This window comes from Penicillium canescens (genome assembly GCF_028828765.1).
Source record: "Penicillium canescens strain IBT 15451 chromosome Unknown utg000009l_segment0_segment0, whole genome shotgun sequence".
Classification (NCBI taxonomy): Eukaryota; Fungi; Ascomycota; class Eurotiomycetes; order Eurotiales; family Aspergillaceae; genus Penicillium; species Penicillium canescens.
In genome coordinates, this window is record NW_026703971.1 from 1,755,288 (window position 1) to 1,826,423 (window position 71,136).

The window sequence follows — 71,136 nt, forward strand, 5'->3', positions numbered from 1 at the left end:
ACGTTCTTAATGCTTGTCCGCGCAAAGAAACTCCAGCAAACCTTCGATGCTTTCTGTACACAGTACGACCAAGAACATTTTGCCCTAAGTCAGGAGCAGTGGCGACAAGTGGACTATCTTATCTGCATCCTTCAGCCTTTTCACCGATTCACAACTCTTCTTTCAAAGTCGAAGGACGTCACTATCCACCGGGTCTTTAAGGTCTACAATAAGCTATTTGATCACATAGAAAAGTCGATTAGACGGCTTAGACGGAAGAGGGTCGCTTGGAAGCAAGTAATGCTTATGTCACTCGAAGCGGCAAAAAGCAAGCTCTCAGTCTACTATAAAGACACTGATAATATGGATGGCGATCTCTATGCCATTGGCACAATCCTTTCTCCGCAGGATAATCTTCAGTTTTTCTCAACCGCCGACTGGGACCCAGAGGAAGACGGAATTGATTACCGAGCAACCTATCGCCAGAGCCTTGAGTCCTCTCTCGAAAAGTACTCTGAGAACCTTGCGCGGGAGCAGCTGACATTAGGTGCTCCTCTAATGATTCCAGAAACGGATGAATTTGATTTAGCATGTGTTCGAGACGAGTCGCAGCAATCGCAGATTCCACAGCGAGTTCAATCTGACGAGCTGACAAGGTATCTTGATAGTAGTAAGTTTCTCTTAATTTCGACAGAATTTATTACTTCTTTCTCTTTCAGACACAGTACCAAATGCTCAGCCTCGAACTTGGTGGAAATATCACCAAGATGAATTCCCGAGAATGGCGAGGCTTGCACGGGATATTCTTTCGATTCCAGCTAGTGGTGCAGGAGTAGAACGGCTTTTCAACTCTGCGCGAGATATTTGTCATTATCGGCGGGGCTCTCTACAGCCTCAAACAATCTCGGATCTTATGATGTATATGTGCACGTCGCGTTTCGAGATTCTTGAAGAGGAGCGAATAATGCTGTCTGAATATCTTTCAGCCCAGGAGATACAGGCTGCAAAGGAAGAGAGAACACAGCAACATATCACCGTTGATCCAATCAGTGATGATGAAGAGGATGAGGGGCCTTCTACAGAGTTTCAAGCAACTTCGCCTGGCCAAACAGCTTCACAAGGCCTATCTACAAACGCACTTGGCAAAAGACGCTTAAGCAGTATAGCCAAGGATACAGGAGGTGACCAGGAAGATGATAGTGAAGTGACATGCCTGCCAGAGATACAGCACCGAGTATCTGGTAGAGTTCGCAAGCGTTCAAGGTTGCTTGATGGATATGAAATATTGGATATATAGTTAATTCGTTCAATTCATCTATTCAGTTCATCTCTTCAATCTATCTGTTTAATGCATTCAAAGTGATCAAAGGTAGCAAAGTAAGCCTAGAACTGCTGTAAGTGAGATACTCAAAAATACAGCTAAAACCTACATAATTTGTGCACCGCGCGACATGCTGGTGTTTGCATTGTTTTACGACCCTGAGGGTCGGGTCGTGGCCCTGAGAGTCGGGGGGCACTTTCAACGACCCTCCCCTCATGGAGGGTCAGGGTCGGGACTCACTACCCAGGACCCTCCGAGGTCCGGGTCGTGGTCGGGTCGTCAGGGTGACCCGCGGGTCGTGGCGAGGTCTACTGAGAGAAAATTACAGATCCTGAAACCGACTTGCACAGCCACCGTTTTGATACAGACAAGCCACAATACTTCGAAGTACTGTATAATTTTCGATACATCAAACAAGCATGTTTCCGTAAGATACCAGCGTCGTATATTCTCGGCCAGATGTTCAAGTTTGAATAGTCTGATTTTCTACAATATGCACTGTTAAGTTCAGCCGCAGAAAATTGGCTTATTCGAACGTCGGATCAACGAGTCAACTCTTTTATGTTCAAAGTCAACTTCATCCTGTGTGTTTCTGGTGTAAGTGGTAGAATATGAAACTGAAGTTATCGAGGTGACGGTAAAACTGCCGCCTCGGGTAAGCCAGCGCGACCGCACTTTTAAAGTTTGGGCGAGGCGACGCGACAGACTAGCAGGAGGCGACGGTTTTCACTGCCTGATCTTGCTCAACTTTTCTTGTTTCCTACATCATGCATGATTTCCGACATCCGAGAGACATGAAAAAATGCTTGTATCCGTACGATTCCGGGGTCATCCAGCTAAATGTGCAACGCTTAGGGCAGAACTCCGACAACAACTCGTCCTGGACGGCTCTAGTAAACCAATCCACAGACAGTGGAAATGATGTTCCGGCACATATTGCGAGACAAATTACGTGTGCTTTACACCCTACTCTATCCGGAAATGACCGGTTATCCTGGTCTTTAAATAGATTACGACTGAAGCGAGTCTTTCAAGTTCCACGGAAGATCGATCTAGGCATTTCATCCGATCTGACATTATACTATTTAGGTACTTCAACGGTGTGGATATTGTATCCGCTGAAAAGCAAATTCGTGCAAGTTCTGCTATAATAAGCTGCAATCTCCCGTACCTTTATCCAACTGCCAGCAACAGCGAAACATCTTCAGAACTCGACGTGTCATGGGGTGCATATGACGCGATTATCACTCTTTTGCAAACTCATTTCCGTCACTGCAAAAAAATCATGCTTGTACTTTGGACCGATCGCACTATTAGCTTATGGAGGCGCGAGGCAGGGAAGGAGAACGATGCTATGCTAGCCCGGCTTGAGAAAGTACTTATCCGGGCGGATGAACTTCATCGCACTCTTGCTCAACAGGGATGTGAGTTTTCGATTTTTCCGTCTCCGGCCGCATTCGAATTGTGCCTAGATCAAGCAAAGGAATCAGGTGGGGTTCTCGAAGAGGGTGACTGGGATCGTAACCGGGGTGCTGAATCCCGCGTCTGGCGCAGTATTGAGCCACAACTGGGCTATTGGATTCGAACAAGCTTCTTTGACATGTTTGAAAGGGAGGATATGGAATTTGTGTGATACGAGATTAAGGGCATGTAAGGGCCGGTATTATTTTGCCTGCTCACTTTATATTTTAATTTGACTTACTGAATTTCAGGAGGGCCAATAGAACTAAGTTCTTGGGACTTCTGCTGGCTTACAGTAAGATAGCTGCTCCCAGGAGTCCAGGAGCTTTGGGTTTAGGAAGCTACTGAAACTACTTCAGGGGTGACGACGGTCTCTTCTAAGAGTTAATTGATAAGACAGAGAAGGCACAATTACTCCCAGGAACGAATCAGGAAGTAGCGCTTCTCCCGTCAGCAAATATTCTAGCCCATGGATTGCTCGCGAGGCCTGTGTACAGAATAACGAAGTCCCAACCTGCGATTCCCACCACGTATAAAACGGAAAGAAGAAATCGACCCAATGACGTAGCCATAGGGTCTAGAAATTGTGAGGGCTGCTACAAGACAAGATTCGGTCCTCCATTGGGGTATTGACGAGAACGAATTTGGTTCTCACAGTAATCTCAGTAAAGTTGAGTTAGGACGTGCGATTGGTTACTCTTTTGATTCCATAACATGGCCCATGTACACCTTATCATTGTCTAGATACCTTGTATCTTCTTTGTGTCCGCACTTCCATTCTCGTGGAAGAGGCAATTAACGTTAAAAGATCTAGAAGTTTTAGGATTCACTGATTAAATAATTCTGGAGCCTTCTTCTCTCTCTTGCTCGGATGCGGGGACCTGCCGCAGACCAGCGAACGGCATTTTGCTAACAGCTCATCTGTCTAATATCTCATCCTCACCTAGTATATTCAGTGTTAGTGAACACATCTTCGGAAAGGCCATGAAACTAAAGGGCCGTCTGGAGGTTGTCTTTGTAATGGAGGTATTTATTCGTACTCTTGTTCAATATATCCAGATAAATGAATAATAAAGCTGAGGATAAGGCGGAGTGCCACTCAAGGCCGAAGCAGTATGTTCGAGAATTTTCAGTGTTGTTGGGCAATCTGCCGCTTATCGCTCCTTACTCGGTTCCTAAACGTTTGTCCTTAACCGTTTGTTCTTACAGTAGCTAAGAAGAACGAGGGGCTTCTCAATCATATAACCGCTCATCATCCGCAGCAACACACCTCGGGCAGTTTTCTTCTGGTTCAGCCTGTGAAGAAAAACAATCCAACACACCGTGTATCTGTATTCTTTCCCTCGCGATGATATCTTCGTACCTGCTCAGTAGCAATTGCGCGGCGAGGTGCATCTCGGCCCATTCCCTGGAGAAAATGGTGTCGGAAGCTGAGATGTGGTCAGATACCGCTTGTAGGTATTGAATCGTATCGTCTATCATCGCCGTACTGATTGCTGTAACCCTTGGAAGTCTCTTTTGCTGCATCTCTTGCGTCGCCAGTTTTCGTGAGAGGGTTGAGGATTCGGCTGCTCTCTTTTTCCCTTCCAGTGGGGGTAGATCTTGGTTTCCTGCCTTCATGCAGCTTTCAGGCGATTTAGAGTATCTTGAGCTAGCAAGAAAGGTAGCAACAGAGGTAGCTACAGTCCTAGCTACAGAGTCAGGCAGGGACCGGTCAACGGACGGTTGCGAAATCTGGTTTGCGTTGCCGCGATCTCCGTGGATGAATTGGCCGACGACCTGACTGAAGTTTTCACCCGATTCGTTGCCTCTATGAAACAGACTTGTTAGCCGATGGATTCCTCAAGAAAGGGATCTAGAAGGATGATACCAGCTTGCCATGTATGTCCATTTTGAACTTCTGTGTCTGGGGTAAGGGGCCTGTTTGATATCCGTTGCAGCTTGTAATCCATGATTGCTTGGTTCCCCTAATGGGTATTGTAATGACAAGTTCTTGTAGGGGAAAGAAAACTTGAGAGAATCGACCACCAGGACAATTATGACCTTTAAATGCTGTGGGCTGAAGCGGTCATGTCAGCCTTTGAATGCATATTCACAATTATCTTTTCGCGAGTCAGCCTTATCGGCACCAGCTCCTAGAAGCACCGTGGATGTCAATATTGCCCCAAACGTGGTATAAGGGTAAGAGACCTCAGCAGATTAGCAATATCCTCAGAGTGGTTGTATCTCTCCACTAAGCCATGAGCCTACACCGCTTCTCACTTGGAACGTTACGTCAGGTATCATCTCCTGCTATTCTGGAGCCTGATCATCCTCTCGCATATTTGCTTGGATTTCTGCTGGGTATTTATGACAGGGAGCTGAGAAGCTCCACCATCGCTTCATTTCCATACCGAGCTGCCCATGATAGTGGTGTCCGACGATTATTGTCCACCGAGTCCACCTCCACATCATCTCGCTCAATCAGTAGCTTCGCCACCGCTTCGAGTCCATACTCGGCTGCAAAAGGCAGTGACCCGGCCGCATAAGACAGTGGTGTCCGACCGTATTTATCCTTCGAGTCTGCCTCCACATCACCTCGCTCAACCAGTAGTTTCACCACCGCTTCATGTCCAACCCCAGCTGCAAATGATAGTGGTGTCCGGCCATCATTATCTTTCGAGTCCGCCTCCACATCGTCTCGCTCCAGAAGCAGCTTCACCACCGCTTCACGTCCATCCCAAGCTGCGTACGATAGCGGTGTTCGACCCTCATTGTCCTTCGAGTCCGCGTCAGTATCATCTCGCTCCAGGAGCAGCTTCACCACCGCTTCATATCCATTCAAAGCAGCACACGACAGTGGTGTCTGACCGCACTTATCCTTCGAGTCTGCCTCCACATCATCTCGCTCAACCAGTAGTTTCACCACCGCTTCACGTTTATACCCAGTTGCAAAAGACAGTGACCCAGCCGCATAAGACAGTGGTGTCCGACCGTACTTATCCTTCGAGTCTGCCTCCACATCATCTCGCTCAACCAGTAGCTTCACCACCGCTTCATGTCCACCCCCAGCTGCAAATGATAGTGGTGTTCGACCCTCATTGTCCTTCGAGTCCGCGTCAATATCATCTCGCTCTAGAAGCAGCTTTACCACCGCTTCACGTCCGTACTCAGCTACCCGTAATAGTAGTGTCCGGCCATTATTATCCTTCAAGTCCGCCTCCACATCATCTCGTTCAACCAGTAGCTTCACCAATTCTTCGTGTCCAAACAGCGCTGCGTACCACAGCGGTGTCAAACCACCATTATCCTTCGAGTCCGTCTCCACATCGTCTCGCTCCAGAAGCAGCTTCACCACCGCTTCATATCCATTCAAAGAAGCACACGACAGTGGTGTCCGACCGTACTTATCCTTCGAGTCCGCCTCCACATCGTCTTGCGCCAGAAGCAGCTTCACAACCGCTTCACGTCCACACAGAGCTGCGAGAGAGAGTGGCGTCTGACCATCCTTGTTCTTCGAGTCCGCCTCCACATCGTCTCGCTCCAGAAGCAGCTTCACCACCGCTTCACGTCCGTACAGAGCTGCGAGAGAAAGTGGCGTGTGACCATTCTTATTCTTCGAGTCCGCCTCCACATCGTCTCGTTCCAGAAGCAGCTTCACCACCGCTTCACGTCCATACAGAGCTGAGAGAGACAGTGGCGTCTGACCGTTCTTGTTCTTCGGGTCCACTTGAGTACTACTTTTCGCTAATAGCAGCTCTTTCAGTCTACCCTCAGCTTCTTCTGCGAGAAGGTGCAAGATTGTATTTCCTTCTTCATCCTGAACAGAAGTGTGTCGGAACGTCAAGACTCGGGCGAGGTCAGGAACGGCGCGTAAGAGTGATAATTGGTCACGAGGGTTGAGATTCTCCGCCGTGAGGAGAATGATCTCTCTCGGGAGATAAGCACGATCTTTTGGCGTTCTCATCGTCTAGCACATGAGAGATACGGAAAGATAATAAAAACCCACAGCAGTCTGGTCTTCTTCTTGCCACGCTTAGAGACGTCGCTAACCTTGAGCGCTGTTTGGGGAAGAATGCGGTTGTTAGCAGAGGCTCGGGGCATTCCGTTTTGTTATATGGTTGTATTCCTGCTCATCCCAGATATCTCCTCCATTCCACTTTCTCAGGATCATAAATACGGAGAAACTTGGAGATGATAACGTACTTAGGGGCGGGCTCTGCTTGAACTTGTCAGCCTTGTCAGAGACCTCCAAAGCAGAGCGAGAGTGGATGTGAAACGTCAGCAGCGGACCTTGCCTTTTCCTAATGCAAAGTTGACAACGTTCTCGAAGCCTTATTAGGGCCGGAACCTCGTGGAAAGATCAGCCGTGGCTCAACGAATCGAACAAATCTCGCTGCCCGAGCTACGCCGCGTGCCTGGTGGTGGGCCAGCAGGCATTGGACGGAACGGCCGAGGACAAAAAGTCAATTTGCTTCACTCCCAGCTGCTGTGAGAGGACACACCCACCCCGGGTGCCTCTCCATTCGGCTGCCTGTTTCCTGTGGCCTGTACGGCTGCAGCCACAAATCTTATCTGCGTGTTCCCAACAACATTCGTGCAAGACACCAGTTTCTGTCTCAAGTATCTTCAATCATAGACCAACAAGTCATCGTCCTCAGGAGTTGCCAACGGAATGAACAAGACATCTCATACCGACGAGCCCCTCGAGGGGGACGGCTACAACCAGAGCTCCAATCCAAACTCCAACGACCTGACCACCAATGAGGACTTCAACGGCCTCGTCAACAGTCGGATGCGCGAGAAAGCGACTCGCAGACACTGCCAAACGCAGCCTCGAACGTCCCGAGGCAAATAGCCAGCGATGCTCCTACCGAAAACGACGGTCGCGGCGAGGCCACCTACCGGCTGGCTCAGCGGTCAATTGATCGTGGCCGGTCCACTAAGGGCGGTCTGCAAATACCTGCAACAGCCCACCCCCCGGGTTGTCCGTCAGCTTCGGCTGATGCTGACGCCGCCCGCGTCGCTCTGCCCCAGCGCGTCAGGAAGATGCTTGCTAGCTTTGGCTCCTTCATCGGGCCGGGCTTTATGATTTCGGTTGCCTACAGTATGTTCAGGACGCTGCCATCCCGCAGCCTTCCCCTTCACCTAACTTAATGCGTGCACCCAGTTGATCCAGGCAATTACTCGACCGACATCGCCGCAGGAGCCTCGTACCGCTTCCGCCTATTGTTCATCGTCCTCCTCTCCAACCTGTTTGCCATTTTTCTCCAGAGCCTGGCAATCAAGCTTGGCACCGTCAGTGGCTTGAATCTCGCCGAGGCCTGTCGCGCGTTTCTCCCGCGATGGCTCAACTACATCCTATACACCTTTGCCGAGGCTGCTATCATTGCCACGGATATAGCAGAGGTAGGCCCCTGATTCACTCCCAGTTACGTATCTTGTGCGTCGACAAGTGCTGACTGACCAGGTGATTGGATTTGCTATTGCATTAAACCTTCTAATCCCCCAGGTACCGCTGGTCGCGGGATGCGCCATTTCCATCATCGCCGTAATGGTAATCCTGCTCTTCTACAGCCCAGATGGGTCCATGAAGGGCCTACGGTACTTCGAAATGTTTATCGTTTCCTTGGTTCTCGCTGTGGTCGTTTGCTTTTGCGTCCAGATGTCTCTGATCCGTGTCACTACCCCCGGTGAAGTCTTCAAGTGTTATCTTCCGTCAAAATCTCTTATTGAATCGGAAGCGTGAGTTCTAAGTTCCTCCATCGCCTTCATACTCGCTCTAATGCTTTCCCAGTATTTACCAGGCCTGCGGAATTCTCGGCTCAACAGTCATGCCTCACAGTCCTTACCTAGGGTCGGGCATTGTTCAACTCCGCCTACGCGAATATGATGAGCGAAGTAGGCTATTGCCTCGTCAGCTTACATCGAGGTATTCGGTCTAGATGATGGTATCGACAAAGGCTACTACGTCCCGTTCTTGGGCGCAATTAAGCACTCGCTCACGGTCTCGATTCACGAGCTGGCCATTTCGCTCTTTACATTCGCCCTCTTTGTCAACTCCGCCATTCTCATCGTTGCCGGTGCCTCGCTATACAATAACCCAGATGCCCTCGACGCCGACATCTTTGGTATTCACGATCTGCTCTCCAATTCTATCTCGCCCGCGGCAGGTATCATATTCGCTCTGGCATTGCTGCTATCGGGAGTCTCGGCGGGAATCGTCTGCACCATCGCCGGCCAGATGGTTAGCGAGGGCGCACTGAACTGGAAAATAAAGCCGTGGCTGCGCCGCCTCGTAACCCGCAGCATCAGCATCACGCCGAGCATCATCATTGCGGGAGCCGTGGGTCGCTCGGGGCTCAATGCAGCACTTAATGGGTCGCAAGCGGCGCTGAGCATCATACTGCCGTTTGTTACCGCGCCGCTCATCTACTTTACCTGTCGCGATAAATATATGACGGTCCACCCCGGCAGAGTGCGCTGGCGCATGGCGGGCAGGAGCGACGAGAGTGAGGTGGACCAGGTAATTGGAGAGGAAGCCGAGCTCGAACGCGAACGTATCAAGATGACCAACTCGTGGTACACAGCGATCCTCGCCGTCTTGATTTGGCTTTCCATGTCAATCATGAACGTGGCTAATCTGGTATTCCTGGGCAAGTAAATTTTACGGTGCCGTAGCTAACTACAACTGTTTCGGTTTTCAAAATCCTCTGTATAACGTGAGTCTGAGATTGCACCTTATCAGTCTTTAAACTATCCAAATGTCGCGGTGGGCTGTGGTGGCAGGAGTCGTCGATAACATATTGTTCTAGTAGTTGAAATACATATTGACCATCGAATTATAAGTGATGAGCATCCACTGTCACAACACATATCTATTATCATTACTCTTTAGGATTTTCCCAAGATAATTGAGGAGCGATCAAGAGCGCGACATCTTTTTTATATTAGTCCAGATGTCTTAATTCATTAAATATCGTTTGTTCGAATTTTGGGGATTTTTGTTCTAAGAAACCAGGGAGTGACGGGTTGACAGGGTGCAATCAGCTAGCTAATATTTCTACGGACTTTACACTGTGCGTCCATCGATGGAGGTCCCCTTTCGCGGTTTAAAACAGCGACTTCGAAGAAAGCTATTTCGAACAGCCACCTGGCGAAGCTACTTTTTCATGCCACCAAAACACTACTTAAATGAACAGGATATTCTTCGCCATCATGCTTTCAAATGAGGTTCAGACAATGAACTCCTCCTTTCAAGACATTCCACGCAGCTGCGTTACTGCGGATAGCACGTATCCTAGGACGGGCCATGGAAAACCATACGCTAGTCATACACGAATCTGGCGCCTCGCTATTCGGTAGCACAGGTCCTAAGCGATTCCAAAAGATTAGTTGAGAGGAGACAAAGCTGCTAAGAAAGGAGGTCGGTCACGCCTACCGAAAATTTATACAATGCACTCAAAGTGGAATTTCAGGTAAGCTGATAATGAGCGTCTCAATGAAGTGGCCGCCCTGTTTATCTTCCTGGGTATCGACAACCTCTGCCTTCACCTGAAAACACTGCTTTTTCGAGAAGGAACCTGCCGTTTGGATAGCTTGGATGTTTTCATTAACTCTTCTCGATCGACGCAGTACAGCTACATTCAGATGCAACTTTGCCTAACTGGTATGCAGTGATGCCCAACAGCGAGACTAAGCTGGTAATGGCAAAAACCTCCGAAGAGTCAGCTGCCCAACTGGTTGCTCATGACCCATACAGTCAAATCTGCGTTCGATGTGGAAGTTCTCCCGTTATTGTCCTCTGCATCCTAAAAACATACATCAAGTATCATTTAGCAACCAAAACGAACTTACTTCAATTCGAAACCGTTCGAATTTCCTTTAGCGACCATGGAGTGCCTCGTTATGCCTATTGACCATCGACTGCGGCGACTAATTCGGGAAGTTCGGCCAATCGACACGAACGGAGAAGACTCTGACCACATTCGAATTCTCCATAAATTCGGAACTTCACTCAAAATCGAGAAAACAGACTATCTCACACCAAGTGATTTGAGCTTCGGAATCGAAATGGCGCGACCTGAATCCAAGGGTGGTATGGTGGTTGTCTTACAGCAGCCCCATTCCTCACAAGATAACTCAAAAGGGTTTTTGGAGGGTAAACGTAATTGTTTGTCTGTGAAAGCAGTATCCGAACTAATTCACGCGACGAGCAATGCAAGGTTCGGCTTTGATGACGTCAGCGTTTTTGACGCAATACCATTCCTAGACGAGGAGGTTGCCGAAAAGGGCATGATTGGAAAGGCACAGGACGTGTTCGTCGACATGATCAGAGCTAAACAGCCACAAATTGTGATATCCTGCTTCTGGACAGAGACAGATAACAATACTGTCAAGATAAGCTCCCAGGAGCAAAGTGGAGCACGTTCAAGAACAATTACACAGGGACTGCTCAGTGATCAATCAGGGTGATCAAGGACAGCGTGTCCTCACGGCAGAGGACATCGGGTACCTAAAAGGCATCTATGTACTGGATTTCCTCTGTCGGGTGGATCCCAAGGTCACGTTTCCCCTGAACGATCAGGGATCGATCACAGTCTCATGCATGAGGTTTCGTTTTTACACGCTCTTGTCTTGCTCCTGGGAACTTATCAGTTGGTGATATGATTGGTTGTACAGCGGATTTCGAAAACAGTTTACCCCCAGACTAGACCTCTTCAAGTCCCATGGGACTAGGCCAATTTTAGTCCCAGTCCCGTGGGACTAAATCAATTCTAACTCCCAGTCCCAGTGCACCCCACTCCCATGGGAGTGGGGTATACTCCCGTGGGGAATCCCCAATTCCCCGCCGAGACGAAAATCTACATAACTAACCTGATTAGGATGGATAAGCTCGCTGACCAAGCTAGCTTTGCATAAAAGGCGTGAATTCAGGCCAATGCAGGCCAATTTTGCTGACCAATTAGTCCCATGGGAGTACACCCCACTCCCATGATGGGACTACAGAAATCTTAGTCCCGCCAGTGGGACTAAGGTCTAGTCCCATTGCACTCCCGTTAGTCCCGTGGGACTAGTCCCGCCATGGGACTCCCATGGGACTTGAAGAGGTCTACCCCAGACACATACGCTTTCTTTCCCAGCGTCCCACTCAGAATGCGCTAATCTAACTTTGGCTAGCTGAGGGTACTTTTTTTGAGGCGTAACACAGTATTATTGGCTGCGGGGGAATCTGAAACGCAGCGGATCTAGAATAGACGTCCTTGTGGGCCTCTGGGAAAGAAATCGTGTGTGTGTGGGGTGTAAACTGTTTTCGAAATCCTCTGTACGTGATTCCTGTAGGTTTCGTCTTTTCTGAGGGTTTGGTTGGCTGTTGTCATCCCCCGTAGGTTGCTGACGGCTTGATTCGTAACACTTTGCACTTCGCAGTTCACCTTCAAGACAACGTAACCTACAAGTAGGGGAGCTCACTTCGTAGTAACACTCGGTGACTGACATAACGTATTTCCCTACCGAGTGGGCCACCTACACCGGTCTATTCATTTTAAATGCATTTATCTCAACCAAAACGCCATTAAATTCAATAAGCTAAACTCGAGGTCTATTAGGACATGTAGTCATTCTATGACCCTGAATTCCACATACACTACACTTCGTTTTTGCCCTCGTACGCGGCCGAGAAGGTGCCGGAGCTGGCCCTACCTCACGGGATCCTTCTGCTAAAACTGCTTGCTCTGGCTGCGCTATTAAGGCAGAGGCCTCTAAAACTGAGGGGCCTTCTTCGGAAGGTATTTGCCTTGTAGACCGAGTCTTTTTTCGCTTCTTCTTCTCGTTTTCAGCGCGTAAATCGCTTACTTCTTTCTCAAGAATAGCTGCCGATTGCATCGTGGTTTGACAGGCTTTTAAAACTTGATTTATAGCAGAATTAAGCGGGCTCGGTGGACTTTTTGAGCGCTGCTTTAGTAAAGCTTTAATTGAGGAGGCTTGTTTTTGTTATTGGACGTAGTTCGACGGCGTTTTTGGCGACCACTTACTATCCCGGCTCGAGGGGGGGTCGGCGTACGGAGGCGAATATCGAGCTTCGAAAGCACTCGATCGGGGTTATAAGGCATTAAACCGGCGCCGGCGAAGCTATTCTTAATAGTCTCCGATTTAAATGCCTCGATTCGCGCGGACGGGTAGACTTCGAGGAAGTCTAATTTATTGATATGATTAATCCGGAGCCGCATTTTGCTTTCGATAAGCCGACTATACGCGCGCTTTAATACCGCAAAACAGCCGATATCAAGAGGCTGTAAAAGGTGACACGAGTGCGGAGGCATACAAATTGCGATAATATTGTTTTTCTCGCAAATTTCGTCGAATTTCGGAGTTAAATGACTCCCGTGGCCGTCGAGTATTAAAAGTCTATACTTCCCCTTCGTACGCGAAGAAGTAGACGGAATAAAGAGCTTTTCGAGCCATCGAATTCCAATTTCATCGGAAGTCCATCCGTTAGGACTAACCTCGAAGCGCCAATCCTCCGGGAGGCCGTCGAACCAAGATTCGATAAAGACTTTGCCCTTAAAAATCACGCACGGAGGAAGCGCCCACCCCGAAGCATTTATACACTCAATTGTAGTCACCCACGCGCGATTTCCGGGCTGTAAAAGCGATCGCCGACCGTAGTATTCCCTTCTCGTGATAACCTTCGCGGTCGAAATTAAGCCCATTGCGAATCCGGTCTCGTCAAAGTTGTAGATATCATCGGGATCGATACCGTGAGAAATGATCCTTTTTTGGACGAGAGAAAACCATTCTTCAATGATTTTCGGGTCTTCACATTTAGCGCGCGCGTAATTATAGCCTTTCGAGAATCGGAGGAGAGGACTGGATGCCTTTTCACGAATTTTGTAACCCAATCCTTACCGACTAAAGGAGGGGGGTAGATCCACGCGCCGCGAGTAGTAAATCCGCCATTTCTCGTACGGTAGAAGGCCGAGGGGCTGCTCCGCGAGAGTCCATAGAGAGAATCCATTTTTGAAGCGATTCCTCCTCAATTTCGGTCAATTTATGTGAATTTGCGCGAGTTTCAGCGCGAAATGGATGGCCGGTAACGCGTCGCTGTAGTGTTGTACGGGGTACGTTAAACTGACGCGCTGCATCACGAATTGATAGAATTTCTTGCTTCTTAATAGCCTGGATAGCTAATAAGATCCTACCCTCTTGCTCCATACGGTTTTGAGAGGATTGAGTACGAATTGGTGGCATAGTGGGTGGTTAAAGAAGGAAGGTCTAATTAATTGACGCGTTTTACGTTAGGTGGCCCACTCGGTAGGGGTGGCCCACTCGGTAGGGAAATACGTTACTTGTTTACAATAAGGTAATATCATCCAGCCTCCACTTACTCACCAGTGACTATCAGGCACCGCGTAACAACAAGGCGCCCAGGTAACGGCCCAGGCGATCCACTGGTGTATCTGCTCACAACTATTGTCATAAGACCACAGGATAGTCTCCTTATTTATAGCCGTATAGGCAGCTATTGGCGGACCCTCAATGGATTCAGCGACCCTCAAGGTAGGGTCGTGCCGAGGCGTACCGGTGTCTGTTGAAACAAACATCCGCATACAGCGTGCGATTTTGAGGTACAGTTTGCCCCCAAAATCATTGGCCTGGAAACATTAAAGTCTACTTACTCAGTACAACCCGAAGACCGCTATTGGGTTGTCCTTAGCCTCTGCTTGACACACAACTGCAACCATAATTTCCACCCGCAATTAATTGTTGTACTTCTCCTCTCCTTGCACGAAGAGTCGAATGCCACGTGGCTGTACTAGTGAAACCATACCAGTCATCCAGAAATTTGATATATTATCAGATCGTAGGATATCCGTACATGTGGTGCTGAGGGAACCAATTGAACGAGTTGATTGAAGAAATAACTAAGAGATCGCTGTTGAAGGTGTCTCATAGCCTCAGGGGCTAGTATTGGCGTGTTACAACGCAGATATTCCGAATTGACCCCACGGATCGATAGCCCTCTAGTCTCTACTGGGGATCGCCGTCGGCGCTTCGGTTGCCCTTTTCATCAGATATTTTTGTCAAGATCGTATTGAGTCGCATGAACTGGTTCCATTGTTCTTCTTTATCCCATCAGCTCCCCAGGGCGATGTGATCCTTTGTCTTTCAGCCCATCATGTCAGACCACCCAACGGATGTCCTCAACACAATCAATCTCGTCACACAATGTCTCTGTATTTCGATCGTTACTCTCTTTGTCGCCTTGCGCTTTTACACCCGGATACGATTCAAGCAAAGCCCAGGGGTTGATGATTGTATGTTTCTTCTTGTTCACTATTCAGCTCCTTCTAACCGCTCTTCTAGATAGCTGTATCGTAGCTTGGGTATGTTCAATTAACCTCGAATTCCTCGACAGAGACTAACATCAACTAGCTATTGTTCATGGGATACTGCGCAATAAGTATCATCAGTAAGTACCACCTATCTATCCCTATCTATCCCAATCTAACCAAACCACCTCTAACAACCCCCTCCCCAGTCGGCAAACATGCCGACGGCTACCACTTCGGCGAACTTGACAGCGCACACCAAATCCAATTCAAAAAGTTCTGCTACATCGCAACAATCCTTTACTGCCCAATGGCCCTCTCCGTCAAAATCGCCCTTCTTTCAGTCTTAACCCGCATCTTCGCTCTTTACCGCGGCAAAGTCTGGTTCATCTACATCTTCCTAGGCTGTCTCTGCTGCTACTACATCGTCGCTCTCATCATCAAGATCCGCATGTGTGCCCCGATCCCAATGTACTGGCTCGGTCCAGCGGAGGGCGGCTCCTGTCTCGACCAAGCCTCCGCTCTGATCGCCGACTCGGTTATCAGCGTTGTCAGCGATATCATCATCCTCATCCTGCCCCTGCCGCTCACGTGGTCCCTGCAAATGTCGCGGAGCCGCAAGCTGCGCGTGATAGGTCTTCTCGGTGCTGGTGGTTTGGCTACTGGGTCCAGTCTGTACCGTCTAGTTCTCTTGTTGAAGGATGATAATTCGGCCGACATGAGTCTGATGTTTATTCAAGTCATCTTGTCTGGGTATGTTATGTTCACCCCTTTCCCTTTGCATTCCATTCCCATCCCCGTTCCATTCATGAACCTAACAAACAACAGAAATGCCGAAGGAGGCGTCGGTCTAATCTGCGCCTGTCTCCCAATCCTCAACGTCCTCCTGGCGTACTACAAAAAGACAGCCTCGGACAAATACTACCAACACAGCTCGAACATGGCCCTAAGCGAACGCGAACGGAAGTCCGCCCCGTCCAAGGTTGCCTCCGAATGGGATAAGGCTACTGCATTCGGTGATCAGAGCCATCTGATTTCGTTCGTTAGTGCGCCCGAGGCGAGCGAGTCTTATAACCATGAAGATGGGATTCGGAAAACGGTCGCTGTGTCTCAGACTGTTGAGTCTTCATGACCATGACGTGCACGTATATTGTACATGAGTTATTTTGGCTCTCCCTAGCCTTTGCACCTTTTTTGGTGCCTTTCTTGGTTGTGTATACCCTTTTGTGTATCTATAATGAATTCTTTGGAATAATAGATTCGATATTATTTGATTATTTGATATTGGGCAATTTAGTTTGGTTGAATGTATACATTATGTGTGACTCGATGTTTCTACCAAGGTTGGGCTTCGGGGTTTATCTAGATTGATAATCGGGTTTATACTTCAAACGGCCGTGCAGAGAAGAATGGTGGAAGTTTCCATGGTTTTTTGATCCGCAGGAATAAGCTTAACGATCCTGTAAAATGACCATCTATTCTAACCATTGCTACACTGGCACAAATGGAGACGGATGAGATATTTTGGCCCGCACGGGGCACCTGCGGTCTGAACACTGGCGATGTAGGCCTCGTTGACGGAGGGCTACAGCGCCGTGAGGGCTGCAGGCGGGCCCGTGGCACTCCGTATATTCTAGGAGGAAAAATAGCTATGCGGGAGCATACGTGGAATATACATGAGGGGGTTCCGCGGTGGGCGGGAAGAAACCGTCGCGGAGAGAGCCCGGCTCTCCCTCGAAACGGCGATGTTCTTTTCGAGGGAGGGGAAGGCCAGGCGATATTTGTGTGCGATGTCCAGCACGGGATATCGTGGGCCCGACGCAAGGGGCTCTCACGCAACAGTCCCAAATAGAACCTATCATTTGACTAGTATCTGTACTTTGGCATGCCTCCTTTTCTCGGCCTCGAGCCCTGCATCATTTATCCTCTACCAACTCTGTGGAGCCGCAGTCTGCCACGCCGTTGGCCCCGGACAACTTCCAGGTGGCACGGGATCAACGTTAATCCTGGTGCTCTGTAGCTGGATCTCTGGTGTGACAGATCGCTACGTTTGTGATGCTTGATAGGAGCCCACCTGGGAGTTGGCATTCTCGTGGGAGTTGTGGGAGGGCTAGGCTTGGCTCTATATCCACTTTGAACGTGGCACGATGTGGGTTGGAGAATGGGTGATGTTGTTCTCCCTAGGAGATGGGGGGATGTGTCGTCCCGAATGGACTCCATGGCTTTGGCAAAGTGAACAGCGTGAACTGAATGAAGGGACTGTTGCAGGCTTGCTCCGCAGAGATTTGTCGGCCGCTGTTGTCGGTGGTCTGCCTGAACTTCGGTTGAGGTGCGAGCTTAAACGTTTCCTGCCCCTTTAAACTCGCTGTCGTCACAGCTACTGCTTGGTGGTGCTTTTCAGTCCTACTCCAGGCTTTTCTACAAAATTCGCTATTCTAATTGCTCCCTCGAGTCATCACGACAGGCTAAAAGTTACATATAGACTTGGACGACAATGGCTGTTAACAACACCCCCATCTATGCCTTTATGCCGGGTGCATGGCACACACCCGATACCTTCGATGGCATCCGTGCTATCTTGATCACACGTGGATATGACTCCGAAGCTGTTGCGCTCCCTTCTGTCGGCGCGGCCGAACCCACCAAATCCGGCCTCCACGCTGATATCGCCCATACCAACGGTGTACTTCGGGCATTGGCAGAGCACGGCCGTCAGATTATCGTAGTCACACACTCGTATGGTGGCATGGTGGGCGCAAGCGCCGTCGAGGGGCTCGGATACGCTCAACGGTCCAAGGCCGGTCAGCCCGGTGGCGTGATTATGGTGGTTTGGCTGGCCGCTTTCGTGACGCCCAAGGGCAAGTCCGTTATTGATATGTTGGGAAGGAATTGGTTGCCATGGATGCTTCTCAGTGTATGTATTCCCTGGTCCAGCCTTTGCATTGCAGGGACAAACACTTATAATTTCAAAAAGAAAAACTGTTACTGATGATCATAGGACCCCGATGATGGCTACTGCCGCTCCTCCCAGCAAGAAACCGTCTTCTACCACGACATAACACCCGAAGCCCAAGCAATCGCCATCCCCAAGCTGAAGCCGCAGGCCAAGCCCTCCTTCCTGGAGCCGGCTACCTTTGAGCCCTGGCACGAGATGCCATCCATGTACCTCTTCTGCGACAAGGATGCTGCTCTGCCGCTGTTTATCCAGGAGGGATTTGCGCAGACATTGGGTAACCCGGTAACCTTTCACGTTGATGCATCGCACTCAGGTTTCTTGAGTAAGCCTGAGGAGACGGCAGATGGACTGGAGCTTGCGTTACAGGCGGGGCGGGAGCAGAATGGGATTTATTAGGTTGTTGTTGGGTTCAAAACTGTGTTTGACGTCCGACGATTGCTTTGCATTCCAGTGTTAGGGGCATTGCAATTGATTATTTGATTTATTTTGTGAAGTTCGCGACTGGCTGGGTTTAGATGGAGAGATCAGTAGCGAGAGGCTGCAGACATGCAGCCATAGTAGCTCCCTGCGTGTGATGATGCTTCCCTGGGACGGCCGCACAAATGGTATATACGGACTAAACCGCTCCAGCGTACAGCTGGTAAATAAGGAAAGAAGCTGGCCCAGCATACCTGGCCCATGAACACCTTTTATTGCACTTGTACTGGTCAGGAATTTGAGTAAGTGGTTGTACTTAAGCTTGCTCCTTGATAGCATAAGGTGGGCCTCAATCATGAGGAGACCCCACGCGCATATCCTCGAGGAGGTCCGAGATAACCTGAAGAATGACTATCGATCAATCTCCGAATACCGGCAATCAAACTTTGTCGAATTCCCAAGATGGGAAGGGAAGGAAGCTCCATTGAAAGCTTATTTACGAGAAATTGTGTCGCAACCAAGCCACCATAAAACCCAATAGAATCTGCCAACCCTGGCGGAAAGGAGATTTTGTCTCTGTCGAACAGAGCTAACCATGCCAATGACTGTAACTTGAAATTACAAATGCTTGAATATAATACAGAAGCTTCATCTTGAAAAAGGCTCAAAACTCTGTCAAAAAGTGTCAGGGAAAGGATGGTGGAAGAAATGTGACTCCCCGCTAGGTGAACCCTTGAATTTATACCTCTCCTGCAATTTCCGACTGAGCTCACACGGACCGGGCGTCAGCTTCGGATAGTGTAGTGGATTGGAGGCGCATTTTGCCCTTCAAAATATCGTACCCCAAAACACAATGCAAAATGCGATAAATTACAACTCCGGATCTCAATAACGGTGACTTTTTTGGACACGATATTAAGCCGATAATAATCTAGATAGCATTTCTGAACTACTGGTGCAGTATAGAAAATTTACTATGTGTAGCCATGGAGATAAATATATCCACGTCTCAAATGTCAAATTCATTTTGTATTTTATGTTATAGTGTCAACATAATACAGTCAACTCTCGCTTATACCACGGTGGGATATTGCACATTCTTGATAATAACACATCCCTTGCTTGGATGGCCCCTTCATTCCAGTTTTTTCCATATAAATTGACAGAATATAACACATTTTGTTTTACCACACTTTCTTCCTCTCAAATCTGCTTAGTCAGCGCAATCAACCAATCAGAATGCCTCAATCTACAAGCTCTCCTACCCTCCCGACCCCACCCAAGCGCGTCAGAATGGGACCAAAGCGTACCAAATTGGGTATATCAGACGCGCAGAAACAGGCACTACGGGCATTTTGGTCTAATACTAGCCCAAAGCCCACGCAGACTGCATGTGCTAAGTGGTTTGAGGACCAATTCAAACAAGTGATTGACCGGTCAACCATATCAAGGATCCTTTCATCCAAATACAATTATCTTGATACGGGCCCTGCAGGGGCAAACAAACGATCTTCATCCTCTCGTTGGCCATTATTGGACCAAAAGCTATATGACTGGGCAGATAACCATATTGGCAATGGAATACCAATAAATGGCCCTTTGATCCAAACTAAAGCAGCTGAGCTTTGGAGACAAATACCGGAATACAAAGATCGGACCAAACCTCAATTCTCTGAGGGTTGGTTAACTCGCTTCAAACAACGCCACTCTCTTCAATATCATACTTTCCACGGAGAAGCTGCCTCAGTCCCATCCTCGGTACATGATCAGATCAAAAGCACCAAATCGATTTGCAATCAATTCAAACCGTCCGAAATCTACAATATGGATGAAACTGGCCTATTTTGGCGACGTATGCCAAATGGTGGTCTTTCAAAGGGAAAAATTGCTGGCAAAAAGCTTGATAAAACACGAATCACTATTGTTGTTGCATCAAATGCGGATGGTTCCGATCGAGTCCCTTTATGGTTGATTGGCACAGCAAAAACCCCTCGCGCACTCCGGGGGGTTAATTTCCGAGCTCTGGGATGTGTTTGGCGTCACAACAAGGCAGCATGGATGCGTCATGACATTATGGAGGACTGGTTGCGATCTTTCTATGGGCGTATTCCCTTAGATAAGAAAGCTTTGCTCCTTTTAGACAATGCTTCACCACATGTTATTGGACTCCAGCGAGCGCCACCACCACCCCGGATTACGGTTGTTTTTTTGCCAGCAAACGCAACTTCAATTTATCAACCCTTGGACCAAGGTATTATCCAAAACTTGAAGCACCATTATCGGAAGAAATGGATGCGCTATATGATTGCTTTTCTTGATCGTGGGATAGACCCAAAACAAAGAATGAGCATTTATTATACTGTTACCTGGGTAACGCAAGTTTGGAGAACAAGTGTATCAGACCAAACGATTATCAATTGCTTTAAACAAAGTACTTTGATTAGTCCAAAGTCTATACCTATACCTGAGTCCGCGCCCGAGTCCGCACCTGAGTCTGCACTATTTTCCGAGCCCGGATTGAGTGATGAGATTGAAAGTCTATATAATCAAGCAATTGATAAGCTTGGTGATAAAGATATTGTGCCATTTGACGAGTTTTTGAACCCTTCGGACGAAGACATGTTAGAAGATGGGACTGAAGGGCGAGATGAGACCAATGAGCAAGATATATATATTGCCCCAACAACCTCAGAAATTCAGGATATTGACATTGATGGGCCCCCACCTGAGCTTCTGTCTAATTCTGCTATATTGGACAGCCTCCAGGATATCCTACTATGGGTTTGTAGCAAAGAAAAGGGTACCTCGGACCATATTAGACAAATTGAGAGCTTAATCAGCGACTTTGGCAGGATTCAGATTGATGAGAAACGTCAGGTGACTTTGGATCAGATGATGGGATGGAAGACTAAATAGGTATTAGGGCTTAGAGTTAGCTTGTCAAATATTATGTCATCCTCTCACCAAAACACAACTCAATTATACCACGTAGTTTGGCTTGGATAGTATGCTGTGGTATAAGCGAGAGTTGACTGTAGTCCGAAATTCGGGGCCCACCCCGGGTTTGGATGAAATGGGCTACCGCCCGAGCATCAGCCACCTACGAATGGTCGAACGCGCTGGTGAAGACTCTGGAACTAACATTGAACCGCTCGGCACGGCAGAGTCACGTCTCGGACATGTCGCCTGCCTTCGGAGGCTGCGTCCACTTGCATGGCGCCTCTCGTATCTCGTCCTGGCGGCTGGAATTGAGACCCGACCGTTTGATCCTCGACTTACTCCTCCCAGTGATCATCTTGGAACCAACACCGAGTACGGAGTACTGTTTGGTGCTTTCCTCGTATCGCCACTGAGAATGTTGAATGGTCGTTCACTCTATGAAGTGTCTGTCCAGAAATATTTACAACAATAATCATGATTCTCAAGCAGCTGGAAATAACCTACTTGAGAAGCCCGGAGTAGGACCATGTGAATTTGAATGGGGGGTTCAGGTTGGGCCGCCACTTAGTTGGAGGCTAAGCTCGGCGTATTCGCCCAGTGGCTGCGTGCTCCTATTCACAAGTTGTCATCAAGTGGGTCTAGGATGGGACCATCAAGCCAACCATTCGCCCCGGACCAACCCACAACCCCTCTTTCTCACCGCCTTGAAAGCTTGGAAAAGCTTAGCATCGAATTTATTCCAAAAGCGACCCCGCGAAGGTGCAAGTGTCATTTGGAAATACCCCAAGAACCAAGGTTGGAAGTGTATAAAGGGCCCGCTTTCGTTCTCCTAAGAACCATCTCATTCTCAGCTGCATAACAGTGCTAAGGAATCGGTCTTAATTACCGCTTTGATGCAGTACCTCCCTGCGTCCCATTGGAGGATTATATCAAGCTGAGAAGTAGTATTTTACCACTAAGGACAAGCTGATTCAGCGACTACCCGCTCCTCCGTATGTTTTTGTATGGTAAACCGGATCAGCTCAGAATACCCGCGTCGCAACACGCCATACTAGCCCCTGAGGCTATGAGATGCCTTCAACAGCGATCTCCTAGTTAGTTCTCAGTCAGACTCGTTCAATTGGTCCCCTCAGTACTAGTACGTATGTACGGAAATCCTGCGAACCGGCTAAAAGGAATCTTTATATTAAAATAATAACCAGATTTCAGAGGTTTATCATGCGTATTGAAATGTCTTTCGACATTACACCAGACTGTACCGCCCACGTCGCTTTTCGATGAAGGCGTTTCCATATCCCCACGGCAGCTCGAGATATTCCGTAGCGAGTCCGCTAGTCAGAGTGAATCATATATGCTTATATAATCAGGGAAGAGCGATTTCTTTTTTCCCGAGTCGAAAGGCACAGAGAAGGCTTGTTCTTGTTGTAGTTCAAAGGGAGATTTTGTTCTTGTGCCAGAGGGAATAACTGGGGCTATATACAATGAGAAGATCAAGTTGATTGAAAATCAATTTGGTTCTTCGTATAGACAATGCGGGAATTAATTCCGATGGTGCGGCTTGATTCCTGGACTGCACCAGCCTCATATCACTACAAAGGGGACCGGACCATGTGCCTCGATTTTGGACACTCGGGACTGTTGGGTCATCAGGTATGGCGTAGTATCGAGTTTCATTCGTATCAGGGCCTGATGAACATCCCCCAATCCAGAGAAGACCCCAATCAGCTCCGTACAGAGTCTGTTTGGATGGTTGCTGTTCCCTTTCAGAGAGTGCAGGCCACGGGCAAATTCCCGGAGTTGGGCCTTGATGTTCACGTCCCAGTCGGCATCATCTTCCAGTATCAAGGCAGTGGAATATGAGTTTAGAAGAACACTAGTTTACCCACACACGGCAGTTAGATAGAATGATCTGACACAGAAAACATACGATGTCAACTATACTTGTTCAACGCATTCATGTGAGCTCGCCAACATCCAATCGCATTAGGCTCCGTGAGTGAGAGGTTGTATCCCTGCATTCAAAGTAATTGGTATTTTGTGAAGGATTTATAAATACATACTTTAGGTACTGTGGCGCTTTTTGTTGTAATTCTTGCGGGCAAACTCCGTCAAGCCACTCAACTTCAATTAACACGTTCAATTTTTTTCCCTCAGTAGTAGCATGTACGGATATCGTACGATCTGATAATGTTAAGCAAGCTTACAACTAGCTAACAGATCGGCCCCTAGACCGTAATACCACTAAAAAACTCTAAGCAAGGTAATTATTCTGATTGGTGGGAATTTTATATGTCTTAGTTTGAGGCATTTTCCTTAAAGCATAGAGCGAAATAGGAAGTGATAATCATTTCGTTCTATCACTTCTACTTTGCTTTCTGCAAAACTGGTATATGCCCGGTTAGGCGGCTACCAAACCTTAGAAGGTTATAAAGGTACGACAACTCCTCACCCATCTAGTCCTTACGAAGATACTAAAATTTGTTTTGACTAAGAAAAAGATTTCTAGCTTCTAGTAAACTTGAGATTCCCTCATATCCGCGATGAGATTCCATTCTTTAGTCGCTTTCTTCTCTATTTTCTCGACCACCTTTGGCTGGTTTGTATGCCACCCCAGACCAGTCCATCGTTTATACTGCACTTACAGAAATACTGGCTAACAATTTTCTATTTATTAGAATTGTGGGATTGCTTCCGTGGGAGCTTGTACTCCAGAGAATAGGGTCAGTATACCACTGGCTTAGAAAAACCTAGCTAATCAAATTTGATCACGTAGGTTGGTTGTGAGCCAGGATGGTGCCTCGGGAATGGCAAAGACTCGGAATATCAATACGTATGCACTAGTGTATGTATCATGATCTCTCTACGCACGAAGAAGGGGAGAAGCGTCCAGCGACCCTTTTATTTTGGAAATTTTACTATACGGGGATACAATGCTAACTAATGCGATAGGGCTTTCCTTGCGTAACTCAGGGCAATGGATGTTATCCATTGGGAAATGGCGAGGCCAACTGTTCCTGATCGTCGATTTCATTAATGCTGACGATACATGGAGCGGTAACTTACCGCTAGACGGGGTTATACTGAGTGGCCCACTACCATTTGTGTTTTGTATTAGTTTGGTATTCTTGGCATTAGGGTTGTCCTAACACCGTGTATCTCAGCCATCTATGGGGTATTTCAACCTGCCCCATGATGTTCGCTCTTTTCTTCTAACAATCGAGCTTCTCATCCAATTCCAAAATTGATTCCACTCGGCCCCGCCTTATCTCCGATTCGCCCGAGAGGATTATCAGTCTATACTTTGTGTGTGTGTGTCATTATTTTACGGCTGTAATTGTGAAAGTGCGAGAAAGAAGATGAGTCGAAGCTTCGTGCTTGGCGAAAAGACGCAGAGAAAATGGCGGACGATTTGGCGGCTAAGGAATTGGAGGAAATACTTGAAAATGAGGAGGATGATACATTATTGGCTAATGAGGCTATTGATGGGCTTTATTTCATGGATGCTAGACCTTATACGTCTAAAAAATGAGCCAGAAGTTAAAGAAATTGAAAATTTGCATTATGGCTGTTAATTGCATTATAGCTGTGGGACACCCCCTACCCGCGATGGTGGTTGTGTGGTGGGAGGGGGCGGTCGGCTATTGGTATTCGAGAACGGTGATCTGGCTGTCCTCCCGATACCCCGGATTGACGTCTCCGATTGGTGTACCTGGAGGATTTTACTCCACTCTTTGGCCCTTTTGAATTCTTTCTGCAACGACGTTTTAGAAAGTTCAGAGAGGTTTAGGGGAGCTGAAGTATATAAGCCCAGACTTTAGCCCGAGCTCTTTCAGTCAGAATCAACTTTGCTTCTATTTAATCCTAACCATGAAGTTCCTCTTCTCTCTCGTCGCATTTGCCGGCGTCGCTCTAGCTCAGCAAGCCGTGATCGGACTTCCTAAGACTGGCCAGACAGTGGCCCGCGGTGACGAGCTGATTGTTCAAGTCCAGCTTCCTGTATGTTGACACTGCTATTTCTTATTATGAGGCCGACTTTCTAATTGCATCCTAGACCACGGCTTCCGCTTATTATGAAGTTGGGGTTGCTATCGGCATTTCCGATTGCGCCTACGGCTGCTATGCTGCCTCCGAACAAATGGGTTCAATTGTTGATGATGATGATGATGTATTCATTTGCCCGATGTAGCTCGCTCTATATATATGCTGCTATGCGGGAGTGCTGTCAGGCCTGCCGACAGCTGGAAGGTGGTCGCCAGCCCACTGGGCGACCGTCAGGGAACTCGCCTTGCGAATTTCTGATCAATCGCCCTCGAATCGAAAGACGTAAACTAAACAAAAGAAATGCACGGATGCAAACATGATAAACACAAAGCCAAAATGAACGTCATTTACCCCTGGTCGCGGGTAGGACCAGGGCCCCGCTTCAACACACCATTCCCACGCCCTCTTCTCTCCAACTGTCCAGTCTTGTCGGCTGCCGCTTGCGCGCTCGCTTGGATCAAGGGAGTACAGTGGACCTGGCACTGCACTCCTAATGGGCGCCATCCTTCTTCTTCCGTCACACTGTCTAAGGGATCATTGTCTCCGCTCCTTTGTCGTCCCCTTCCTCGCCCAGAGCCGTAGGGTCGACTGTCTGAAATTGGCCTAGGAGGCTGGTCTTGACCATGAATTCGGCCACAACTGTGCGGGCCTCCGGTCGTGTGAGGAGTTCGTCCCGGTGGAGAGCGACTCCCTGGTATGAGAGAGCGCTTCTCATCCAGTCTCGCTCGTCCTGGTGCAAGGGGCATTCCAGTAGGACGTGTGTTACTGTTTGGCTGCCAAGATCGCAATCACACCGCGCTGTTTCGCGTCGGTTGATACGATTCAGGTAAGCCCCTAGGCCAATTCGCCCAGTTCTAAGCTGCATCAGAATCGATGTCGTCGCTTTGCGCAAGCCCGTCCAGTATTCCAGCGTCTTCTTTGTTGGTGCTTCAATCAAGCGTTTCGTCGGACGACTGGTCGTTTCCTTGGCCCACGTTCTGTCCCACTCCAGCTTCGCTTCTCTGCGAATTCGTCGTCTCGCTGCGGCTGCGAGACGTATGTCTCGGTTGAGAGGGTTATGCAGCCCGTCCGGTTCCTGCGCCGCTTCTTTTGCGTGTTGGTCCACGATCTCGTTGCCAATGACTCCTTGGTGCGCAGGAATCCATCTGAGTTCTGTCCGAATACTTCTGCCGGCAAGTTGTAGGATCAGGTTGAGGCATCCTGCTAGATAGACCTGTCCTGACGGCATCCGCGGTCGCCTCAGCGCCTTCAGCGCTGCTTGGCTATCTACAAAGATGACTACACCGTTCTTCGCCTGCTTAGCCCATGGCTCTGTGCTTTCCAGAACCATTTCAAGTGCCATCTCAATGGCTCGAAGCTCTGCCGCATATACGGTGGACGTATCATCATCTCCCATCTGGCTATGAGCATGTTGATCCTCAAGGTCCACGACCGCTGCCGCTCCGATCCTTCCATCAATTCCGCTCCCGTCGGTGTACAGAATCAAGGGTCTTTCTTCTGGGTCTTTCATCAGGATCTGGTTGTGATTGTTGACCGCAGCTTCTCTGTCCTCGATGATTACCTCTGGTGGCGCTTGCCATGGTGCCAGGACGAATGCCTTTCGACTCTCCCATTTTCTTGCCAAAGTATCCGGGGGAGCCATAAGACATCCGTCCGCCTTCCAAGCTTGCGCCTCCATCGGTGACCATCCAGCCCAGTCTCTCTCATCTGCCGGTCGGCGACGTAACATCGTTGGCGGGACAGCGAACTCTGGTCCTGTCCGTAGTCGAAGGGCCGTTTCTTTCACCAGTCGATTCATGTGAACAGAAATAGGCGGTAGGTGAAGCTCTGCATTCAGTGCCTCTGCTGCCGTAGTTCTGAAAGCTCCACTGATGAGACATGCTGCCTGCTTTTGGATTGCCACGAAAGGCCGACTGATTATGCGTGCCTTGGAATGACTGATGAGCATAGGTTGATACCACGCGGAAACCCCAAAGAGCATCTGCGGGATGATCACCGCTTGGTAGATCTTTCGCATTGCATAGAGTGAGGCTCCCCACGTTGACCCTGCCAGGCTTCGTAGCGCGTGGAGAGAGACACCGGCCTTGGCCACCGCTTTCTCGCGGTGATGGTGGAATTCCAGACCCGGATCTAGCCAATAGCCTAGGTACCGCTCAGCCGTCCTCGTCGCTGTCACCGTGTGTCCTCCTAGAGACAGCGATGTGTATTGTGGGTCGACTTCCCTGGTGTTTACAAAATGCATGAGTGCATACTTCTTCGGGTCAAAAACTGATGCATGTTTCTCGGCCCATTGGTCGGCTTTGCGGCATGCCGCTCTGAGTTTCTTGATGGTTTCGCGTTCGCTGTCTCCCTTTGTCATGAAGCAAACATCGTCGACCTACCCGTTGCTAGTCACACCGTTACCGCAGTTCTCAACGAGGTCTGCGTTGTAGATGAGATATAGAATGGGTGAGATCGGTGATCCTTGAGGGATGCCTGTAGGTGTCAGGATTCGATCAGATGAGCCCTCGGGCATGCGGATCCGTGTGCTTCGATTGCTCAGGAAGGCCCTCACCCAGGGAACGAAGTGTCCCAGACGTCGTTTCTTGAGGTTGTGTAGTAGACGTTCATGGGAGACATTGTCGTACGCTCCGGACACGTCCAGCATCAGCAGAGACACCACTGGCTTGCCCTTTCCCCATGCAGTTTTGATTCGGTCGATGATAATGTGGATAGCATGATCGGTGGATATGCCCTTTCGCCCGCCTAGATGGGTTCGTGGGAGTAAACCGTTGGTTTCTGCTGCGTAGCTGATCCGTCGCGCGACAACTGCCTCCAGAACTTTCCGAGCGTGTTCAGCAGCGCGACGGGTCTGTAGGATTTTGCGAGCTGGTAGTCACTTTTGCCTTGCTTCCGGAGCACCACCGTGATTGAGCGCTGGAAATGTGACGGGTTGTATCCCGTGTTTATGCATGCGTTGAATAACTGGACCACTGTTGCTAGAACCACCGGTATCTCGATAAGCTTGTGCCAGAGAGAGTTTGGTATACCGTCTTCTCCGGGTGCTTTCCCTGCTTTCGCCCCTCGCACCGCCTCCTGTATCTCTTGAGCGGTGACTGCTGGAAACTCGATTTGCTGTGGGTACTGGAATGAGTCCGTGTCGGATAGATCGGCTGGCGGCGGTTTGGGGAAGAAGGCAATCCGGAATGCCTCTGCCTTTTGATCAACTGTTTCTGCGAGAGTTCCAGGCATTTGGGGATCCTGTATTTTCAGCGAAGGGGTGATACCCTTCTCGTAGGCCCCATCTCGGTTTCTTGCCCATTTAGCCAATCGCCACATACCCTGTGGGCCATCTTCAATGACCTGCTGGACTCGGCGCCGGTGCGCCCTTGACAAGGTTCTCTTGACGAGTCGTGTTTTTCTGTTGCGTGCTTCAGAGTAGCACATCCAGTCGTAGGGGTCTTGAGTTCTCGTATGTTTGCGACGGAGGCGACGAACCTCTTTGACCGCAACTTTACACTCGTCGTCAAAGTCGGGGTTCGACCACGCGGATGGTTTTGCCCATGGGGTTGATTCCTCGATTGCTGTTTGGATCGCTCCCATCAGCTCCTGGCATTTGGCTTCTATCCTTTGCGGATTTGCCCGGTATAGGCCTCCTGTCCGTAGACCTCCTTCGATCTTCTGGATGAGTTTCTGATCATCGGTTGCGTTCCAGTTTCTTCTCTTCTGTTGTACTGCAATGGGTGTAATAATATCAAGCACAGTCCTGATCGGGAAATGGTCGGATGCGTGTTCGATGTCATCCGCCCTCTCGCAATTGATAAGCCTGTTGACAAGGTTGGATGTGATGAAGGTGAGGTCAATCACCGACGACTGATCGTTTCGAGACCAGGTAGGTCTGCCTTGTTGGGTCGTCAACTCGAGTCCCCATTCATTGGCGATTTCTAGGAGTTGCTCGGCCTCCTGATCGGGCCTGGTCCCTGTTCCTCCCCATCTCGGGTGATGCGGGTTCATATCTCCAAGGATGATGTGTTCTCCATGAGGTCGTTTTGACAGCTCATTTCTTAGATGTCTAAGAGTATTGCTGCCCGGCCTATTGTATATGTTGTGTATGAATAGATCTGTCCAGTCTCTGCCCTGATGAGCCTTTCTAAGTTTCAGTAGCTGGTAGTCCTGTGAGACGAGTTGACACGACCAATGGCTCGGGTCAAGCCTTTTAGACACAAACAGGCATACGCCCGGTTGGGAGAGATCCGAGGCTTGGACTTGATCGTCCTGGCCTTGGGTTGATCCATCAGCAGCTGCTTTTGGTGGGTAAATTAGCTGGAAAGTTGCCGTCGCTGGTTGGTGCGTTGTGTGTTGCATTTCGTTCTTCCATGGCCCCTGCACCGCGACGACGTCCGCCGCGAGGACATTTCTGTCTCTGAGGAACGTTGCCATCACTGGCCACGATTTGTGTACGTTGTATTGAAGAATCTCAAACGATTTCATTGATGAGTTTGTTCGTCATCGCTTCGTTCGCTGGCCTCGTGCCATACTTCATCATTTGGGTCTTCGATTGTTGGTGCATCCGTCGGAAAAAGCGGCGGAGATGATCCAATCGGTATCGCTTGCCGCTGCGTGTATTTCAGAATCACCAATTTGCGGTATTCGGGGCTCTCGGGGTCCAATTCCCCCTCGTCATCAGGCCCGGACGTGTTACCGGCCTCATTGACAGTGGTGACCTCGTTGATGAATTGGGTAAGTCGGTGTTCTAGGCTATCCTGCTGAGTGTCAGGTTGAGGGAGATTGGCCGGAGTGGGTTGAATGCTGAGCCATTCATTGTCGTCTGGTTGCTCGTCCATGGTGTCGTCCGGCTCGCCTGTGCGGCGCCTTTTCGAGGCCGCTTGGAACCTTGTTGACCCTTGGCATGCCAGCGGTATCACTGTTGGTTTGGGATTCTTTGGCCTCGTTCTTGAGCCCTTTGGGCGGCCAGGGCCTCTTTTGAGCTGAGTAGGCTGAGTCGGTTCAGTGACCTCCTCTGGTAATGTTTCTACTTCTATCGCTGCAGTCTCCACGTCCATTACAGCATCCTGGGGGTTCCGTGGGGGCTCTTCCCCCCGTTGCCCCTCCGGAGCGTGTATCGACGCTTCGAGTCCATTCGAAACCATGGGGTCTGCCCTAGTCGAAGGTGCTTCGTTGCCGGTGCTTGCCGTCACTCGGAGGTGCATAGGAACGCGGTGATATGCAGGGCAGTTGGCCAGCGCTTGCTCGGCTTCGTTCATCGCTTCAACCTTCACCGGACATTCCCGACTTGTAGGGCGATGCCCTTCACCACAATTGGCGCACTTGACTGGTATCGCTTGCCCCTTCGTCGACGGACACTCCCAGGTCGGGTGTCCGTTGGCGCAGTGACCGCATTTGAAGAAGTTGGAACAGTGTGACTGGATATGCCCCGGCTTTTGGCATTTTCTGCATAGCTTTATCCGCCCCTCACGACAGAATCGCGATGTATTGTGAATTTGCTTCCCCCACACGACTCCCGAGATGATCGCGCGATTAGCCACGACTGGGCTGGTGAACTCGATCAGGATGGAGCCCTCCGCCCTCTCCCCCGGACGGGTCAGCCATCCTAGATACTGGATCTTAGCGCCTTCGCCCCAATTGTTCTGCGCGAGCAGCTCAGCCGCAACGTCGGCCATCGTCTCCGGAGTAACCTTCATCGATTTCACGGGGATATGGTACGCCACCACTCCCCAGGACGGTTCTTGGATCACCGAGCCTGGTCCAAAGGCTCTCAGCCACGCAGCATGTTTGCGGAGGACCTCTGCCCCCGCAGCACTGCTGGCGATCATTGCCACATCCCCCGACGGCAATTTTCGAGCAGCGACAAATGAAGCCTGTCCGGCCAGTACCCCTGAATTCTTCTGACGGGCATTTGATACCCTCTGTCGTTCAGCCCTCTCGACCAAATCTTTTGGTGTTAATCCACGGACTTGCTCGCGGTTCGTTCCGACCTTGACGATGACCTCTCGGTCCTCGCGAAGTTCGATTTCCGGTACTCCTAGAGACGATGTGCCGCCGCTCCGGGTGATAGGAGCCGCAGCCGTAGCCAAGTCGCGCTGCCATTCTTTGGCCCGGAAGTTGCGCCACGCTGCTGCAGAGTTCGCCGCGGGGGTAGATAGTGCCGTCGATAATGTGTTCGTTGTCTTTTCAATAGTATTAATTCGCTGGTTCAGGCGTTCGGTGCCGGCGTTGATCTTGGTCAGCGCCTCAAGCACCTTGGCCATCCCCTGACCGTCTCCCCGTTGGGCGTTTAGTGCGTACTGGCGGACGGCACGAATATATCCAGTGACGTACCGGTCCTCTGTGCCATTGTTCTCGATGTGGTTAAGCACCCGGCGGGCCCCTTCCGCGATGTCGTCCATGGATCGGGGCGGATCCGCGAGGGCCGTGGTTTTTGGCGTTCCTCTCCTGTCAGGGGGCAAAATCTGTGCGTTCGCACCCGTCCCAACCATCGCTGCCATCTCCCCTATGAAAAGGGTATCAGGCCGTAGCGCTTGAGGTTACGATTACGATGAACTAATTCACGAGGCCGTGAGACCTCTGATTGGCTAGATATTTCAAGAAAACGTTTTTGCCAAGAAAGAGTTGTCCCAAGTGAGATCTACGTGGCCAGATACTGCCGACGAAGCCAAAATCTCGCCACAGGCTACCACACCACCTGCAGAGAGGCGTTCTCAAAGACCACGAAAAACATCATATGCCGATATACTTGCACAGTCAAAATACGATAGTTGACTAACATTACTGGGTTTCCTATTTTCCAAGATGTTGTGGTTATTAGTCAGATGATTTCTATCTCCTCATTGGTCAATGTTCCCTTGCCTTCCAAGTACTAGTCAAGCAAACCAATATGACTCTAACTTCTTGTACCTGCCTTTCCTTTTTGATCGTTTCAGGGCATTAGCGTGCGAAGCGCGCGTCACCAGTATTTTTGCACTTCTTGCCCTAGACCTGGGGGGCTGTCCAAGGTATTAGCAACTGCACGTGACATAAAGGGGTTGAAAAGGCAGTAGTGTTTGGCCTGCCGATCTTCGTCACCCGCTGTACCCCAGTATATGGTGGCACTGATACGGCATGCATTGGTGATACGCGATACTAACCGAATTCGGATGGGAGGCGGCCTGCCCGACAACTCCTCAAACCACCCCGCGGGCCGTGTGGTTCCATCTTGCGGCCTATTGATGGATAGGGTCTGGTGCTTTCGAGAGAAAGGAGATTATGTTGTTGGACCTAGATAGTTGTGAGAGACACGCTCGTACTATTGATGTCTAGGGTACGCGCTAGGTAAATTTGGGAAGCGATCGACAAGAGCGCTTACGGAGCTAGGAGAAGGTTCTTTTCTCATCGTCGATTGCCGCTGGGACCGCGTCAGTTGGAGCTATTGAGCCTACTCGTGACATAGCGGGATATTGCAAAGACTTTAGCTAGGAAGAAGAATTCAGTCGACGACGCGATTTGGCAAATGGAGGCTAAAATCAGAATAAGAGCGAGGTAGCCTCTGGTTCAAGATACTGCGCAGGATGCCAGTCAGGTGAAACCGTGTCTCGGTTGGGGCTAATCGCTCGGATAAGCTTTGGGACTCACTATCTTCCCGGTAGTCACGAACTGAGAAATCGATCTGTCCCGATTATACAAGCACATAATCGGACCCTCACCGCCCAAGGTAGCAACAAGCTTTTTTAAAGATGAAGATAGCTCAGGTTGTTAAACGTCGGAAGCGGACGGAAGAGTTCATTTAGTCATGGGCAGACCTGTCTCTGACCGCTAGTGCTAGAGACGGGTATAAAGACCCTCTCGCCATTCACCTAACATTTCTTGCCCTTCATACATTACACTTTTAGTATACAATTCTGCGACCAGACACTAGTTGTGAACGTCTTTTCAGATTTCTTCTGGTGAACTCCTTTTTCCTCGACAACACAACATCAAAATGGTCTCAATCAAGATTTCCTGTGCAACTGTCTTCGCCGTACTTGTTGCCCTAGTCCAATCCTCTCCCACTATCGTCTCTGCGGTTCTAGATGAACGCCAGTGCCTTGATTGTGGTTATGCTGGACCCGTATGTTATTAACCTTCCTATAGCCGAATGTTTTGTATTTCATCCTTTGCTGACGTTACATTTAGTGCTGCACTGCATGCAATTGGATCTGTCAAGATCCGAATAACTCAGACACTTGCGCATATGGCTGCAGTGTGGATGCGTGATTGGATTCATGGATAACGCCTAAGCCTCGCCGTGGCCCTTGGCTCGTCCACAGGCAGCCCGGCCCGGCTTGGACAGCACCCAGGTCGCCCGCCCACAGTTTTTTTTGGGCTTGCCCCTTTTTGGCTTCCTCGGCATAATTAGGAATTCAGGATGAATAGATCGCTAATTCTGCTTGATATACTCCTTTTTTATATTTGTTTCGCTTAGACGTTGACACGGCTCGCCAATACCACCCGGATACTCTGTACCTGCTTTCCATATGGTTTTGTATGGTAAGAAGGGCCGGTTCGGGATATCGGCGTCGTAACACGCCCGACTAGCCCCGAAGGCTATGAGACGCCTTCAACAGCGACCTGGTAATTAATTCTTCAATAAAATCGTTTAATTGGCTCCTTCAGTACTAGCATGTACGAGAATCCTTCGACCTGCTAGAATCCACTAATTGCATGCTCTAAAAACAACGCTAAATGTGCCCCCCGAGCGGACGAGGGATAGGTGACAAAAAACACATGGGAAACAGCAAGGATTATGAAGAGAGCATGGAAAAGCCAAATTAACAAAGTTGATTGAGCAGTCTATTAGTAAGAAGAGACAATGGCGGCCATGGGGAAAGAAGGAGGGAAAGATCTGATAGGACCAGAAGGGCTTGTAAAAGGCCCGAAACTGGTTGTGACTGTGATTACCTTCAGGCACACGTACAAAAGAGAAAAGCAGAAAATGATAAATGGGAAAAAACCTCTCTGCAATGATTAACGAAAGGCTGGAAAGCGACTAGACGTCATTGAATCCAGGTCGAACAAGACGGAGAACACACAAGATCAGTAGGGTGGCTGGCCATGCCTGGTATTAGAAAACCTTGCAGTTAGTCAACCAAACCCATTTTGAAATTCCTCAACATGGTGGCTGATTTAATTGCCAGAGAAGCCATCCTTCAGATTAACATATGTGCTGGTGGGATAGTTCAAGTTGTTAAGAGACTGATCCAAAGAGCCAGCGCCTCCAAACAGAGAGACAGTGGTGCCGATGAGACTCAGAGTATCGTTTCGGTCCATGCTAACTTCCCACCAGGCGGTGCCAGCAAGACCCAAACACTGAACATACTCAGCCTTCAGGGCAGCTATCTCAGGAGTATCATAGCTAACCAGGTATTTCTGCTTGGCGTCGTAGCTGTAGCTTCCACCAACACGAGGAATGTTGACAACCTTAGCGTTGAATCCTGGTAGGGGAAGTGCGTTGTAATTCCAAAGCCCTGCGGTACCAAGACTGCCCTGTGTGCCGCCATTGGAGAACTTATCCCCCACGCCATTAGTGCCATTGAAGACACGACCGTACAGCGGGTTCTCCAAAACGAGCTTGTTGGGTGGAACATGACCGTTAAACATGTAAAACTCAAGGCTCGAGTTTGTATCATAATCAGTTGCACGTGGATTGCGGACATCCGGGAACAAGTTTGACAAGTAGCCAGAGTAATTGCTGAATCCGGGTCCCATGTAGTCCAAAGCCATAACAGTGTAGAAATCGAGATACGGGGTCATGCTAGTGAGGTCTAACATGACAGCCTTGTCCTTGTCCGCTGGAGAGGCATAGCTGATCTGGAATGGGGATGTAGCGGCGGTCTTCTCCGCTAATTGGTCCAGACTCTGGCGCAGACGCTTGAGCAAATCCACCATCTGAGCCGCTTGACTGTGATCTGCGACGTACTCATAGTCGATATCAATTCCATCGAAGCCGAGATCTGCGACAAATTGGACGGCCGTATCAACAAAATTCTGCCGCTTGGTGCTAGATACAAGCATAGGGGGAAATTCTCGCGGTAGCTCCAGCCACCGATGGAGAGCATAGTTTTGAGATGGCGGTGCTTCTTCTTCAACAGGAACATCTGCTTGATATTCCCATATACATTCTCTCCCGGTGTAGTGGTATTATCTCCAGGGTACGCATACTGGAGATCGGCCCAAGTGTCACTCAATATACTATGTATAACGTCTGTTAGCTAGGCCTACTCTCTAAAGACGTGGATGTGTTCATACACGCTGCCAGTAGTAGCGTTGACGTTGGCGAAAGCATAGACAAGATGGGTCAAGTTCTCTGCTGGAACATCGGTGATGAAGTATTTGGCTCCGTAGATATCCTGTATTGCGAAAGCACTATTAGCTAAAAGCTCGTCAGGGAATGAAAATTCAGCGTGAGTTCGCTCGTACCCAGTTGCCGAAGTAGGCAACGGCTTTCATCCCACCGTGGATTCCACCGCGGTTGCCGCAAGAGATTTCAAACTTGCCATCTCTATGATAATGTCTAGGCTTCTCATGCTGACCCAAGACACCGACAACAGCGACGAGAAAAGTGGAAAGGGAGCTGAGACGCATTTTGCAACAGTGATGTTCTAGGCGAGGTCTTCGGTTTGAAATGATCAGTTCAAGGAATGACTAAGGTAAGTATACAGGAACAAGGAATGAGTGGACGGTTCAACAAAAGTAACCGGGCGATACTGTCCTCGAAACTGGTGCAAATGCGACCCTTTCATAATTTAGTGAATATGGGGTTTCTTAAGATTACAGTCAACCTTGTATGCAATTCCCCTGTTGGATCCGGCAAAAGAAACACAGGTAGCAGCCATCGGACGCCCCGAAAGGCTCGATTCATCTTAAATAAAGTTCAGGAGCAAAGGTAAGCCCGGTTGACGCACCACTGGAGCTCCATGAAAGTGCGGAGCTAATTAGAGCAGATGATTTATCCAGCCGAAATTTCTCCATCGGCATAACATTGAGTTCTAGAGGAACTTCGGGTGGATATATGGGAATAAATTACTTCAGTTTTAGGTAACGGATCCGCAGATCTTGCGACCAAGACCAATGGGTGGCGCGATGAAAAATGAGGAAACGCAGATAAGGTATCTCTCTTACTTTTCGGTACGGAGAGACCTTTTGTGTGCCTTACTAGTCACCGCGTACGTACTCCGTAACCGTAAGCAAAATTGCCAAGAAGCCAACAGGTCCTACACACCTTATTCAAAATGCTCGCCATTCTATTGGCCGGCTATGGGCCTTTGATTCGAGTCGGAATGATGGCTAGTAAGCACGCGCCCCCACAGTTGTGGAGTAGCATCTGTACCTTGTGGTAGAAGTTTATTCATCGAGCGCTATACACCACAAGCAGCGCCACAATCCATGAGCGTAAGCCCCGACTCAGTTCATACCACCTCCGTACTCTGTCGGTATTATTCGAGTCTAGGATTGTCCTAGAACCTCGGGTTCCTTTTCCGCGCCCACTGCATTATCTACGGAGTGCCCAATTTTCCGACACTTAAGTAGAAGTCATCTGAGGGGTTGTCTCATTTATTAATACCCTACTGTTGCTATGACTTTCGCTAAAAGTATCTTTGTCTATCTTCCTCGTAGCTGTAGTGGAGCATTTACCAGCTACTTCCGGGTAGTTGCATCCAGTTGACAGCTGTTCTGTCTCTGCACTTGCCTGTGTTGTGATATGAGGCTGGTGCAGATCAGGAACCATGCCGAACCATCGGAATTAATCCCGAAGTATGTATACGAAGAACCAAGTTGATTTGGAAATCCTTCTCGTTATAGCCTCCCTCATGTTTCCCTCTGGATAAATGAAAATCCATCTTCCTTGGAACTACAACAAGACCAAGTGGCTCTTAAGAATTCTTAAGACTGCAAGCAGGTACAAAATAACGGCCCACTTCATCTTCGTGGTTTTTCGCGTTGAAAAGGCGCGCTGCGCTCCAGAAACAGTGGTGTTTAGAGTTCATGGCCAAACACGGCCAGAGGCGATCGAGAAATCCGCGTTCCAGAAACCGCGGGTTTTCGAGTTCACGACCAGCAGAACTCCGAAACGGTCACTCTACCAGGGGATGAACTTAAAATGTGCTTAACAAATTTATTGCCACGCCCATTTTGACGCCTGGCATGGAAGGGAGGGAGCTTGGTTCTTTCAAACAATTAATGGTGTCCGAGGAACGCATCAAGTCTTGGTCTGTTATGACAGGGAATTTCTGATTTTGAGGGCCAACAGAAAAAATGAATGTCTGCTTTGGGAAATTTGCCAAATGCACAGCGTAGCTAGCCTGAGCTTCTGGCCTCTAAAACTTTTTTATTTTCCTATTTTATTTTCACAGAATAATAAGCAAGGAACCTAGGACAGGAAGGGGACTTGAATTGGAGGCCTTAGGAATATGGCAAGAAAATGGGCACAGCTTGGTTGTCCAAGAGGATATCGTCCTTGACGGGCAGGTTGAAGTAACTTCTGCAACTGGGGGGTGCCTGGGTATTAGGAGATGCGCGTGATTTAGAGTGGAGACTGTTGTCTAGCCAATCTTGTTCAATGAATACCCTACTTCTTTCACTTTTGTTTACAGTACTGTAACAAGAAAATGAATGATCCGTTCATTTATTATTTTCGACCATCAACAACCATTTAATCACCAGCTGCAAGATTGCTTGGCAGTTAAACCTCAGTTTTTCGCCACTGTGGGTCACTGGGTCTTATACCATAATGTTTATCTTCTTTTTTATTGCTGATATAGTAGAAAGCATCGTTGAATATGCATATTCGGTCAACTTACAAATAATTGTTGCATTTGATCGTTCATCAACATCATTCCTCTCTTCAAACAGTGTCTTTACACCGAATTTTGCCCAGTTAAAGTATAAATATACAATTATCGACCGCTAAATAATACATTCTTAATCAGCCGGTTAGAGACGCCTAATAGTTAGAGAAGAGTGTCATTAATGAATATTGGATACATGGATGATACAAAGTATTTACCTAGAGGATCACATTACAGTGGAAAGGCAGACATCAAGCACTTCTATTACTATATGGATGCCGAATACGTCAACAACGCTAAGGCTGTGAGCCTAGCTAGTTATATCTGGCTACTTTAACCTTTCCTCATGCGTTCTTCTTGGCCTTTACTTGGCCAAGCTTGAAAATACTCGACCTGGCCTCTTCCTTGTCTAGTCCAGCCCCATTCAACAAGGTACTATCGAATACGTGCCTTGGTCCCACAGCGTCCAAAAACCAAACCATGGAGGCATTAGAACCTTTCCAAATCGAGCCACTCTTTCCAGTGATAATTTCATCTATAACTTCCCGGGCGAACTGAGCCGGCCCCATTTTCTTTGCAAGGTGAATAGTTGTTCGTGCCTTTACAGAATCCTCCACGACGCGGTAAATACTCTCCGGTCCAAAATTGATATTGTCCGCCGACACCAATGGAGTCGATACCTCTCCCATGTACAAGGTTTTGACTTTCAGGCCAAGCAGCTGCAACTAGAGTCGAAGAGTGTCCGAGTAGGATGCTACAGCCGCTTTGCGAGCGTTGTAAGCGGAAGCGAATGGATTCGGGAGGCGCGCTAGGACAGAGGCGGCATAATATTAAACACATTACCAAGCTACAGTGACCCAGCCCATTTTGTCTCAACTCCGCCCACCGCGAACCTTCCGAGATTCTCTGCGTCCGTCATATTCGGGTAAGTTATGTAACCATTCCGTAGCGACTCGAACTAACTTTACAAGTCGGCAAGATAGTTGCTCCATTCCCATCGCAGATTACAGCCTAGCACTGAGGGAATCAACTGGCATGATTGACGAACTATCAAAAGAGACCGTGACTGCGAATTAAGCTGTTACTCTACATCATCGCCTGAGTTTTGGTAATGTGGAGATATCCAATCCCGACACCCGAAAAGCTGCCGCATTGGAAGATCCATTGGTAGGTTTCCAAATCGTTAACTATGCCCCGTATTTGTGAGTTCTACTTGCCGTATGCATCTTGTAAGCGGGTATTGTGGAGCAAGCCGCGGCGCAATTATTGTGCCGTGCCTGGGGTAGTAACCACAATTGAAGTAGCCTATGGAATTCCTGCAGATCACTGACGATAAGGAGGGGCACAACATCATACCTGGATAGAAGTGAGATTAAAGTTAAACCGCGGCTCGGATGATCTCTCATCAAGAATTTTTGATTGTACAGTGGTGTAACAGAAGTATTTGACCTCCGTTACTTCCCTAGCAACAAGTACTCGCGCCAGGGGGCGCCAAACCCCTGACAATATTGGGGCCAGTACACACACACACACACAATTCATTAACGCCCGGCGGCTGAGCCGAAAGGGCAACTATCACTGATCTAAATGTACATGCCTTAGCCAATGCTGTGCCTCCTTGGAGCCCATACAAAATTCCTTTCAGTGTATGTCATCTCAGATGTCAATATCTTAGCGGGTCCTTGTGGGTTAGTGTTGTTAGTAGACTTGCTTGAAGGCGCTTCTCCAAGTGTTCAACATCCTATCCTCGGCAGTTGAAGCGCGTCTACCGTCTCTGGCACAAGGTAGTTGGTGGGGGTTCGATTAGGGTTGAGGCGGGGTAGGGTTAATCTGTGTTGGTCGACGCGGTCAAGCGGTGTCGAGTCGGCCCGTGGCGATTGCAAACCGTATTGTGGCTCGCACTGCTTCCAAATTCGGCTTCCAGTTCTGGTCATCCAAAGGCGATTTTCCGCCTAGGAAAAAAGATATGTTGCCTCGGTGAGTATGGGTACATTGCAGCATTTCCGTCCGGTGTGTGGTCCACCTCTGACATCGAAAGAGGAAGTGCTCCACGGTCTCTCTGGCTTGTCCACATGCGCATTGATCTGACTCTGCGACATTGATTCGATGGAGATATCCGTTGAGTCTAGCCATGCCAGTCCGGAGTTGGGCCAGCGCGCTCGCTTCTTTCCACGATAATCGATCATACAACTGCCGGGTATGTTTTCCTGGGAGTGCTGCATCCACTCGTTTGGAGTGTTTCCCTACATTCTCTGGCAGGCACTTTTTGGGGACTGCTTGGGGTCGTGAGATGTTCAGTGTTGTCGACTTCATCCGTGGGACCTGCGCTTGCGGGGTAGCATCCTCTTGCGTCGCGGCCCGAGCCTGCTCTTTCGCTAGGCCTAGCAGTTGATTACCTTCGCTGGTCGGGACCCAACAGATGCTGATGCGGTTCTCGTGCTTCCGTAGTCTCTTGATCAGCTTGTATGTTTGGCAGATGTGTTCCTGGCCCGATTGTTGTCGAGGATTCTTCAGCGTGAGAGCCGCGGCTTTGTTGCTCGTGAGCAGCGTGACCCTGCACCGTTTCAGTCCCCGTAGCGTGCCCAGTGCGTATGCCATTGCTGCCAATTCGCCGGAGTATGGGTTCTGCTCGGTCCTTGCGCCCAGCGTGACGGATAAAGTTTTCAGCCTCGGTTTTCGATACCGAGGTGGCTGCTTCTCAATCGCCACGCCAAATCCTACCATTTCATTCCGCGCCGAACTGCTGACCGCGATTCGCATGGCTCCGCCCGCTTCGGTCTGTGTCTCCGGTACATCATAACTATCGCTCTGCACCCGTTCTTCCCACGGTGCCAGTGTGAATGGATTGATGGTTTCCAGGGTTTCCATCTCAATGGTCTTCAGCGCGTCGGCGACCTGATACAAAGGCGAACGGTGGTATCTTCTGAATTTCTTGATCTGAGCAGTACTCCTGCGGAGGGGATTAGTTACCGGTAGGGTGTGCATATCGGTCCACATCTTCGCAGCTCGTCTCCAGAGCCGGTGTTGCACCGTGGCGATGTGAGCCTCCGCTTCCGCTACGCTGGTGGCAACTGTGAGGAATGTCCCGACAATCGCTTGCGCTCCTACCCTTTGCACTCTGTTGATCGGCCCGATGTTCTTATTCTTGCATGCGTGCATCCAGACATTGGAGGCATAGTCCACCACCGGGGCCACGGTCGATGTGAATAGCTGCCGCGCTGTTACGGGGGATAGACCCCGAAGCCGCCGAAGCTCCATCGCCGCCTCGAGTCTTTTGGACGCTGCCCTCGCGATATGTTCCCTGTATTTGAGTCTCGTGTCCATTATGACGCCAAGAACCTTGACATGGTCTCTTGGTTCAACGGTCTCTCCCTTGATAGTGAATGGCTCCGAGTCCAACTTGTGCGCCTTGGGGGCGAAGTGTATGATGGCAGTTTTCTCTGCTTCAAAAGTCGCTCCACTTCTTCTTTCCCAGTCGAGTGCTTCATTGACGATTGTTTCAATACCGTGCCGGTTGCTCTGCGCAGTCGGTCCGGTCACCCACGCGGTAAAGTCATCCACGAAGGCAATCGCGCCTCCCTGGCCGTCGAGCTGTCGCTGTACGAGATCTGCGTTGAAGAAGAGGAACAGGATCGGGGACAGGGGAGAACCCTGAGGCAGTCCAGCCTGTGGGAGGCTTTGGGCCTCAGATGCTTGCCCATTGATTTGGATGGTCGCCGTTCGCTCCGAGCAGAACTCTTCGACCCACCGAAGCAGGACCTCCGGTATACCTCGCGCTTTCATCCTCTGGAGCAATCGCTCCTTACAGACCCCATTGTAGGCTCCTTTGACATCGAAGCTGATCAGGCTCAAGACCCGTCGGCCACGCCATGCCGCGTAGATTTGCTCTTGCAAAAGTAAGAGAGCTTGCTCCGCTGACCGCTGCTTACGAGCCCCAAAGTGGCTGGTCGGAAGTGGCCGTAGGTTTCCATCGCGTGTGAGATTCTTTCTGCGATGACTGATTCCAGCACCTTGCCCAGTGTCGTGAGGAGTGAAATCGGCCTCCAGGCCTTCGCAATCGTATAGTTCTCTTTGTTCGGTTTTTTGAGCGGTATGATCTTCGCATGTCTCCACTGCTTGGGCAATGTGCCTTCATCCAGCGACGCTTGGAACAGCTCCAGGACCCCGTGTTTGACCACGGGCCACGTCATCTTCCACACTATCGCTGGTAGGCCATCTTCACCTGGTGCTTTCCAAGACTTTGTCGCCAACAGCTGTCGTTCGACCTCTTCCATAGTGATGGCAGACATCTCCACGGGCGCTCTCTGTGGTCTGGTCCCTTCATCGTCAATTCTGTCCGGCAGTGGCGGGAAGAATTTGGTCAGCAGTTCCTCCGCTTGCTCTTTGTGATCGGCGGTCATAGTTCCATCCGCCCTGAGGAGCTGTGGGACCTTCCCGAATGCTGCATCATCTCCCGACTTTAGGTATTTCGCGGCTTCCCATATATTATCGTTGTCGGCCAGAAACTCATTCCAGTGCTTCTTCTTTTGTTTCCGTATTGCATCGTGGTATTGTTTCGCTGCACTCGCGGCCATGTTCTCCAGATGCGGCACCTTTCGCCCTGCCCGTCGCTCCGAGCGGGCGTGGTTTCTCCAATATGTGTATATCTGGCGGAGTTGTGTTAGGTCCGCCGTCCACCATCGCTTTGCGTGTGGCGACGGTTTGGCCCTCGGCGTCAAAGCATGCACCGCCTCCGACACCACAGACATGAGTCGGTCGGTTTTCTGCTGCACCGTGCCTTCCGACGGGGTGGCGGCGAGCGCCGTCGCAATCCGGGCATTGATTTCCTTCCATGGCGCATTTTTCAGCAAAAGTCGCTCTGGATGTTGTGGAGCCGGCCACGGGGCGTCAAAAACGGTGTCAATGGCGCAGTGGTCCGAGCCGTGCTCTGTCCCATGTATCGCACATTTGACCATAGATTGTGTCAAGTTTTCTGAGGCCAGGACGAGGTCGATCGTGGACTCGCAGTCCCCATTCTGTCCTCCGCCGTGCCATGTCTTGGTGCCTCGTTTGAGTAGGCTGCTAAGAGAAAATTCGTTCATGAGGTCGATGATTGGATCCGCCTCTCCCTGTCTTGTCAAAGACACTTCGTCTCCTCCCCAGAGCTGATCGTGGCGGTTAAAGTCTCCCACGATCATGATCTCCACCACCGTTCCCGCGTCTTGCCGTACCTTACTGATTGCTTTTCTGAGGCGATCACATGCGTCGTCCAACGCTACGGCATCTCCGCCCTCTACGTAGACCGATGCCATAAATATCAGGCGCTCCGGGAGGCGGATGACCGCTGCGGTCAGGTCCGGCGACTCGATCGGCACTTGCTCCGCTTCCACATCCTTATTTACCCACAGCATGCTTCGGATTGCCCATCGGCCCTCCCTCCAAGCGGAGGGAACCATCTTGGTCCATTTGTGATGTGCCATCGGGGTTGTCAGGAGCCGCCCTTGGATTCTCCTCGCTTGGGGTTCCTGAATCGCGAGTGCCACTGCGTCCCGTGTCTCTTCATCGTTCACCAAACTGTCATGCACTGCTCCCTGTTTCCTCACATTCAGTTGAATGATTCGGACGCTTTTATTCATGTCGTGATGGATAGAGTTTCCGACAATTTCTGCTGAACGATTCATGAGGGCCTCCACATGGAACGCACTTCGGAACCGTTTGGTCGCAGCTGCTGTGGCGGTGGCCCTCCGCGGCGCACTTGGCGCACTTCTGGCTGTTCTTGCACTGGAATGCCTTGTGTCCAATTTCCTGGCAATTGTAACATTGCATCGGTCGAGGTCGATACTCGAAGGTGCTGGTCACGCCAGATTCTCCCCCAGCGTGAAAGAACCCGTCAGCCAGGAGCCTCCGTGCGTCAGTGCCTTTGGTTAAGTATACTACCATGGACCCATACGCCTTCGCATTATCCTTTCTGCTGAGCCATGCAATCTTAGCCACAGAAGCTTCATTCTCTTCGCTGAGGGTTGCTGCGGCTTCGGCTCGGATCTCATCTTTCTCGTCTAGCACCGCGGCCTTGTTGACGCTGTCAACTTTGATCGGGTAGAGCTCGTCACGGAGTACCCGGGCTCCCGCGCCGATCTTGGCTTCCGCCACTTTCTTGACCAGGTGGTGTTCATCTTCGTCGCGGCACGCTATTCTGATTCGGTTGGTATTCTTCGGGTCCACGGTGACAGCGCGACAGCGCCAGTGCGTGTGGCCTTCCATCGTCCGAATCTCTGTCTCCACCGCCGCCCGTATTGGGCCTGCGGACATCCTCTCGTTTTCATTTTCTGCCATCTTCGAGGTGTCTATCGTACAATATAACGTGTCGGTGAACGTGGTTGGTGTTGTATTCGATGTTGAGAGCGTTCGTATGTTGCTCGGGTGACTGAGTGGAGGAGTGCGGGCGACATCTGCATAGGACGGGGAGCCAGTGGGAACGGAAGGACTGATGACATCGCGCAGGGATTGAATCTCGCGGAGGATCTCATCGTGACCGTTCTGAGCGCATGCCTGGGCGTGGGATTGCGGTGTCGGGGGTCTATCTGTCAGGGTCTGTAGCTCGTGTCGGACTTCGGCGAGAGCGATGCTAAATTCTTCTTTGACTTTCTGAAGCTCTTCCTTGTGCAAATCATCGCGTCGTCTGATCTCTCGCCTGAGTTTGATGAGCTCCTTCACGAGTGTGGCGGTGTTGAGGTCCTCGCTCTCCGTCGCGGAGTCGTCCGAAGTGACCGCGTCAGGCTGGGTTGCTGGGTTGTCCTGGGTTTTCTTCCTCTGTTGAGAGCGTGTCTTTCTCTGCTCATTGTTGATCTCTTGCTCCCGAGCATAACCATTTGGTGGTCTGGTGGTGCGTCGCGGTCTCGACAACCGTGGCGGTGAATCTTCGTGTTCGTCGCGGTCGGGCGGTTCAGGGGTCCGCATCGCGGTCCGTCCCGCCATTATTGAAAATCGATTTCGTCGCCACGTGGCACGCTCACCCCGTGGAATTACAGTCTTTTCAGGCGTACAGTTCGCTCCCTAGTCGAGATACAGACGCGCTTGATGTCCGGTTTTCGGGGCCAGTACAGCGGATTTCGAAAACAGTTTACCCCCCAGACACATACGCTTTCTTTCCCAGCGCCCCACTCAGAACGCGCTAATCTAACTTTGGCTAGCTCAGGTACCTTTTTTGAGGCGTAACACCGTATTATTGGCTGCGGGGGAATCTGAAACGCAGCGGATCCAGAATAGACGTCCTTGTGGGGCTCTGGGAAAGAAATCGTGTGTGTGGGGGGATTTAAACTGTTTTCGAAATCCTCTGTACATATTAAGTTTGAGAGGCGGTTTCATAGATAACTGGAGTTCAACTTCTACATACCTAAAAGGATCGTCTCCACAAAGGTTTAACTGCAACAGAAAGGTGGTATCCTGTGTTGCCAAAAGGCCTTCTGTAAAGTAATATCAAGGCGGCATAACTGTCCTAATTGGCGGAAGAGGAAACTAGGATATCTCTCTCTATCCGTTTTAGTCTTACCTTGAGGCATTTGTCTCAGACAACGGGAGGTAGGAAACAATTAACTGAACATCTGGCTTACAGGCTCGGCTATACCGATTATGCTCTAAGCTAAGGAAAGCAATCCCCGTCTCTATTAACCTCGCACCTCCTTGCGATATATGTCTACACAGGCCCAACAGTAACCAGCTCAACGATGAAAATTTTCACTTTCGTTACTTTTACGTGTATTCGCCCTCAACCCAAACTTTTGGCGTTAGAGTTAGAGTTTAACATGCCATTTCAACGCCTCCGCGATAAAATACAAGGTCAGCAGCCGCACTTAACACACGACGCCCAGCAACGGAACTATGGGCGAAAATTAACTAAGAGCTTTGGTGCGGTAAATACCTCTACTCAATGCCTCGCATGCTGCGCTAGCGATAGTAATAGTGGGAAGTGTGCAAAGAAGACTTTTTGAAATTATGCTGATCACGTCGGGGAAGAACTCGGTATGACAATTATCGAGCAGATCCGAAAATGTTTGACCTCATCAGGCAGAGACTAGAGGAGGGTAATCGACTACTGGCCCAGACCATTAGCATCATCTAGCACTGGATTGGCATTTAGAAACTGCGGTCCGGAATTCGTGGTGTCATACCGAGGAACAGTACAATTTCTATGAATCTGGCTTCAAAACAGGCCAGAGTTATTCCCCAAGTCATCAATGAGAATAGTTAGAGTTTCAGCTCAACGTTAAAAGAATTACAAATAAATACAGCTACAATGGTAATAATTCTATCGAATACCATATTCCCTGTCGTGCGGCGGTCTTGGGTATGTAAAGTCTGACAGCGCCACTGGGGAATCACGTACACGGAAGAAAGAGAGAAACAGCTCATTTGGAAAATTAAGCTTTTCGTGAACGGCAGTGCTGCGGGCGAGTGACCGGCGATCCTTGGCCTCTCGATTCCTTCCTACACTGTAAACTCTCAGCACTCTCAACTCTGTCTGCCGCCCAAGTCTACCCACACTGCCCTCCGTGCCATTGGCCGCTACTCCTTCAGAGATAAATGGAGTTTCTCAGCCCCATTTTTCGTTCCTGTCTTTTTTGCCCCTTTTCTTCCCACACGTCGCTCGCTACCCTCGAAGCATTTCTGCTGTTGTCTTCAAGTATTTCGTCCCACTTTAGTCATTCTTTGACAACTATGGACAATATTCAGGTCTTTTGACTCATAAATTCCGCGTTTTCTGCAGTCAGCCGGGCGAAGTACTGGAAACTCTATGCAAGAACTCCACATGGCTTGATCCCACCGAATGTGGCGGGAGTGTTTGAATACCAGGATTTCAATCTAAACAACGCAACCTGTGAGCTCCAGCCAAAGCTGCAACTCCACATGTGCATTTATATAAGTTTCACATTGACGGAATAAAGGGATGCGGTGGGGGAATAAGTACCCCTTTGTTCTCGGTTAAATCGGCCAGGAATTGTCCCTCTCTCACTTGGTGTCGTTGTCTCTGAAGGTTGTGCCAATAATTCAGTCCAGGAACAATATAAGGCCGACATTGTGACTCTGGCTATCTCTCCCGGATTTTTTTGCCCCTGAGTTTGATTTGTACGGCCCAGTAGGTCCCCAATTCTGATGGATTACGAAACCAACGAACAACTTATAGCCTGGATGCTCCGGAAAATTTCTCCGTCTCTTATTGTCAACTCACCGGTCAGTATGGCTCCCTCTTGTGTTATTTCCTAAATCTGAGTGGCGTTATAAGGGTCTACTTGGGTGCTTTCGCGGCTTTGTGTTCCAATGCACAGAAACCGAACGACAGATCCTCTTCAGCTCGCCATCATATCAGGAAGGGGCAGCTACCATGGCCTTGGAAGTAGAAAGGTCCATGGAATCTTGTCAACAAGGTTTTTCGCTTGATATCACCCCCTTCATAGCTGAAGCTGCATCAAGCCCTGTTGTGGTTGGTCTGGAACAGAGGACTTGTTTCCCTTCCACTCCAGAGGAATCGGAGACACCCAACTTGTCGCTGGTTGCTTCTGAATTGTCTCCATCCGTTTCCTCCCGGCCAGACTGGGTGATTGAGACTGGCTCTACTGATGCGGCCTATGCTCCTCTGGAGAACCATACAAATGCGGCGGCTTTCTTCAGGGCAAGATTGGGGTCTCGAAACTCAAGGGCAACCTATCTAGCCCGGGCGCTCCAGGGCTTAATCAATGCCATGGAACTCGATGGAGCGACATACGCGAATCTTTGGTCCACTCGGGAAAGGATTTTCTCTGGCGTTGGTACAAGTCCAGTCGCTCGCTTTCAGAGACTGTTCCATGGTTTTCTTCGGGTGAAGCGTGGCCGCGATGATTATGATTGTGCAAATCGCCTCTGTCACATATTCTTGGATCATGATCTTGAACAGTTGGCGACCTCTGACCTCCTCCGCTTATCCCGTGGCCGTGGCAGAAAGTCTGCCGCTTTGTCTTTGCAGGCAGCAAGCATATCAGCCTCCATAGGCGCTGTGAAAGCCGATCGTAAGGCTGGCCAAAGGTACATGCAAATTCTGATGGATGCCGGCCCGGGGCTATTGCTCATGCTTGGTAGCCAGATAAACACAGTGTAAGTGTCTTGTATGCCTTCCAGACATTTGCAAGAAACTGACTAGATCGAAACAGGTGGGAAAGAAAACTAAGTAAGGGAGATGTCTCTCTTCTATTGGAATATCTCAGGTTGCAGCGGCCTGAAATCCTGGAGAAAGGCTGCTCACTGGATAAGGTGGCAACAGCATTGATTCTTCAGGGTCTCTTAGCGTATGGCTGGACGTACAAGGAACTTTCCGAACGCCCGTCTAGAGTGGTGAACCGACTGCGCTCGTACATCGATGTTGCAGAACTAGCATCACGGCATGATATAGATGCTATCGCTCTTGATCACCCCCTCGGTTGCACCTTACTCACGCCGGTCAGCTATGACGGAGATAACACTCCGGATAACGCACAGCTAAAGTGCTTCAACTCTGCATCCTGTCAGGCTCATGAAACACACCAGCACCTGTTTCACTTAAACGTAACAGACCCTCCATCGCAGATGGGCGAAACAATATCACGGAGTTGATCGCTGATGATTCACCAGAGACGATGCCTCACTGGTGCGACGCTACTTAGGAAACCATACCTTTTTCCAGCTAGCCTTCTTTCGCGCAAGCTGTGCCCTGGACTTCTCTACGTATGTAAAAGTGGAATTGTAAATTGCAAAGACACTATAGCAATGACTTCCTTTGTCCGTGTCGGGACATATCCTTCAGCCAGAATAAGCAGAGACATGTTGTACGTAATCTTGCTAAGCTGCGGCTCCCGCCGTATGGATTCAGGGGCATTGGACCACGACCTGGAATACACATCTATCTACATGAATCAATCAACTTTCGCTTTAGGAGCATGAACACTGTTCACTTAACTGTGTACACGGTACCTAGCTGGAGATACCAACAAGAATAATGAACGTTCACATTTCACTTTACTAGAAACGGGTGCAGTCTGTCATTGGAATAGTAGAAACTTGTGCGTTGCCTACAAAATGCTTGACAATCTCGCAAGCTCGGATGGAACAACGCTCTATCTTTGGGAAGGTTTGGTAATCGTTACGCACGTATTCCCTTTCTGAAAACACTCAGACACCGATACAGAAAGAAATTAGATCCTAGATATTAGCTCTAGTAGCTTATCGGTATGTATTTTACCTGTCACGACTGAGTCCCTGTTGCCTTGGAATCATGTCTCCTGGCTACACGTGTAATTCGGATCATTGTATGCCAGAAATAGTTTTCGGTTGGAATTCGGAATTATGGTTATAACAGCATTTCAAAATACACATATTTATCAATCCTCCTATACTGGTTGAAAAACTTCTATTTCGTCCTGAATCTAAGTCTTATTCCAAAAACTCACTGGAATGTATCAGTCGTAGTGATTACTCCAGGCGTAAAAAATCGACTTCGCAGCCTATCGTCCGAACCCTCATTAAACCATATAAACTTATTCGTATCTTTCTGCACCGACAGACATTATGCGGTCCTCCTTGGATAATGTACTCTTGGCTGACGAGCGTTTCCAGGGACATTCTATGACGAAAACCGCCCGGAGGCAAGAGCATGAGGCGACACATCGACAATGTTTGGATGTGATGGACCAGATTCAAGAAGAGTTTGAACTAGCTCTTGGGAAAATGGACCATGAAATATCCCATCAATCTCAGTCGATGTAGCGTCTACAAGCGGCAAAGGCCGAAGAGTCTTCAAAATTACAGCAAGCTCTCGCAGCAAAAGACAAAGCCTTGGAGGAGAACCAGAGGCTTGAAAGAGAACTCTGCCATATCAAGCAGCAGCGTGAGTCACTTGACGCCGCCACGCAGGATCAGATCTCAAGGAACGATATTCAGCCGGCCTTGCATCAGACGCACTGTGAGCTGGTGTCGGCGACCACTCGGCTCTGGAACACGATTGATGCCCTTCAGAATCGTAGACCGACATCCTGCCTTCCCGGCTCTGAAGTAATTTACGGAGCTTGGCCTGACCAGGACGGTCTTTATGGGAATTTGGGTCAGAATGCCCTACCCGGGTTCTCCGCATCGAGTAACTATTACCCGCTTGTTACTCAGCCGGCGGCAACCCCAGCCAACCAGTATGAATCACTTGTGTGAAGCATGACAGATTCAGAGCTAGGAACAGCTTTAGCTATGGCAGCACCGCAATTCGATATAACCATCACACAGATAGATAGCTCAAGGCATAATGATAGCGACACCACCGTCATCCCAGGATAACAGTAAGAATAACAGTAAAAATATGAACCAGATATATGCATTGGTTTATCTTCCGCTATAGTAGAAAAAAACTTCACGTAAAAATATACTCGGACGATCGGACTTTTGCTCTGCCAATTGGACGGCAGAGGGAATGCTCCATGGCCGCTGAATATGGGGGGCTCAAAGTCCAGGTGGGCCATGATCGCCCGGTGTGACTTGATCGCGAGGTCATTGAACTCCCGAAAAACCTTAACAGGTTGCGACTTCCAGCCGGTCAGGACAGGAAGATCATCTCACCGGATTTCCATCGACGCTTTCTCCCCTGCCCCGCAGCGCTGCAGTTATATACAACTTCAAGCGAGAGTCTGCCAAGGTGAAATATAATTGTTCGCAAAGCACAACGGCATAATGATAACTTAGCTAACAAGTGCTGACATCTGGGTCTAGGCTAAAGATATAATTTCATTATATCCATTTCGATCTGACTCACTTCCGCGACCGAAGCGATCGTCTAGATGTATCACCCTCAGTAGCATTGTTCTCCCCCTTTTTGGCCCTCATTTCAATAGCCGTCTCCACGACAGCCAACCGACTGCGGATTTCCTCCAGATCACTGCGAATGTTTCCAATCCAGCTGTTCTGGTTATTCAATGACTTCTGCATGGACCTGCAAAATAATCAGCCTGTGTTCTTTCTCTGGTGGGTCGCACGACTGACTTCGTTCGGACATCTAGTCTAAGCGTTGTAAGTCAGCATATCACAAAAAACCATTCCAAGGGAGCGGCTTGACACTCACTCTGCAAGACATTGGAAGGCGATCATATTGCTGTTCTCGGAGAGATCCTGTCCGGGTTGTTCCACTTCTTCGTCTGGTCTCGGGCCCGTACTGCAGGTGTGCAGAAGACTTTCCTGGCCATCATCCACTGTGATTCCATTGCGGTCGTTGCCAAAAGAGTCGTCCTCCTGAGAACACTCGTCCTCCGTAGTATCCCCCGCCGTGGATCTGGGCGGAATCCAGATATCCTCAGATCCGGAGGATGACAGGGACAGTGCACGTTGTAATCGGCTCCGAAAGCTTTGTCGTTGATCAGTGAAGGGAGATTTTCGAATTCCACCCATTGTTGAATATGAGTCACGCTGAGATAACGAGTTTGCAAGTCAGACGGTAGAGAAGAAGTCGGTCAGGCTTTTATGAAGAGTTTGTTCTCCAAACCGGAGCTTGTGATCGATGTTTGCAAGGCCCACTATCTTCCGTACTTAGCACAATTGTCGCGCGATTTGGAATACATTTTAGCCAATCAGGCACGAAAATTATTCGACTTTTGTGGAAAAACTTCGTCCAAGGCCAATCTTTTACTTTTAAAGTCTGTTTCGTGTTACATTACTCAGTACCCGGTGGGGGCCCGGTCTGGAAACTCATTGCTACGTTCATTTCCACATACAGTCATTGTGTTCGAGATAGAAGTACGAAACTGAAGGTAGGTCGTTCTTGTAGCTATGAACGTGTTCGGACGCTGGGAGCCCGGGGGATTCTGAAATACGGAGTCGATAGAGTACAACTCAGACTGACCGAATCGACTGTCCAGAGAGGTCCATGATCATGCCACAAGCCTTCAGAAAATTTCAGATGAACCAAGGATACTATCTCAGCTTTTACTGGGACCTGGAGGGGATTTATGCTCACCTTTCCCATCCATGGGGAGTTCAAGTCGTGCCATTGCTCAAAAGATCTCTCTGGATCCTGTTAGTTCATGCGAGCGCTATGCCTCCTCGAAGCGAGGTAGTCTGGTCGGAATGGGAGGAGAAGAACCTTCTCTCCTGGCTGGATGCCCATCGGGCGCTGTCGTGGAAACCCGGTCCGACGCATATTATGAACAATATCAGGTGGACCGAAGCGTTGAGTCTCTACGAGGGAAAATGTACCATATCTGGCGCAAGCAACGTCGCTCTGGTGCCAGATCGCCTAAGCATTCAGGCAATCGAAACCGAGCAGGAACTGTTCGACGCTCGGTTGGCCGTAGGGCTTCATTGGCAACTCTCCCTAATAAAAGGCCTGCACAAAGCAACATTGAAAGTGGTTTCAAACAATCTTAACAGCCGAGCATAGCCATATCGACAGCATTGAATCAACCAAGACGGAAGGCTGGAGACGAGGTATGAGCTGACCTTCTTCCAACGTTTGTTACAAGCTGATCATCAATCACAGGCCGCGCGATGTCATTACTCCGTCCGTCACGGCGTAAAGAAACGCGATCGTCATCGCAGATTTGGGACTACGTACATCGTGTCTCTGCAACCAGGAAGATGAGATACCGATGCGCGGAACCTCCATGCTATCAGCAGTTTACTGGCATGCGCGCTACATTGTGATCGCCAAGCAACCATAGTAACTTTCTCCATGAATGAGTGTTGTTGGATGATGCTACAAACGGAGGATGTGGCAGCTGAGCAATCAAGACGCAGCATGATGAATATCTCAGTGGTTGTATGTATGAATTCAGCTACTTCCAAAATATAAACAAGCATCATTCTTCGGAATTACAACAATACCGAGGAAGTTACAAGGCCATGGTTTGACAAAGGTTACCCCAAACACGGTGGAACATTACCGGGGTCGTCGATCAATCTCTGAACCCTGAAATAGAATTTCGATGAACCATGGAAACGGTCACACGGTGAGAGAATGCGGCTGTCATGAATGATCGACGGGAAAAGCTTATCTACAAATTTCTGCCACACTTGCTGTCTATGTTGGTCGTGATTAAGTCCTACAGCCTAAAAGAGAAGTCCAGAGAATTGGCATAGAATTACCAGAGTCTCAACCTGCTCATGTACAGGACATTGGACCAGCGCGGTACTAAAAAGATTCTCTATCGCTGGAGTCTGAAGATGCGGAGGGCGATTGAATAAAGTTCGGGGCCGCAGGAGGGCCGACCCACAGCGTCAATCCACATCCGAAAGCCAATCGGTTCCTCGGTTTTAGTGCAAAAACCGGAGATATTTTTACATAAGCTCATGTGGTGTGTCCATGATTGGCATAGTTTCTACAAGCTATCTGCTAGAGATATCGGACTGGCGATTGAATGGGGCTGATGATGGGGTTGTGTCGGATTCAAAGAGAGTACAATTTCTACGGGGAAGCTTTACGCAGGACAGAAGACATAGCTTCTAGAACGTTCTACAGACCAGATAGACAAGGAGCAGCTTGCCACTTGACAGGAGAATTACTCTTGTGACAGGAACCAGGAAAGCATAACCACGGATCGGGATTTAGCCTACCATTCTGTTGCCAGAATTTGCGTGATATTCCAAATACCTCCCCTGACTGTACCGTACCTCGACCGTACCTTCTACGCAACAAAGTCCTTTTCGATCGGACACTGACGGCCGTCAAGTTTGGGCTTGTGGATCGGTCTGGGCCTTTGCAAATCCTTCACTTCTTCTCCGGGCCATAAATAGAACCTCCTTGAACTAGTGTCCCGTGGGTCGTCGCTGGGATCTGCATCGCAGAACCGTACCTGCGTCTGTCTAAATTCGCGCATTGTGTTTGATTGGTCCGTCGAGGTGCTATTTCTATCCAGGGTTTCATCAATGTGATAGTAGCGTTGCAATCTCGCGAGGGGGTGGCGATCACGAGAACCTAGCTCGTGGGCCTGGTTGCACATTTCACATGGTTGTCCTAGGCTCGGTTTCCTATGGAGGCTTTCCAATAAGCTCTGGACTTTTGGTTATGCCCTCCGAAAGAAGAACAATCCTCATCCTGAGCTTGAGAGTATGTCAATATCTGTGCGGCCAGAGAGTAGAGATTCTAGTAAAAGCAACATTAGCTGGCTGCGAGTAGACAGGAAAGAAACAACATTCAGCGGCGCGGGGCCAAGGATGAACAGGATTGATTCGAGCGAGACCAAAGGATCCTCCAGCCAGCCGCAGGTACAGTCCAGCGTTTCTGTCAGCCAGAAATTTTCCAACCTATTATTTTGGCATCTGTTGAAGCACTTAAACCCTCATGAAAGAGACGGTGACCGTGGCTAAAACAGGCAGATGTAGAGTGCCACCGCGTTGAACGATTTAATTGCAAACTCAACAATATGTAGGAATCACATTTTTGCGGCGTTGCTTTCTTTCAACAGTTGATGAAGCGGTTCGCCATACTCAACGCAAGATTTGAGAAAAATGATCCCAGGTCGAAACTTGAGTCTGTAGGCCACAAATTCTCCAAACACCATTTCAACGTCGTTCAACGTGCTTCAACGCCAATCAAAGGACAGTGATTCTCGTTATCCTCGGCGCAATGGTTCCTTGGTAGAGACTTGACCGAAAAATTATAAAAGGGGCCGGATTCCCAGCGCAAAATTCTCAGGACTTCCATCCTCACACTTTGGTCCTCACACTTTGATGCATCATAGTGTCCCTCTCTTTCCTGCGGGCTTGAGAGCTTCCGTGACCACGGCTGTCGCTGCCACGAGCCCAGCGATGTAAGACTGTGCTCCCTCGCTGCCATGAGCCCCGCGAGTGTAGAAAGGTGCTTCGCAGGATAGGTCTGCGTGAACAACAATCCTCGCAGGGAGGTGCTGCGTCAACAAGACTACCCCGCAGGATAGGTCTGCGTGAACAACAATCCTCGCAGGGAGGTGCTGCGTCAACAAGACTACCCCGCAGGATAGGTCTGCGTGAACAACAATCCTCGCAGGGGGGTGCTGCGTCAACAAGACTACCTCGCAGGGGGGCGCTGTGATGACAAGTGAGACCCGCAGGAGACCGCTGCGTTAACAAGTTCTCTGCAGGAGACCGCTGCATTACCAAGTTCTCCGCAGCCTAGGTCCTGCGTCAACAAAGCGCCTCGCAGGGACATCTGCGACAACAAGAGCCTCTAGCCCGTGCAGGCACCTCTTCGCGGTGCTAGGGACCAGTACTCGAGTATTCAAGAGTACTCGAAGAAGCAAAGATCTGCGCAACATCTTGATGATGCATTTCGTATCCCGAAGTATCATCATCGGAGAGATAGAGTGAGCACTAGATAGATGCCTATCAATCAGCAGAATCATAAATTCACGACTAAATCTTCTTCACTATCAAGCGCCGTATTCCCAACCCTCCTGCCTTGATAGTTTACTGTATGCTAGTCCATCCGCAGTAACAGACTGCATCTTCCATCAGAGCGGAGAGCAAATAGAGACTTGAGTGTTTGGGTGCATCGCGGATGTGTTGATAAGCGTTGATGAGCGTTGATGAGCGTTGATGAACGTTGATAAACGTTGACGAAGGTGTTTATGAGCGTTGAACATTGATGAACGTTGACGAGGGTGTTTGTTGATGTGGCATACGGCCGGGCGGTGAAGGTGAGTGGACAACGTCTCACGGCCTTGGCGCGAGCCCTTTCTTGCCATCTAACCCACATGACAGAGATATCGGTTTCGCCTCATTTCTTGTCCCCAACTGATCACTCGGTGAAGTTGGCATACGGCCTTCATTTCGATTGAGCTGGTCGAATGCAAACACTGAACATTTCTCGGTTCAGCTAAAACAGGGCTCAACGTCAGACCTACCAGGTGTAGAAGCATTTGATGAGGAGACGCTCCAATTATCATTTGTTGTCTCAACTGAACGTCGTGATGCGATAGACTGCTCCTTGCTAGTCAAGTTTATCGCTTTGGTCGGCGAATGAAGTCACTCAATCCTACTCTACTGTAGAATGCCTACATCCCAGAACGATCGCGATAGTCAAATTGGATTCGCAACAAAGACAACCAAATTATTGAGGGTTTGGCTCAAGAACATCCGATCGTCTCCTTCATATGGGAGCTGTCGTACCCTTGTGAGTAATTCCTGCCAACAAGTACGATTTATATGTGAGCCCATCGCCCATGTAGTAACCACAATGCACTCAAATTGGCGATCACTGCTTTTTGGGCGTAGTACCCGAGTCCATGCGATCAAGCATGCTCTACTGCCGAGGGAACACGTTTGCAGCCGGATCGGGGTCCAGCCAGCGCCATCTTGACCAGGTCTGGTAAATAACTCCGCCATCATTGATGACATACTTTCGTGAGGAGAGATCATCGCAATTGGTACTTTACTTGACTTGTAATCGCAGCAGACATGCGCTTAAACCATTCCTCCAAAGGCACACATGGCATGAGCGCCGATCAGGGGTAGGAAATCTCAGTATAGGTTGTCGTAGATAGTCAAAGAGGTCGCACAGCAGGATGACTCTGGGTGGTTTTGTTAGGGACGTCAATGCCACCTTCAGTGAATCTGTCCGGACACACACACACAATGTATTAACGCCTGGCGGCTGAACCGAAAGGGCAACTATCACTGATCTAACAATACATGGCTTAGCTAATGCTGTGTCTCCTTGGAGCCCATACAAGATTCCTTCCATGTATGTCATCTCGGATGTTAATATCTTAGCGGGACCTTGTCAAATAGTGTTTAGTTAGTAGACTTGCTTGAAGGCGTTTCTCCTCTGTCCGAACAGTGATATACCAAATGCCGTTCAAAGCGCATTGTCTGACAAATAATTGATGCTCAAGGACAGTCGACGTAGGGGACGTAGAGAATGTGGCCATTCCTAGCAAGAGCTGCTTGCGCACGACCTGTTAGAAAACGACCTCAATGGAAAGAACACAAGTGGTCAGCTTGACTAACCTGCAGCTCAGCGACACCCAGGGTAAATGGCCTTTGCACACCCATCAAATCTACCAAGCATCCGTCCAAGACACCACAGCATTTCTGACAGTGCCCTTGATGCAGCGTCGTGTATGTTCAGTTTATTCCTTTTCGCTCGTTCGTTTCCGTTTGTTACAGAGTATTTCGAAAACAGTTTACCCCCAGACACACCCTTTTTCTTTTCCCAGAGACCCACAAGGACGTCTAGTCCGGATCGCTGGGTTTCAGATTCCCCGGCAGCCAATAATACGGTGTTACGCCTCAAGGAAGGTACCTCAGCTAGCCAAATTTAGATTAGCGCATTCTGAGTGGGGCGCTGGGAAAGAAAGCGTGTGTGTCTGGGGGGTAAACTGTTTTCGAAATCCTCTGTAGGTTTCACCCGCTTGAATACGTCCAACGGCTCAGCAAGGCGGAGTACGATCAGGTAAAACAGTGTCGGTCGGTGATTCTTTAGCTCGTGGCTCTTGAGTCGGCTCGGCTGTGACTCGGGACTAGATGATCTCCTTTTCTCGATTCGTAGCTGATATGGTAATGTTAATCTGAGGGCTCGATATGACGGGGCCTTTGCCTCACTTCTACTTGCACACAGACTTGGACTAACACTCTGGCCGTCTGCGAATGTATGTCTCACCTGCCATCAAGCCAGAAAAATCAACCAGCGCTCCCCGGGTTTTTCAGATTTCCAGGCATCGAAAGATACGAGAAGTCAACCGAGGACAATGAGGATCACCCAATGGACGCCATGATTTTAACCCACAAGAAACTGTTCTTTCGGATACCGAGACGCGCGGTGGTGCAAGCCCATTGTGGCTTGGACTCTGTACCAGGTAGACACATCAGCACATGACTGATGCACAGAGTCGACTGAGAGAATGGCCGAGACGATCTGAACATTACTTTGGCTCATCATCGATGCCACCAGTAGTTATGTGGAAATGATAGACAGCATGCGATCGCATCGGTATAGGGGAGCTCAAGCAGACAAGACATTTGCTCGCTTCGCATTCTACTCGAGTGACGGGAATATGAGGGGCCTCCTGTTGTACGTCCGAGTCAGCAAGGCTTACCTAGACCTCCGCAAAGCCCATAAATGGGCCCGACCTTTAGGCCCATAGCCCAACCAGCAGTGGGCTGTGGGCCTAACCTCTATAGCCCGCCCCAACCCATAGCCCATGAGTGGGGGCCCATGAGGCCCCCAATATAGCCCATTTCTATGCATAACTACGATCTTGGCGCTCATAAAACCGCTGATTAATGCCTGTTTTTTACGCATGTTCCAGTCTGTAAGCCTTTACAAGGCATACATCGGCCCGACGTTTTACCAGGCCTGATCTAGTATTTCAACTCCCAATCCGGGGGTTCAACTCCCCCAAGAATCAAGATCTCAAGATCCAACGGCGACGACATAGTAATTAAGGTCGTAGATGAAGCCAGCTACAGTAGGCACTATAGTTTACCGGCGTCATCCAAAAAACAATCCAATTTCACCAAGTTTTCGTAGTATTCTGGTACTTAGAGAGTTCCAAAGTGTCAACATGTAGAGAGATATATCTCATATAATTAGAAGTAGGTGCATGTTTCTGTTGAACTGTAGATTCAAGGGTCAAATCTATGAATTATAGGTTTATAGAGTTGAAATTTATACCAAAAGATAGCCAATCTCTCAGACTTAACGTCTGTCTTCACAGAAACGTAATATTCTGGGGATTACAGAGATGAGAGAGGTTTGAAGATATCTCATGAGCCATGGGGTGAAATGTTTTGGGCGAACAAATTGTAAAATGGGCGGGGAGATGGGTTATCCATGGACTTTTCTTGGGCTTTGGATGGGCTGAATTCACTGCATATGCATGATCTAGCCAATCAGATGCTAGAATCAAGATATTCCGTTTTAATGTCGACTGCTACGGTGATCTCTGTTTACAATATCTGTTTGCTACGGCGTCGATACGTCGACAGTTCTCTCACTAAGAAGGTATGTCGATTTCTTCCTCCTGAAGCTATTCCCCTGAAGCCCTTCATCCAATTTTGAACCTACTATCAAGTTGTCATCCTGATCATGTCGCAAAGCCAGGAGTTTAGATCCTCCCAGTTGGGCCTGTTCGACACTGAGCCCGACAATTCGTCAATTGCTACGCCTTCTCTTTGCCCAGCTACTCCGTCCACCTCTCGGCAGGTTGATAGCTTCTCGTTCGTTGAGCCGTCTGTTCCTTCGTCTATCGCCCTAGATCCCCTTGAACGCTTCCAACGTGTCGGTCCTGGTAGGAGAGGAGGCCAGTTTTTCCTTTACGACGCGATGAATCACACTGATTGGGTCAACTGGTGGTTGGAGACTGACTATGGATCTAAAAACAAGATCGCTTGGGAGTCACAGCATGGCTCCGCTTCGGAGACCTGGAAACAGTTTGAGCAAGTGGCCCATACGGCGACTGGAAACCCAAAGGTCTTGTGTAAGCGTTGCGATGCAATTCTTGAGCACCCTTATACTACTAAGAAGGATGCCAATGGGAGGGTTGGTCGTCATGGCACGACAACAATTACCCGTCATCTTCAGACCTCAGCCTGCCAAAAGGCTACAAGTGGACGCCGGCAGAGGGCTGAATTGACGAGGTTCCTTCAAACGGTATACTGTCATACCTAGCTCTACTAGACCCTACTAACTAGCATCATGATCAGGGTAGTCATAGCCAGACATTCTCGCAAGAAGGTTTTGAGAGTAAAATCTTGGAGTTTATTACTACTAACCGGCTTCCATTCCAAATCGTTGAAAATCCAGCATTTCGTGAGCTCATCGCAGAGGTAAGTCCGTCAGATGCCAGTCCGTAGGCGTCAAATCGCCCAAATCCTCCAAATCCGCCGTCTTTACCAATCAGCCTCTATTTGCCTCGTCACCTAACTAAATCTTAAGTCTTGAATCTAGGCACAATCCGCCCTAAGCCCTCCGATCGTGCCCTCCGCTGATACAATTCGACGTCGCCTGTCTGGCCGTGTTAAAGAACGACAGCATGATACACTCAGAATGCTTCCAGAACATGCAAAGATCTCGATTGCGTTAGACTGTTGGACATCTCCATTTCAGCAGGCATTTATGGCTATTACTGGCTATTTCATCGATGCCGAATGGGTCTACCGTGAGGTGCTACTCGGCTTTAAACCCCTTCATAGTTCGCATACAGGTGCAAACCTAAGTGCTATTCTGATGGAGACGCTTACCGAACATGGCATTAAGGACCGAGTCTTTGGAATAACCACCGATAACGCATCGAATAATGAGACTCTGGTTAAGGCACTACAACAGTCTTTACAACAAGAGCCTTCGGCTTCGGCTACTGGTTTTAACGTCATCCGGGTCCCCTGTCTCGCTCATGTCATCCAATTAAGTCTGAACCAACTACTTCACCGACTTAAAGCACGCCCAAAGAATGAACAAGCCGAGACTGTCTGGACAGAGGAACAACAGATTAGCCTTGCTAAGGCGAATGCGGAGGCCAGGTCTAAGAAACGGGACATTGCGCATACCTTAAAGAGGATACGATCTCTTGCTGTTTATATCCGCGGGAGCCCTCAGCGTCGAGATCACTTCCTCAAAGTCCAACACGACCTCGACAAAGGCCAAGGCAAAGTTCCAGGGCAAGGACTTATGCCGATCCAGGACGTCAAAACTCGATGGAATTCAACGTTTCTGATGCTACGCCGGGCGAAGAGACTCCGTACTGCTATCAATGAATACTGTCGTCAGTTCAACTGTACAGAATTCGAACTTGATGATGAACAAATGGCGCCAAATTGACTATCTGATCTATCTCACAAAGCCATTCTTTGACTTTACGCTCGCCCTTTCGAAGACACGAGAGGCGACGTCGTTTCTTGTCTTCAGGATCTATAACCAGCTCTTTGAACACCTTGAGAAGTGCAAGTCGCAGCTACAACGAAAACGTGTTCCATGGAAACAGCAGATGCTTACCTCCCTCGGAGCAAGCCATTCAAAACTGTCGGAGTACTATAAGAAGACGGATCATATGCGCGGGCATATCTATGCGGTTTGTACGATGCTATCGCCGGATAGTAGATTCCAGTTCTTTTTATCTGATAACTGGGAGGATGCCAAAGAGATCCGTGAGCAGTATCGAGTGGCTTTCCGTGAGGCACTTATTCCTATCCAGGAGCGTCTTACTACTTTAAATAGCCCGCAAGTGTCTTCCTCTGGATCGATGCCAAGATCCTTCCTTCTTGGCCTGATGGCTCCCCCGAAGTCTCTCTCCAAACGCAAAGGCAAAGCTGGTAAAGCAACGCTAGGCCCGACTAAAGATGATGAGATGACGCAGTATCTCGACGGCAGTAAGTTAATCTCTATGTTTATTCTTTCTTGAGAGATGGTTTTTCGGCCGAAAACCCATCCCTATCTTCATGATACTAATTTCTTACAGGTTTAACTATATCTGATGAGCCGCTCTCCTTTTGGAGAGAGAATCAATATCGCTTCCCTGCTATTGCCGCACTTGCAAGAGATTACCTTGCAATTCCAGCCACAGGTGCTGGAGTTGAACGTCTGTTTAACACTGCACGCGATATCTGCCACTATCGCCGGGGCTCTTTGAAGGCGCAAACTATCGAAGAGCTGATGTTGTGCCTCTGTACGTCAAGGTTTGATCTTGAAGTGCAAGAGGCGAAGGAATTTGAGCAGTTCTTTGGCTCTAATGAGATTCAGATCCTGGTGGAGGAGGCTCAGGCGGCTCAAAAGCCAGGTGATGATGCCGAGGAGCCAGCTGAGGTGCTAGCTGTCGTCGACGTTGATGCGATCAGTGATGCTGAAGAGCAGGGTGATAGATCCGGTGATCTGATAGATGTTGACGATGACGATGACGATGCTACTATCGCTGCGGCACCGTCTCATGCGGCACCGTCTCAAGTGCGGACATCAGGGAGGAAGAGGAGGCATGTTGAGGATGATTTGTATGAGCATTATTAGCATGTAGATAGTTTTACCTCTTGGGATCTAATCAATCGATCTCATCAGTTGATCTCATCAGTTAATCTCATCAATCTCATAAATCAGTGAATTGCGTCGATTTCCATGAGATCTCAGTCAATTAGGGGCCTCAGGTGGTAATTGTAATACTCAAAATTACTAGGAAGGTCTACATAACTTATGCAAATGCCAAGAATTGGCATGTTTGCAATGTTTGGGGCCCATTTGGGGGCCCATTAAACCATATTGGGCTTCTACCTTGGGCCCATAGCCTACCAGTGGGCCTAATGCCAGGCCCAAAACCCGCCCCATTTATGGGCTGGGGTGGGTTGGGCTATGGGCTTTGTGGGCCGGTGCGGAGGTCTATCCAAGAGCTAGTCGAGGATTCACGCATGAACTAAATTATGACAGTGGTGGGTTTGAACTGTCAGGTCAACTTCTTAGAACAGCTCTGATAAAATATACTAAAAGTTGTAGCGACTGTATTCCTTTCTTTTCTTTTGTTTTCAGTATCAAGCGAGCCGTCAAATAAATGCCTCGTTGGCAGGATCAATTTATAGGTGATGCAGATTCTTCCTTCGGTCGCACTACTGTCTAATCCGATGATTCCGATTCCATAGACCTCATCTTCATTGGTTCAAGTCCGAATACGTCCAGTCAGAAACAGTTGTAGGTGCAACGCTGATAATAGGCCAAGCCCGGCGTGAAATTCAGCCTATCCTAGACGACCTCTACGCGCCGTTGTTGATCGCTTCCGTCGGGGGAACCGGGAACTGTCCCGACCCCACGCCAGCCAACCAGATGTCTCTCCAATATTTCTAGTCAAGCAAACTATCTTTACTAGCCCCGAACTAGTACCCTGCTGTGCAACGAACCGCGCCCATGTTGGTCACCAATAGAACCTCGGAAATGGCATTCCTGGCTAGACTGGTCGCTGTTTTTTTGGGGGCCGTTCTTGGAGCCGCGGTTATTTGTCATACACAGATCTTTTCAACAGATGAGAATTTGCTGCCCTGCCCATACGCGCTTCACCCTCCGAACATATTCCCATTCTCGCGAGATGTGCCGCATTCTCAATCTCCCTCCCGAGATTGTCGTGTGGGTATTTGAGTCGCTTGATAACATAGATGACGCCTTACATCTTGCCCGATGCTGCAAATATGCCTTTTCTGTTTTTGACGCGACTAGCGTTCGATTGAAGATTTTTAGATCCATCATCGTAAGAACACCACTTCTGCTGAACGCGATCTGGTGATTGTCTGACTGTGAAATAGTCACATGCTTCTCAACACCAGCATGATCTTGAACTCAATCAAGCTGTCCATATGCATGGCCATTTCTCATCTGAATTTTACAGTACACCATCAATTCCAGGAAATGCCGTTCGTCGCAGATGGCATCTCAATATGCTGGAACCTCTGGAATATGGCAAGGATATACCAGAGGAGGTTGTTTGGGACATAGTGTCACGATGGCATGGAATGCGTCTTCTCTTTGCTATCTACCTGGATAAAGCCATAAATGAAGCCTATGTGAATTCGACTTTCTCATATACGTCCGGTGTGAATAGACCGGATACAACGGAGGCGTCGGCTAGTGAAGGGGATATGCCGAAGCCGTCTCAAATTCCTGGTTCATGCGCGAATGGAACGATTCCAGAAGACAGAAAAGGCGGCTATGAACGATTCTACAAGGCTTTGACAGCGCAATGGGTGGCCATTGAAAAGCTCTGGAGGGTCAGAAGTCAGGTCTGGCCGAATGCCCAAAAATTTGACGACGCATTCGACTCTACCTTGAGACAGTGGACAAATAACCCGGCCAGGCCTATTAGAGAGAAACTAGATATCGTTGAGATAGTCGACTTCATATGGGGGTTTGCTGGACGAAAGGCTTTTCATGTCTCTGATGTCCCTTCTTGGCTGGAAGGTGAAGACGATCTGGTCAGAGACCAATATATCGACCAGAACGAAAGCGAAGTTGGGGATTGGGGCTTCTTTGTACGAAGCGTTATTCAATTCCTGAGGCCTCCGCAAATTATCCAATTGGTTCTTTCCTCTTGGTACCCATCGAGTTGGAACTACGATCGACCAGGATTTCTTCGACATCTGGGGCTTTTTGACACCTGGGACGGTGTACTCGTGGATGATCAAGACTCTCCAATGTCCGACAACTGGGTTCCCTTGGACATAGTGGACGATGACGTGGGGAATTCCTTTGCGCACATGGATAATTCTAAGGAGGTTGAGAGGAGATGGGAGAAGTATAGGGAAGTGCTGTGGCCGAAGGAGATAAAGGGAAAATTGTTTTTGCAAACTACAGCCGAGCGAGAGATTTTGTGTAAAATTTCGGAAAGCTCTTGAGTTTGATAAGGCAGAAATAACACCGGAAACACAATATTCTTCCATTCGGTCACCTTGAGGATATTCTTCTGGTTATATCATTGCCGCACAGGAAAAATCCAATTTCATTCTATCACGTCTCTTTCGAAACTCACAGCATTTTGTTTGTCGCCTCAAGAAGCCAAATTTCTTCCGTAGCCCTATCCCACGGGGGTTGCTGGAGTCTACTAGACTCCAGGTTAGTTAGGGCTTCCCGTTAACTATGGGTACGGAGGTTAATAGGGATCACGAGTGCAAGAATGACAAATGGTGGCTTTTGTCGGGCAGAATTCCCGCTTGGCCGACTTAGAGGTAGTGAGAATAGTTATGCTGGTACCAGTCTAGCCTTATTAAACCTAGCGTAATACGAAGTAACGTCGTCTATGCCCAATTAGGCTTTAGTCTATCCAGCGCTCACAAATAGACCTAACGTCGGCCAACTCGTCTTCCTACCCTTCCCTGCCTATAAGGCACTAAAACAAGCTGAATTCTTCCAAATAACATGTTTTCGCTAAACAAGCACCTGTCTCCTCTTTCTGACTAGTCAAGACACGCAAATTGAAGTTGATTGAGTCTCAAAATCGAAAAATAACGCGAAATGACATATACTCTCCAAGTCCTTCCACTCCGCCATCTCTGTCTTATGCTAATTACCCCCTGCTTGCCCTCCAGATCTCCGAAACAGGCCCTGACTCAGTCATTCTCTCCATATCCGACTCTCGCAGCTGGTATCTCCGCCGGGTACGTGGTGGAGAGATCCCTGGCGGCACACGAGCTCGCTTTCGCCGCTGCGGCAGCGGTGCCGGTGGTGCTGGTGGCGGAGTGGCCTCCACAGCTCTCTGCGGTGATAATGACCTGATAATTGCTCCTAGTGATGGGAGAGATGATGGGATAGATGCCTCTGACGGCGGAGGAGATGGCGCTGGAGCTCCTGCTGCCACAGGAGCTTCAGCTTCAAGCTTTATCGTCACCGGTTCCGGTCTTTTCCTCTTGATAATCAGGAAGACCTCATAACTATCCTTGATCTTGGTAAATTTCGTACAGAAGTCTGTGAGGAGCTGTTCATGATCTTCCCGCATGCCTAGGAACCAAGGCTCCTTTTTATTTTTAACTGCAGTTGCAAATCGAAATGTATCTCCCTCCTCACGTGTGTAATCCTCAGGGTCGAGCTCTACTAGAAGCTCGTTTTCGATGAAATCGACGAAGCTACTAATAGTACCCGGCGTAAGGATTGGAGTAACTGTAGCTACTCATAACGAGACAAGTTAGTATATCTCTCTTAGCTGCGGGATCTCTCCATACTTAGCTTTTCAAGCCTATCTGGCTTTCCCGATGCTAAGCACCAATAGAGATAGCAGTGGACGATTAATGAGACTGTCGCTGGCGCTGTAGGGACTTGAAGTCGCCCTCGGCCGAGGCGGCCACCTCCGGAGCTTCTCCCACCAATAAATTGGCGCTGAATCGATCGCTGTTGGATCTGGCGCTGCCGGATCTCATTTGTCGTCCCCGATAAGGCCTGGAAGCGTGGTTCAGGGGTAATTAGGCTTCTCTCGTAAAGGGTCGCCCTAGCCGAAGAGGATAAATTCTGTATAGGAGTTCTCGTGCTATACGTAGGGGAAGTAATCTGGGCAGTGGAGACAGGAGGATAAGTAAAAACATCTTCCCCAGTATCGTGGGACTGAGTATCGCGGTAGTGCGCCATAAAAACACAAATAGGATGTTTTTCGAGGAAGAATATCAGGTACAAAAATAATGTGAACATAGGAGGGAGCCGAGTCAGCTTGAAACAGAACGAAATCCCCTAGTAAAATTAGTACTCAGTTAAGACTTTATGACGAACTGAGGCATGGATATCTTACCACAACGAATCCACGGATAGGCTTATTTAGCGTCGGCGCCTTCCCCTATTAGTTTCGTATGGTAATCCGGATAGAGCCGGAAGTATAGCACCGTGATAACCTCGTGTTTTGGCGTTGAGACATATATACGTAAGAAAGTTTATATATCGAATTACCTCCGTCGATCCCCTTCTTCCTAGATACTAATTGGCTATCCTAAAATCCTAAGAGCGCTATGGCACTCGCTGATCGGCCTGTGTTTGGATATTGGGCCGAGATGCTGTATAGCGGCGCTGAAAATTAGCTTTCCTGTGCCTCTCCAGGCTCCCAATCCCACGCGCCGAGGGGTTTTGTAGTGAGGCGGAGCACTGGATACTCATCCAATTGGTCATGGAGAAGGGCACGGCGGCGGAGTTCGAGATATTCTGCACGGTAAGGATGACTAACTTCCACTGGCGCACGAGACGGGGGTCCTCAGGATTGAAGTCATTCCCAGGCCCATAAAGCTCGGCTCCAATCTCCTGAAGCTGCTGGTGGCACCAAGCCAGGACGTCAAGGGGTAAATATTCATCTTTATCCCAGTCCCGGACGTCCTCCTGTAGCTCGCGAAGCAGCATAGGATCAACTGCACGCTGGTAATCGGGCTTAGATGCATTAAAATAATTCATAAAGGGCTTCCCGGTAACAGCGTTCGGCCGTGACTTTTGCTTTCGGATATTATGAATATTCCAGGTCTTAGCGTACTCGCTAATAACCCGGCGGAGTGTAGGCATATAGACCGCAAGAAGGGCGACTTGCTCAGGGATAGAGCCGGAGAAGAGACCTATAGAGGATTAGCGGCAGCAGCGGATAGTGGGCAGGATAACTTACCTTGTTCCTGGAGCTCCCGGAAATACTGGTAATAGAGGAAAGTACATGACTTAGATAACTGCGCCCACCAAGCCTCTATTCTCTGGTTATCTGTGCTTCGTCCTAGCCAGAAACAGTCTCCATGGGCAGCCTCTGGATCGAAAACCTGCCGCAGCGCCCATTGTGCATCCCCAATTAGGGATGTCTCCGAGCCGAGGTCAGACCGAATAATCTCCGGTTGGTAGCAGAGGTCGGCGATGGTGTCAAGAAACTGAGAGAGAACGCTCACTGCTGTACGAGAACTAATTCCCACGTATATCCAGAGAATATACCGAGAGTACCCATCAATAGCGGCATAAACCTCAACTCCGAACTGCGCTAGCTTCATATAACCATCCACATGCCACACGAAATTCGGCCCAGGGCACCAATACTCGCCGCGGGAGCGCTGGAGATCGTATGATCGGCGGAGGAGTGAGTCAGGGCGAAGGGAGCGGTAGACTTCGAATACTCGGTGCTGTGGGAAAAGAAAACCATGACGGCGAAGGTGGTGATAGAGAACGCGACGCCCATAACCTTCGGCATCGCCAATCCCAAGCTCCTCGGTCAAGATAACCTCGATTTCGAGCCGCTGCTGCTGCCTCTGAAGCGGGCAGTCTGTACGAAGCTGAATTCCAAGCTGTTTTCGTAACCTTTTAAGTGTAGGTTCAGAGACCTGGAATCCCTCCTTTTGTAGCACTTCGAGTGTCTCTTTAGGAGATAAACCGGCTTCGGTAACTAGCGTGAGAAGGCGAGCGTGCAAAGCTTCATTTTGGCTGGGTAGTTCGCGTCGCAGGCCCCAGGAAGAAAGGCGAGTTTTGAGCGTGCGAAGTGAGATATTGACGCCGTAGCTTTGTATGATGGTCTGGATATTGGCAATAGGTGTATTCTGAGAATATAAGAGAGTAATCTCCTCCCTATAAGACTCTAGGTTAATTGGAGGGCGTGGCATGGTAAAAATAGAGGTTATTCATACGAGCCCAAAATAGTAGGAATTATACTGTGTTAAAATCAATAGAAAGGATTGCCGGCTACCTGGTCATACGGTCTTATATACACACTACACTAGCGTAACTACTGAGTCGGAGATTTAGTAACGTAATCTACGGGCGAGTGAAACACCGCAAAATACCATATTGAATGCCATATTTTGATTCCTCTATATCTCAACCACTAGCGGTTTATTCTTGTTAAAATTTGAAACAACAGTTTTCCAAGAAAGAGCAATAATATATCTAGATTTTGAGCTAGTCAGACCATTATTTCGACACTTTACCATAAAATACAGCGTAGTTTTGATATTGAGACATCAATATATATATATCTCCTATTTCTTAAACTTTCTATGCTGCACCACTAGGTCACAAATGCTATTTAGGTTATACGAGCTTTATATGCTATCCGAAAGAGCTATATTTTTGGAGATATGAAGTTGTTATTTATCGCATTTAGTATGGAGTTTTGGGGTATTTCACACGCCCGTGTGTTTCACTCGCCCGTGGATTACGTTATTCCGACCTAGAACTACAGTGACTGGACATAAGTTTCTACACCCCGGCCAGCTCACCGTCTCTATTGATTTATACCGCCTACCTAAAGCGCGTAGTATAGAACCATGCTAAAAATAGTAAGCGACGCAAACCTAGGATGGGAGCATTTCCTTGAGACGATTCCGCAGCGGATGGAAGCTATTATTGGGAGCCAGAGGCGGTATACACCGTATTAGATTCCATAGTATGAATTCATGGAGGTTTTTGACTGGCAGTATATTATATAATCAGGGGATGGGGCCAGACAGTGTAGAAACTTATGTCCAGTCACTGTAAGTCTGTTCCTCGCCATAGTGGCTAACCTAATTAAGGTAGGGCGAACAGGATATAAAATACGGGCGGAAAAGGAGGCGGTATACAGATTGCCCAATTATATTGGATTCTGGGTTATTGCACTCGTGATCCCTATTAACCTCCGTAGTCAACGTCTCATGGAGGCAGCGCGGTTTCTTGCCATGTCACCCACATCATAGAAATTTCAATTCCTTTTTTTTTTTATTCTGCAAAGCAATTTTGATCCCTGTTGGTCACGTCTTGACTACGGCCTCCAACTCAATTGAGATGATCCAATTCAAGAATTGTGCAACTCTGATCACGCAATATGATGATGATGATGATGATGATGATGTATTCATTTGCCCGATGTAGCTCGCTCTATATATATGCTGCTATGCGGGAGTGCTGTCAGGCCTGCCGACAGCTGGAAGGTGGTCGCCAGCCCACTGGGCGACCGTCAGGGAACTCGCCTTGCGAATTTCTGATCAATCGCCCTCGAATCGAAAGACGTAAACTAAACAAAAGAAATGCACGGATGCAAACATGATAAACACAAAGCCAAAATGAACGTCATTTACCCCTGGTCGCGGGTAGGACCAGGGTCCCGCTTCAACACACCATTCCCACGCCCTCTTCTCTCCAACTGTCCAGTCTTGTCGGCTGCCGCTTGCGCGCTCGCTTGGATCAAGGGAGTACAGTGGACCTGGCACTGCACTCCTAATGGGCGCCATCCTTCTTCTTCCGTCACACTGTCTAAGGGATCATTGTCTCCGCTCCTTTGTCGTCCCCTTCCTCGCCCAGAGCCGTAGGGTCGACTGTCTGAAATTGGCCTAGGAGGCCGGTCTTGACCATATGATCACGCAATATACTGTACACTCAAGATCAGAAATACGAAGTGTAGACCCATGCGATGTGTCTAGAAAATCTGATCATGGGTTCAAATCAAGATGCTTATGTGATAGGCTCAGTTTCTTGCGTCGCCAAAGAAATTGCTTGAGATGACTATTGCTAGTCACTCGAACCTATTCTACACTAGAATGCCTACATCATAGAGCGATTGCGAGAGTGAGAGTTTCTTTCTCTCGAGGTTAACATGTCATTGGTAGCTTTGGCTCTGGAATATCTGATCCGCTCCTTCTACATGTAGGAGCCGTCGCAACTCTGTGAATAATATCCCGCCAGTAAATTGAACCAGTCTTTCGTAGAAGTCCACTACAGCGATGAAGAAACGGTCGTTACCTTCTGTGAGGCTTATTCCCCACTACATGCGATAAATCACGCGCCGCTGCTGATATAGCATGATTAAATTCCGATCGGGGTCCAACGAGCTATCTGGAATCAGAACCGGTAAAGACACTCTCCACGATCACCGCTCAGGACCTGGTGATATCTGTACAAGGGTGTTCTAACCCGCGTGTGACCCTAGCAGGCATCCGCTCCAACTGCTCCCCAAGCAAATATAACATGAGCGCTTATTGGGCTAGACAATTCAGTATAGGCTGTACAGGATATTCAGAGGTCCTAGAACCCGAGGGCTCTTGTGATTCTGTTACAGACATCAAACCCACCTTCACGGTGAATTGCTCGAACAGTGATATGCCAGATATCGTCTTGGGCGCGGAGAAATACATCATAGATGGTCAAAGAACAGTGAGCTCAGAGACGTAGAGGAATCGGTGATTTGCTGGCAAGACCTGCTTGCGCCTCCAATTGCGATATGTTAGACGACGGTCTCAATGGACGAAGGATACTGGATAACTTGACTGACCTCCAGCTCCTGTGACATCCAAGGTGTATGGGCTTTGCACGTAGTGCTCGGGCTTGGATAGGAAAACACAGGCTTAGGAAGCTTCTGTCTAACAGGGACGAGACAAACAATCCTGATAGCATGCAGCTCCGTGTATGTCTGAGTGGATCCCGCTCGCCCGTACATGTCCAAAAGCTCAGCAACCCGGAGAGGAAGAGGAATCAAGATGACTCTATCGGACGTAGTTCTTGGGTCATGGGTCCTCTCAATCGTTTGGCCATCCGCGGTCCTGTCCATCGATTCG

At 49.1% G+C, this 71,136-nt stretch overlaps 8 protein-coding genes across 8 annotated transcripts; 5 read left to right on the plus strand and 3 right to left on the minus strand.

The window, feature by feature from the left end:
* Positions 1–14,918: 14,918 nt before the first annotated feature.
* N7446_012013 (uncharacterized protein) lies at positions 14,919–16,204 on the plus strand (the record flags this gene model as incomplete). The annotated part of the gene is made up of 5 exons (XM_058520755.1): positions 14,919–15,057; positions 15,107–15,126; positions 15,176–15,212; positions 15,282–15,825; positions 15,901–16,204. The coding sequence occupies 5 exons, from the start codon at positions 14,919–14,921 to the stop codon at positions 16,202–16,204; spliced, it is 1,044 nt and encodes a 347-aa protein (XP_058367041.1).
* A 1,362-nt stretch (positions 16,205–17,566) lies between these two features.
* On the plus strand, positions 17,567–18,424 carry N7446_012014 (alpha/beta hydrolase; the record flags this gene model as incomplete). Its single annotated transcript, XM_058520756.1, has 2 exons — positions 17,567–17,986; positions 18,071–18,424. The coding sequence occupies 2 exons, from the start codon at positions 17,567–17,569 to the stop codon at positions 18,422–18,424; spliced, it is 774 nt and encodes a 257-aa protein (XP_058367042.1).
* A 6,828-nt stretch (positions 18,425–25,252) lies between these two features.
* N7446_012015 (uncharacterized protein) lies at positions 25,253–25,571 on the plus strand (the record flags this gene model as incomplete). The annotated part of the gene is made up of 2 exons (XM_058520757.1): positions 25,253–25,381; positions 25,437–25,571. 2 exons carry the CDS (start codon positions 25,253–25,255, stop codon positions 25,569–25,571), a joined length of 264 nt encoding a protein of 87 aa, XP_058367043.1.
* Positions 25,572–34,564: 8,993 nt separating this feature from the next.
* On the minus strand, positions 34,565–35,326 carry N7446_012016 (Endochitinase B1; the record flags this gene model as incomplete). The annotated part of the gene is made up of 1 exon (XM_058520758.1): positions 34,565–35,326. The coding sequence occupies one exon, from the start codon at positions 35,324–35,326 to the stop codon at positions 34,565–34,567; it is 762 nt and encodes a 253-aa protein (XP_058367044.1).
* Positions 35,327–35,655: 329 nt separating this feature from the next.
* Positions 35,656–36,022, minus strand: N7446_012017 (Endochitinase B1; the record flags this gene model as incomplete). The annotated part of the gene is made up of 2 exons (XM_058520759.1): positions 35,656–35,787; positions 35,858–36,022. The coding sequence occupies 2 exons, from the start codon at positions 36,020–36,022 to the stop codon at positions 35,656–35,658; spliced, it is 297 nt and encodes a 98-aa protein (XP_058367045.1).
* A 6,052-nt stretch (positions 36,023–42,074) lies between these two features.
* Positions 42,075–45,180, minus strand: N7446_012018 (exonuclease/endonuclease/phosphatase family protein; the record flags this gene model as incomplete). Its single annotated transcript, XM_058520760.1, has 2 exons — positions 42,075–43,830; positions 43,910–45,180. The coding sequence occupies 2 exons, from the start codon at positions 45,178–45,180 to the stop codon at positions 42,075–42,077; spliced, it is 3,027 nt and encodes a 1,008-aa protein (XP_058367046.1).
* A 2,428-nt stretch (positions 45,181–47,608) lies between these two features.
* On the plus strand, positions 47,609–48,334 carry N7446_012019 (uncharacterized protein; the record flags this gene model as incomplete). The annotated part of the gene is made up of 1 exon (XM_058520761.1): positions 47,609–48,334. The coding sequence occupies one exon, from the start codon at positions 47,609–47,611 to the stop codon at positions 48,332–48,334; it is 726 nt and encodes a 241-aa protein (XP_058367047.1).
* A 15,146-nt stretch (positions 48,335–63,480) lies between these two features.
* On the plus strand, positions 63,481–64,515 carry N7446_012020 (uncharacterized protein; the record flags this gene model as incomplete). Its single annotated transcript, XM_058520762.1, has 1 exon — positions 63,481–64,515. The coding sequence occupies one exon, from the start codon at positions 63,481–63,483 to the stop codon at positions 64,513–64,515; it is 1,035 nt and encodes a 344-aa protein (XP_058367048.1).
* Between the last annotated feature and the right edge of the window lie 6,621 nt (positions 64,516–71,136).